This window comes from Camellia sinensis, chromosome 11 (genome assembly GCF_055761805.1).
Source record: "Camellia sinensis isolate YWXY chromosome 11, ASM5576180v1, whole genome shotgun sequence".
Classification (NCBI taxonomy): Eukaryota; Viridiplantae; Streptophyta; class Magnoliopsida; order Ericales; family Theaceae; genus Camellia; species Camellia sinensis.
In genome coordinates, this window is record NC_138971.1 from 177,415,359 (window position 1) to 177,480,322 (window position 64,964).

Genomic DNA, 64,964 nt, shown 5'->3' on the forward strand with positions numbered 1-64,964 from the left:
TGAATAAAAGAGAGAGCCTTTGAATCCTTCTTCCTTTGCTCTTTTAATTGGTTCTTTTGGGATTTGTCAAAGCTTCTTCATCTTCAGGTTCCTCGAACCCATTCTCAACAAGATCCCAAAGTTCCGTATAGACAAAAATAGTTCTCATTTTCACATACCAAAAATCAAAATTTTCACCATTAAAGATAGGAGTGGATACATTTTGGTTGATGGGATTCGCCATGGACGTCGGTTTGTTCTTCTTCGGGGCTTGTTTTCCCGTATCCGATCTCTACGCCCAGCTTGCTCTTGACCCAACCAAAGCTCTGATATCACTTATGTTAGCTTTTGATAAAACTCTCTTTAGAATGAACTATATTTTTATATTGAATTTTTATCACTTATTGATTCATATATATTGCCCATAGGCTTACATCCTTTTATATAGAGAAGGTTATACATAAGTTCTATGAATAAGATCCATGAACCTAAACAACCTTGTAATTAATTAGGTACATGAATATAATCTAGACAATGTACCTAATAAATATAAAATACATGAATATAAAAATACATAAATACAAAGAATGTATGAACTCAATGTATCAAATGCATGCAATGTATCCAATGTATCTAATGCAAATATGGCATTAATTTTAACAGAAACCCTCTCTCTCTCTCTCTCTCTCTCTCTCTCTCTCTCTCTCTTCCCATAATTTACTCATATTTACACGCCAATGCCATATTCGACCATCCATCTGCATATAAAATAAATAATACTCTGCAATCATCATCCTTCTTCTTCCTCCACATCTTCAAAATCTCTCTCTCTCTCTCTCTCTCTCTCTCAGGTAGAGTAGAGGTCGTTCAGAATCGATCAACTGGCGGAGATTCTTGAGAGAGTTCAAAATGTGATTGATTTTAGCTAAGAATTCAAAAAGTTATCAAAAAAATTAAAAAGTCGACAATTTATACAAAAAAGTCAAAGATTTCATTCTCTCTACTTTTTGCGGGAGCTTCTATTTACACACACCAAACCCACTCTATGCACACACTTAATGAAGAGGATGTGCAAAAAGTGTAGTGAGGAGGGTGTGCAAAAAATGTATATTGTGTGTGCAAATAGAAGGTCCCACTTTTTGCATATCGTTTTCTAGAAAATCAAAGATTAATTACCAAAAAATCCTATCTACATATTTGGTGGTAGCTTAGCTCCTGTCAAAAAGTTTTTGAACCATAGTCTCATTTATAGGTAAAAAGACGTTTTGTCCTTTAATCCCAAAACTAAGAATGTTCTCAATTTTAAAACTGAGAATGTTCTCAATTTATAATTATCAAAACTATGAAATTTATCAATTTTTTTCTAGTATAAACTAAGAATATTATCAAAACTAAGAAATTTATAATTATCAATTTTGAGAAATTTCTCAATTTTTTTCATGATTAAAATTGAGAATATTATAAACTGAGAAAGTTCTCAATTTCAAAAAATCCTAACGCTATGTTTGGGAACCTAGGAGGGAAAAGAAAAGAAATGATTACTTAAGTAATAAGAGAAAAGAAAAGAAAAGAAATGATTGTAATTTCTCTCCTTCTTGTTTGGATAAGTAAAAAATAAAAGAAAAGAAATGATTGTGATTTCTCTCCTTCTTGTTTGGTTAGATTTCATAAGAGAAAAGAAAAGAAACCGCTTTATGTTATATTACTAAAATAACCTTTTATATTTTATCACTATATAAGAGCATCTCTAATCTACACTTTTTTTTTTCTTTTTCTTTTTTTTTTTCATTCAATTTTGAGAAAAAAAAATTCATATTTTTTCATAGGTACATGACTCTAATGATATCATGACTTTGCATTCAACTTTAGTAATAACACATATATAATCAACATAATTAAAATTATATATATATATATATATAATCAACATAACTATTTTCTATCAGGTGTTGTTCCTTACACAAATAATTCATCGTTTGACCATTACAGGACAATCAAACTTTTATTGGAATTTAAAAGGCATGGTAAAGTAACAATATAACACCAAACTTTAATTGGAGTATCAATGGGCGACCTAAGGTTGCAAGATCTGGAAGCACCAGTTTTAACTCTATATTTAAATTTATTTATTTTTTTTTTTTATGTGATTGTTATAATTTTAACTGGATCTAAGCAGCATCATAGACCTATAATTCAACGCAAAGGAGAATTTTCAACAATGAAGATGTCATGGGTAGGAGTGAGAGTGTATTAGGTAATCTTCCAAAAGTAAGAATTAAAACCTAAGAATCATCCACAACATCTTTAGACCAATCAAGCAAATAGTATGAAATTGAGTAAAAAAAAAAGGGTATTAATGTAAGGAATTCATCATCCACAAAAGATCCAAAAAGAGTTAAAATCATCCACAAAAGATCTACAATAAGTTCAAAGTCATCCACAAAAGACACCACATCCTAAATGGAGTCAAGTACAAAATACGATAGACATCTCTAATGTCCCCTTCAAAGAAAGTACAATCACATCCATAGAAGAGTTACCAACGCTATCATCCACAAAAGATCCAAAAAGAGTTAAAATCATCCACAAAAAATCCAAAATAAGTTCAAAGTCATCCACAAAAGACACCACATCCTAAATGGAGTCAAGTATAAAATACGATAGACATCTCTAATGTTCCCTTCAAATAAAGTACGATCCCATCTATTGAAGAGTTACCAACGATTCTCAGGGTCATACATCATGCTTTCTAAAGTTTCCTTGCGATACTCTACTGGGCAACCAAAGAATTGCATCATCCTCTCAGATTTCTTGGTAAGAAAAATGTATGCCTCAGTAAACAAGTGTGGCGCAATTCCAATTTCCTCTAATGCTTTATGCAACTTTCCTCTTGGAAAACATCCTTGAGATTTCTCCACAGAAGCATTTCCCTCTCTTATAGCTGATGTGATATTCTGCAATGCTGTCTTCAGTATTTCAACGTCCCTCTTACCATCATTTGAGAGCTTTCTTTTCTTTGCCTTCGAAGATGTTCCACTTTTAGAAGACAACACAACATCATCTTCATCCACAACAAAACTTTCCAAGTTTGCTTCATTTTGGTGCACCAGTTCATCAATGACTTCAATTTTATCTACATGATCATTATTTGATGAGTTGGCCCATCGTCGTACTTTTTCCTTAGCAGTTTCAGCACCTACACCAGTTGCCCTATCCTTTCCATAGATCTCAGCCAACTTTTCATAGTTGCCAATGGGTGTACATTTCCATTTCTCAGCATGTGGTTTCACCTTTTACCAAAATAAAAAAATTAAAAAAAATAAAAATAGAAAAGTTACAATTAAATATAAGTTATGTTTTTCTATTCTTTTTTTAAAAAATCAACATAAATTGAAATTAATTGAAGTACCTCAATCAATGCCTCCCAAACTTCAGGTTCAGTAGTGAACATCCTTGTAACCGGGCTCCAAGCAAAACCACTAGTATGTTTGAATGAATCATAGCACTCAGCAAAATGCTCTTTGATAGTTTTCAGCCTATTCTTGACTTTGGCCTTATCTAAGTCCAAGTTGTACATCTCACGTAATTCCTTTACTATTTTATCATATGCTGAAGTAGTGAAAGTTCCATTGACCCTATTTCCTTCAACATGTTGGTGATACAATGCATCAATCAATGCATCATCCATTTGATTTGTCCATGAAAGTTTTTCTCTCTTAGAATCTTCAGACTTCTGTGTTTTTTTTACTCATTTATAAAATCTACATCAAAATAAATTCAAAGTAACATCATAAACTATAATAATGTCATCATAATAGCAAAGTTATGGATACATCCGAATCTACAACAAAATAAATTCAAAGTAATATCATAAACCACAATAATGTCATGCATAATAGCAAAGTTATGGATACATCCGAATCTATAACAAAACAAATTCAAAGTAACATCATAAATCACAATAATGTCATCACAGTAGCAAAGTTATGGATACATCTTATCCGATGTTCAAGTACTTATCACATAAAATCAAGATGGCTACCAAACATGTAAAAACTAAAATATCACTCTTGATTAGCAACATAATCAGACCACATTGTAGCTGCTATCACATTTCTAATGAGTTTCTCCTGTTTTGCATCCTCATCAGTATCCCTTGGTGCACGAGTCGTTTGTTGAGTTTGACATTGATTTTCAAGCTCTTTGTCTACTTCAGCAATAATGTTTTCATCTGGATCAACACCCATTAAAAAGTTATGTAAGATGCAACATGCTATTACGATAGTTGATTGTGTGTTAACCGAGTAAGTAGGCTCAGCTGTGCTTGCTATGATGGGAAATCGTTTCTTTAGCACACCAAAAGCTCTCTCAATGGCATTGCGTAAAGAAGCATGTCGATGGTTAAACAACTCTCGAGCATTTTCCGGTGGATGGTTGGAATACTCTTTCAAGTGATAACGCACACCTCTGTAAGGAGGGATAAGGGAACTCCTTAACATATACCCCGCATCAACAAGATAAAATTTGCCTATTTAAAACAAAACACATCACTATGTTAAACCCCAAATCTGTATAATTTAACGAAAGTTTCATGTTCTCTAAGCATGAATTACCGTTAGGTATTTTCAGTTTATCGTGTCTAGTGAGTGCATTTTTTATGATCCTTGAGTCAGATGCAGTCCCTTCCCATCCATGTAAAACATAAGTGAATTTTAAGTCAAATGAACATGCAGCCAATACATTTTGTGTAGGGTAACCTTTTCTACCACGATATCTCGGCGCATCCTTGCTAGATACTTTAACACGAATTCCATCAAGTGCTCCAATACAATCCTAACATAAATGTATCATGTGACGGTTTTATATATAAATAATACTAAAAATTTAAAGTGAAATGTAATATCGAATTTTTACCTTAAAATATGGATGAAACCTATTATTGTTGAGTATTTCTGGAGGGACTTCGGATCCATTAGGTTGGAAAGAAATCGATCTTCTAATGACATAAGAGCTCTTAAAAAACTATGAAAGTGCCGACTTACAGTCTCACCGGAGTGACGAAAGAAAAACGAAGCATTTCTATTCTTTACGCTATGTGACAAAATGTAAAGACACTTTGCAACTTGTTCCTCAACTGTTGCACGTTTTGTTGGTTTCAGACCACCATCTCTTTCAAGTATATGACACAAATCTTGAAATGCCTGCGGCCCCATACGGGTGATATTACGACAATACTTAATACATTTAAGTTTTGTCATTAGCTCAATCCTCACTTTTTCTCTCTCCAAGTAATTAATAGGATGGTCCACGTACTTCCTAAGATGATATTTTCTCTGCATATACCAATATACCACATGGCAAACAACTTGAACAACAGCTAACTTTCGCCTTCTATCCCACATAATCAAGTCCTTTCTTAGCTCTTTGTTTTGTTGATCCATTTATCCTATATTTTTTATTAAAATAAATCAGTATACATTTTGACTAAAAGCAATAAATTTTTTCTTAGCTCTTTGTATACATCTTGTTGATCCATAATCGTTAGGAATAGTTTTTTCCATTTCAACATTGATTTCAAATGAATAAAGGAAAATAATTAAAATATTTAAAATGTCTTTCCTAATGTGTTATAAATCAATCATATAATCATATAATGGCCAAATCAAGAATTTTAAATTGTAAATTAAAAGTGGCATGCTTTGAAAGTTTTACTGCACTACAAGTTGATGGGCATGCATAATTTTATAATCTTAATACTTGGGGGAAAAAAAAAAGAGAACATTCATACTATTCATAAACTATGTCTTATTAAGCAATTGACATGGGTGCAGGGTGCCAATCACAATGTAGAGAACAACACTATTATTTAACTAGCAAAGAAAGTGAGCATTTAAGCCATGGCAATTTATTCCTCCCTTCTCATTCTAATTATATTTATTAAATATATTTATTTATATATAAAATATATATAATTTAATATTTTAATATAATAAAATTAAAATGTTAAAATTTTACACTTAACATTTATTTTCACTCATTTACTTCTCATATTATATCTTTTAAATCTTATTAATCATAAATCATTATTTATAATATAATATAATTTTTAGTAAAATTCTCATCATTCTTAAATAAAAATATCTCACCTGTTATATGATCTAAAACAGGGCAATGCATTACAAATCTATCCTATTGCCATCTCTATTCAAATGGATAACAAACTAATGTAATATAAAATTGTTCCACAGATGAAAATGTTAATTTTAGAATATATAAACAGAATATATATATATATATATATAATACAACACAAGAACACGAAGATGATTACATAACAGGCGAGATATTCTCTACGCTGCACAAGATGATTACCTGCACAAGAAGACGAAGAAAGCGTGGAGAGAGCTGGAGCAGTGAGGAGATAGGCGGAGAAATGGACAGACAAATATTTGTGCTGGATATGAAAAGCCTGGTGGATACGGGTATCAATTATTTTGTTTCTTTTATTTTTACAGGGGTAAAATTGGTATTATGAAAATATAAACATTTGTGGGTTTCTTTTCTCTCCCAATCTCTCCACTTTTGGGAAGATTGAAAATAAGGGTTATAAGAGAAATGGGTTTCTCTCCATTTCTCCCTATTTCTTCTCATTTCTCTCCACTTAAAATAACCAAATAAGGAAGAGAAATACACTTCTCTCTATTTCTTTTATTTTCTCTCCAAATCACTCAATCCAAACACAGTGTAAATCTCTCTCTCAAATGGCAGTGGCATCTGTGAACTCAGTGAAAATCGAGACCTCACAATCAATGGACTCATCGCCTTCCGGACGAGTCTCCGACGCCGGTTCTGAGTCCTCATTTTTTGGTGGACTCTCATAAGCAACAGCCGCAGATCCACCCAATTCTTCACCCAACCCTTCTAAAGACCTTGAATTTCAGGCGGTGGCGAGGCAAATCGACGACGATGGAGAGAGGTAGATCTGTTCAGAGACAGATCAACAACAACCTCAACCTCACGCATGAGCCACTTGAAGATTTGAGTTCTTCATCTTCATCGACGACAACGACACAGCATATCTGAGTTAGGGAAGGAGGCGGTGGTTCTGGTGGCAGAGCTGGATTTCCAACAACGGAGCTCCGTCGATGGAGGACTTGAGGATGGAAGGGAGAGGGAAGCCGACATCGAGACAACTTGCCTGGAGTTTGTTAGAAGGGTAAATTGGTCTATTAAAAATTAATGGGACTTGAAGGAACAAATAATTTTTTCTAGGACTTAATTGATTATAAGTTCACAAAATGAGACTTGTATGTAAATGGCCCAAAAATCAAAAAATCATCCCAAACATTCTAATTTTTTTTTACCTCATATTTTAGTCAAAAAGCCAAAAAATTATTAAAATAGCTTGTTTCCAAACAAGGCCTTAATTTTGGCCAAATTACAATTCATTTTGGTTCCAATTTTCACAATTTAATTTTTTTTTAAATTGAATTTTTTTGAAGTGTTTGGGAAGTAAGTTGAGCTAAAACAATCTATTAAAAGAGAAAATAGTTAAAATAGTCAATAAAACAAAATATCACATTCAATCTATAACTATTTCATTTTTCTTTCACAATCATCAAATCAATGAAAAAAAATCAATTTTTTCAAACACAATTATTTTAACCATGCTAAAATAGTCAAAAAAAATCAACTAAAACAACCTACTTTTCAAACAAGGCAAAGGTTTTTTTTTTTTTTTTTGTATTTTTATGTTTTCACTTAATTTTTTAATATTTTCAATAATTTTTTAAAATTTTTAGTTACACTTAATATGAATACAATTATAAAGTATAATATTTGTGATTTTTTTTTTATAAAGATTCACCAAATACCAAAAAACTAATACATTTGTATTTTTGTATATTAAAATATTTTTACAAATATTTTATTTTTTAGGTATATCTAGGTTAGGTGCATCTAAAAAGTAAAAAAAAAATTGCTTAAAATATTTTTTAAAAAATCACTAAAAATAAAAAAATATGAAAAATAAAAAATTCAATTTTCAAAAAATTAAATTCCGAAAATTAGAACCAAATAAGGTTTTAGTTATTTATTAATTTTTTTTAACCAAAAAATTCACCAAATACCAAAAAACTAATACATTTGTATTTTTGTATATTTATTAATCTTCTAAAGTATTTTTACAAATATTTTATTTTTTAGGTATATCTAGGTTAGGTGCATCTAAAAAGTAAAAAAAAAAATTGCTTAAAATATTTTTAAAAAAATCACTAAAAAATAAAAAAATATGAAAAATTAAAAATTCAATTTTCAAAAAATTAAATTCTGAAAATTAGAACCAAATAAGGTTTTAGTTATTTATTGATTTTTTTTACCAAAAAAATCTTTCGCCAAATGGGACTTAGTGTATTTGATCAAAACTATTTACAAAATTATATGACTCTGTAATTCTTTTTTGTATAACAAGAGTTGCATTACACCTTTCATAATTTTTTTCTCCCAGAATTCTAATTTCTCCCCTGTTAATGTTGTTCGTCCTAGTGGATAGATCAGACAGGTCCAAGCTCCTCCAGCCCGTGTCCAAATGATCAAGCCCACCAGATAACCTGCAAGCAAGTTCAACGGGGAACGGAGTAGTCCCCCAGCGAACTCTCCGACGAGCAAGTTAGGAAGAGAAGCAGAGTGTATGGGAGAGGATTAGAGATAGAGAACTTAACCTTTTTCTTATTTACAACATTTGCTTATATCCTTTTGCCATCATTTCGCTGTCCCTTCCGACCTGCTTTCCTTGCCGAAAGTCTATGCTGTAGCTTACCTTGCTCAGGGTAAGGGGGTCCTGTTCCGACGGAGATGTGTTGTCGTAATAAATGCTGTGATGGACTGCATTAATGGTGATGTGTAGTGGCAATAACTTTGCAGATCTTTGTCTGCTGATGTGGCTCGTCCTCCACCCGCCGCGTGTCTAAATGCTGTTGGTTCTTGGTGCCATATTGAATTCCAGCTGTTCCGGACTCCATTGGCAGGGTTATGCATTGGGCCCCGAATGATGGGCTCGGGTTATTTATAGTGGTTCATGGCCTTTGTAGGCCTGTCCATGTCAGTAGTCCCCCATTCCCGAGTGCAGCTTTAGACCAGCAAAGGGAATATGTATGAGGAAAATGAGTCCGACCGGGATGGGCGGCCGAGTTGGTGAGGCGAGCGTAGGATTGTCTGACCGTGGGGAGGGTTGACCGCGCGAAGGCCGCGCGGAGGGCCTACCGGCTGAGCTAAAGGGCCGACCGTGAAGAGGGGCGATCGTGCGAGAAGGCCGACCGTTGAGGGCAGGCCGACCCAAGGGGCCGACCGTGAGGACAGGCTGACCGTTGAGGACGGGCCGACCCAAGGAGGCCGCCTGTGAGGACAGGCCGATCGCGCGAGAAGGCTGACCGTGAGGGCAGGCCGACCCAAGGGGCCGACCGTGAGGACAGGCTGATCGCGCGAGAAGGCCGACCGTGAGGGCAGGTCGACCCAAGGGGCTGACCGTGAGGACAGGCCGATCGCGCGAGAAGGCCGACCGTTGAGGGCATGCCGACCGTGAGGAGGGCTGATCGCGCGAAGGTCGAGTGGGTTGGCGCGGGGCTCAAGAGGCGGCGTGGCAAGTGATGATTGGAAGTAGAAAAGACAAGGTAAGGGGGATAGACAGTGCATCGTGGCCGTACACGTGGCCATATCCCGTAAGGGGGAAGATTAGGCGTTAGATCATAAACGAAACGTTAGGTCATTGTGGGTGTTGAAGAGACGGTTTTGGCGGATGATTTTGAAAAGTTTTCAAACTGGCAAAAATTAATTGGGACCCTTGGAATACGGGCAAACCGTGGGCTTTTGGCATTATTCGATTCACCTACCTGTGTACGAAAAATCAAAATATTCCAAGTGTGAATTCCTTTGTTGCTCACAATACACCTCTGCAACACTTTTTCAATTTCCTTGTTCCTGCCGCCGAAGCGATTCGCAAACATACCATCGAGATGGCCGAAGAAGGGAGTGCGATTGTCAGGGTGGACCCGCTTGGAGATGATGATGCTGTAGAGCTAGCGGCGCAGTATAGGACAGAGAGGGTGGGGGAGCCGGTGGTACGATCCCACGGTTCCACCATGATAGCAGCTCCAAAGCCAATCAGCCAGGCGGAACCAGATCATTGGCACACGAAGGCTGACAAATCCACGATTACTGAGGCGGAGTTGGAGGCTATCCGCAAAAAATACCAGATCCCTGGGGAAGTGGAGTTGTTGCTACCGACATCAACGGAAAGGCCGTCTGACGCCAGGCCAAGGGAGTTTTCCCTTTATGAGGAAGCTCTGAAGGGTGGACTGAGGTTGCCACTGCCGCAAGTGGTGGTGGATGTGCTTAACCGTCTGGAGGTAGCACCGGGGCAACTAATGCCTAACGCATGGAAGATCCTGCTGGCCAATGCCAGTGCGTGGCCGAAGGCAAATGGAGGGGAGGCCATGATAGTAGACGAATTCTTTGCGTGTTATAAGGCGTCGGGGCAGCAGGAGACGTGGGTCACTCTGCAGGCTGCGGTGGAGAAGGGGTTGGTGGCGGGTCTACCGTTGTCAATTAAGGGGTGGTGGCCGCGATGGTTCTACATGTCTGCCAATGGGGGGCTTGGAGCGCGCACCGTGTGGAAAGTGCCCATCAGGTCTATGGAGCTGAAACTGGGGGCAGCTGCGGAGGGGAGGGTGAGGAGGGTGAAGGAGTGAAGGGAGAGAGAAAAGGCCAAATGGGACGAGCTCGTTCAGCCGTCGGCATTGTTTGAGGCGGGGTTGGGGCCAAAGTCAAGTAGTGGGGACCTCGACCGAGCGGAGTTGGAGGCGAGGAGAAGGGTTCAGGAGGTAGAGGATCAGGCCATTCTTGCCAAAGCCCAACAATTCAAAGAGTCCCAGGCCGACCGGCCACCAAAACCGGTTGCGAGGGAGCAGATTCGACCTCGCCCCAAACCCTTGGGAGAGAAAAACTTGGGCGATTTTGTGCCGCGGCCGCCCCCAACAGACCCTTTGAAAGAGAGGTCGTTGAAGGAGATGGAGGCATTGGGCGTGGGAAAGAAGAAAAAGAGAGTGAGTCGGAGTGAGGAAGTGCCTGCCCAGAAGAGGAGGAGGGAGATGAGTGTGAAAGAAACCAGTGCGGCCGTGGGGTCTGAAGGGGGAGAAGTGGAGGGGGCTCCAAGAAGGGTAGGTGGCCCAGAAGTGGTAGATGTTGCCTCAGAGGTCATGGAGGTGGTGCCAGTGGTGGCGGCGATCGCCGCAGGGGTCGCAAAGGCCGTCCCCGAAAGGCAAGTGGAGGATGAGGCTGTTAGCCCTGGAAAGGAGGGAGGGACAGCTCCAGGGGGGTCTTGTACCTCAAGAAGGAGGAGTCGGTGCGACCATGGCGATCTACCATGCTCGTGTGGTGGCGGAGCGGCTGGAGGGAGAAGAAGGCCCAGCCAAGGCAGGGGCAGATCGCCTTGTAGGGATTGTAGAAGAGGCAGCCCTGCGCTCGGCCTCCAGATTCAACGAGGCTAAGCTGCTAAGGGGGTTATACTCTGCTCAAATGGAGGTAACCACCTTAGCAGGGGCCCTGCTGAGGAAGGTGGGGGCTGCCAAACTCAAGGCAGATGAGGCCAAGGCCCAACTTGCAAAGTTAAAGAAGAAGAGTGCAAGTTGGAAGAGTGCCCACACTGAGCTGCAAACTGTTAAGGCGGAGCTGGAGGACACACGCCGCCAGGTTGTGTCACTCGAGTTCCAACTTGCTGGCGAGCAAAAGAAGTTGGACGAGGCCCAAAGAGCCTGCGCGGTGGCGGTCGAGCGACATGAAGAGGCTATGAGCAATAATGAGGAGCTGGTTAGGCAAAAGGACGAGGCGGATAGCAGAGTGGGCGATCTCCAGAGAGAACTGGAGGGCGAGCGCGCCAAGGCAGGGGAGGAGAAAGGGAGGCTCCAAAGGGAGTTGGAAGCAGAGAGAGTGCAGGTGGCGGCGGAGAAGGAGAGCTTGAAGAAGGAGTTGGAGGTGGAAAAGGCGAAGGCGGCGTCGGAAAGGGCGGCCCTGCAGAAAGAGCTGGACGAAAAGAGGGCAAAGACAGCTTCTGAAAGGGTGGCTTATCCCGATCTGTGCGTCACAGCAGTGGAGCAATTCAAAGGGTCTGCCGAATTCCAGACGGCGGTTGATGCCGCGGTCGCGAGTAGCCTGGCTAGGCAGGAATCTGGGAAGGCGGGCCTATCGAGGACGACTGCTGGAGGCAGAACTGAAGCAGAAGTTATTGAGAGCTTCCAGCAGTCGGACTTTTATAAGCACGAAATGGCTAAGTACTGAGATAGTGGCTGGAAGATGTTCAAACGTAGAGCTGAAGATCTGTTCCCAGACTTAGACCTTAGTAGTGTAACGATTGGCGAAGACGATGTGGCACAAACCCCCCTGGATGAAGGCATTGAAGAAGAAGACCTCCTCTCCAGTGAGGAGGAGTACCTGGGGAGGAAGGAGAAAAAGATAGTTTGTTGGTTTGTTGTTTTTGTTTTATATGTTTTTTTTTTTTTTTTGGTTTTAATTGTTGTAATGAACTTTTGTACATAAATTGTTGTAATGAACTTTTGTGCAAAGTTGTGAACGAATAAAATTTTAGTTGTGTTTGTTATTTGAATATTTCTGCTTGTGGATCTTAGATAAATGAGGCCTGGGCAAAGTGTTTGTAGAACTCCTCGTTAATAAGAGTGAAATTGAAACTTGTAATAAGGATTCAATGCAGAGTGGAATTTAAAGTTTAATAAAATGATAGGCCTGAGAAAGTTAAATGTAATAAAATGATAGTGGAATTCAAAAACTGCGCAATGCAGAGTGGAATTTAAAGTTTAATAAAATGATAGGCCTGAGAAAGTTAAATGTAATAAAATGATAGTGGAATTTAAAAACTGCGCAATGCAGAGTGGAATTTAAAGTGTAATAAAATGATAAGAACGTCTATGGAATTTGGACTAAGCAAAGAGTGGTGTGAAGACTGGAACCTGGAACTGTGACTAAGTGTGTTAGTGAATTCCACAGGTATGAAGTTTTGCATGGGTGGTTTTGACCGAGCCCTATATGTTAAGTCTGGACGAGTGCTTCACGCTCAGTCTGGATGGAGCATTTAGCGCGCGGTTTGGCTGAGGCTTTGAGTGCTCAGTCTGGCTGAGGCTTTTAGTGCTCAGTCTGGCTGAGACTTTAAGTGCTCAGTCTGGGTGAGGCTTTTAGTGCTTAGTTTGGCTGAGGCTTTAAGTGCTCTGTCTGGCAGAGGCTTTTAGTGCTCAGTCTGACTGAGGCTTTTAGTGCTCAGTCTGGTAGAGGCTTTAAGTGCTCTATCTGGCAGAGGCTTTTAGTGCTCAGTCTGGCTGAGGCTTTAAGTGCTCTGTCTGGCAGAAGCTTTTAGTGCTCAGTCTGGCTGAGGCTTTAAGTGCTCTGTCTGGCAGAGGCTTTTAGTGCTCAGTCTGGCAGAGGCTTTAAGTGCTCTGTCTGGCAGAGGCTTTTAGTGCTCGGTCTGGCTGAGGCTTTAAGTGCTCGGTCTGGCTGAGGCTTTTAGTGCTCAGTCTGGCTGAGGCTTTAAGTGCTCTGTCTGGCAGAAGCTTTTAGTGCTCAGTCTGGCTGAGGCTTTAAGTGCTCTGTCTGGCAGAAGCTTTTAGTGCTCAGTCTGGCTGAGACTTTGAGTGCTCTGTCTGGTAGAGGCTTTTAATGCTGCAAATAAGAATGTTACCGAGACAACATATAGATAACTGAGATATATAATCAAGAAGTTACATTGCGTGGGAGAATATCAAGAATGTGTGAATTTCCCGAAAAGAAAATGCGATAACTGAACAATACAAAAATAGGAGCTTATTGAAAGTAGCGTTTACGGTGTTCGGCATTCCGTGGGTGGGGGAGGTCTCGACCTTCCATATCCTGAAGTCGGTAAGTGCCTGGTCGGGGTCGGGCTTTCACAATGTAGGGTCCCTCCCATTTGGCTACCAATTTACCCTCAGTCGGATTTTTGGTAGCGAGAGTGGCTTCTTTCAAGACAAGATCCCCTACAGCGAACTCCCTTGGTCGGACCTTGCAGTTGTAGTGTGTTCTCATTTTCTGTTGGTATGAGGTCAAGCGGACAGCGGTGGTCTCTCTGAGTTCTTCAATTAGGTCGAGGTCAGCTCGACGGAGTTCTTCGGTTAGTTCTGGATCCGGATGTGAAACCCTGGGAGTAGGCAAACCGACTTCTACTGGGATAACCGCCTCAGCGCCGTATGTTAAGCGGAAAGGGGTTTCCCCAGTGGGCATCCGAGCTGTAGTTCGATAAGCCCAAGTACATTCAGTAGCTCCTCAGCCCAAAGTCCCTTAGCAGCTTCTAGCTTAGTTTTGATGATCTTCAGGAGAGAGCGGTTGGTGACCTCGACTTGGCCATTGGCCTGGGAATGACCAGGAGATGAGAAACAAGGTTGAATTTGGAGGTCGGCACAGAACTTCCTGTACTTGGCGTTGTCAAATTGTTTACCGTTGTCGGAGATGATGGCCTGAGGAATGCCGAACTTGTAAACAATCGACTGCCAGATGAACTTGGTTGTATTCCGCTCAGTAATGGTGGCGAGGGGTTCTACCTCTACCCACTTTGTGAAGTAATCAATGGCGACGATCGCGAACTTGGTCTGGCCTCGGCCAATAGGGAGTGGTCCGACCAAGTTGATCCCCCATTTGGCGAACGGATAAGGGCTGCAAAGTGTGATCAACTCTGTAGGGGGTGCATGGGGGATGTTGGCAAAACGCTGACACTTATCGCATTTGAGCACGAAATCGGTCGCATTTCGATTAAGGGTGGGCCAGAAATAACCGGTACGGAGTATCTTGTGGGCTAGAGACTTACCGCCCGAGTGATTACCGCAGATGCCCTCATGAATTTCTTGCATCACATAAGTTGCTTGAGTCGGATTGAGGCATCGCAGATAGGGGCGTGAGAAACCACGTTTGTACAAGATGCCGTCGACGGGGATGTAATTGGATGATCGTGCCCTGACTTTGGCGGCGTGCTGGTGGTCATCCGGAAGTTCCCCCGCTGTCAGAAATCAAAGGATGTCCGACGCCCAAGGGATGGGCTCATTTTGGAGGAATTGTACTTCATGCTAGTCGGGGAAAATGGCGGGGTGGGATAGGTATTCGAGACGGGCGCCACTGTTGAGGGCGGACTGATCTGCGGAAGCCAGCTGGGCCATCTCATCTGCCTTAGAATTCTCCGCCCGGGAAATGTGCTTGATCTGGAAGTGTTGAAAAGGCGAACCAGGGGAAGTGTAAGATCCCTGTAAATCCGCATTGTGCCTTCCTTGGCGTCGAATTCGCCCGTGATCTGTCCGACGATGAGCTGAGAGTCGCTGAGCACTCAGATGTGGTTGACACCAATGTCTCTGGCTAGGCGAAAGCCTGCTATCAGTGCCTCATATTCAGCCTCGTTGTTACTGGCCTCAAACAAGAAACGGAGCGCACATTTGAAATAACCACCCTCAGGGCTGGTGAGAATAAGGCCAGCCCCGTTACCTTGCCTGCGGGATGATCCGTCGACGTTGAGAGTCCAAGAGTGAGGGTCTTCTGGCTCGATGGGAGCTGGCAGGGGTAGAGGGGCAGTGGTTGGGGTAGGATTAGTGAATTCCAAGATGAAGTCGGCGATAGCCTGTCCCTTAATTGCTGTTCGAGGGCGGTAAGAGATGTCAAACTAGCTGAGTTCCACAGACCACTGCATAAGTCTCCCGGAAAGTTCTGGTTGCTGCATGACCTTCTTCAAGGGTTGGTCGGTGAGGACCACTATGGAATGGGCTTGGAAGTAAGGACGGAGTCATCTAGAGGCGGTGACCAAGGCTAAGGATAATTTTTCTAACAGAGGGTAATTCTGCTCTACTCCTCTGAGGGCCCGACTGATGTAGTAGACCGGTCATTGGACAGAGTCGTCTTCCCTAATAAGAGCTGCGCTGACTGCGGTGCTTGAGACGGCCAAATAGAGGAAGAGAGACTCGCCCGTGATCGCTTGTGAAAGGAGGAGTAGATTGGCCATGCACTGCTTTAACTGCTGGAAAGCCTCTTCAGATTCAATTGTCCATTCAAAAGTTTGCCGAAGAACTTTGAAGAACGGTAGGCACTTATCTGTCGCGCGAGAAATGAAACGGTTGAGGGCTGCAACTCGGCCAGTGAGTCTTTGGACCTCCTTGACCGTCCTGGGAGACTGCATCTCAATCAAGGCCTTAATCTTTTCAGGGTTAGCTTCAATGCCCCGCTGACTGACCATAAAACTCAGGAACTTCCCAGATCCTACGCCGAGGGCGCATTTCTCTGGGTTGAGCTTCATTTGGTACTTGTGTAGCGTGGCGAAGGTCTCCCGCAGGTCGGTCAGGTGATCAGTGGAGAGTTTGCTCTTAACTAGCATGTCGTCGACGTATACTTCCATATTCCGACCTATTTGGTGATGGAAGACGGCGTTGACCAGCTGTTGGTAGGTGGCCCCAGCGTTCTTCAATCCGAATGGCATTACTTGGTAATGGTAGGTACCTCGGTTGGTGATGAACGATGTATGTTCCCGATCGGATGGGTGCATGAGAATTTGGTTATAGCCAGAGAAAGCATCCATGAAGCTGAGCATTTGATGACCGGCCGTGGCATCGACTAGCAGATCTATGCGGGGTAGAGGATAGCTGTCTTTGGGGCAAGCTCGGTTCAGGTCAGAGTAATCGACACAAAGTCGCCATTTGCCGTTGTTCTTGCGGACGAGGACCACATTTGACAGCCATTTAGGGTAGTCGACATTTTTGATGAATTGGGCCTCAAGGAGTTTGTCGACCTCTGCGGCTATAAGAGTATTGCGCTCCAGATGAAAGATGCGCTGCTTTTGGCGGTACGGTCGGAAATGAGGCTCAACGCTGAGGCGATGAGTTATAAAAGAAGGGTCGATGCTTGGCATATCTGAATGAGTCCAGGCGAATACATCATTGTGCTCGGTCAGAAGTGTAGTAAGGTCGGCCTTGGCTTGGGGGGATAGCTGGCTGCCGATCTTAGCAGTTTTCATTGGGTTGGTGGGATCGATGGGAATCTCAACAAGCTCCTCCACCGGTTCGCCTCTGACCAGTTCATCCTCATCTCGGGCGTCAAGTCCTTCAATGATCATGGCCTCTTTCAACTTGATTTCCTTGAGTGAGGCGACATAACATTCCCTGGCGATGGTTTGCTCTCCCCGTACTGTCTCGAACCCCTGGTCAGTGGGAAACTTTATAGCGAGGTGATAGGTTGAAGTGATAGCTTGGAAAGCGTTGAGGGCGGTGCGACCGAGGATGATGTTGTAGGCAGAGGGACAGTCGACCACAAGGAAGGTGAGTAACTTGGTAGTCTGCCGTGGGTATTCGCCAATAGTGATGGGGAGGTCAATGGAGCCGATGGAGGTCACCCGGTCGCCAGTGAAACCGACCAAGGGGGTTTGGAGAGGGGACAGGCTTTCCTCCCTAATTTTGAGCTAGCGGAAGCAACTGAGGAATATGATGTCAGACGAACTACCGTTGTCGATGAGAACCCGCCTGACCTTATAGTTGGAGAGAAGGGCGGAAATGACGAGGGGGTCATCATGAGGATAACGGATGCCTGTACAATCGGCATCCGTGAAGGTGATGGGCTCTGTCCACTTCTTGGGCTGCTTGGAAGGTCGGTCTACCATGACCACTGCTTTGTTCGAACCTTGCCTTATTTTCCTGAGCTCTGCTTTCTGAACGGAGCGGGACGGTCCGCCGCAAGCAAGGCCACCAGAAATGACTCAGATTTCACCAACTGGCGGAGGGGGGTTACCTGGGGGCCGAGGCTGTTGTGGGAGGCGGTCATGGCCTTGGGCAGGTTGGGCTGGCTGCCGAGGTGGGGTACGTCGGTGGTTGTTTCTGAGGGGCTCGGTTCGTTGCCTCTGTTGTGGGCGGGTGTCCGTGAATCGGCTGAGACGCCCTTGACGAATGAGGGTCTCGACCTGATCCTTGAGGTTGATGCAATCATCAGTGTTGTGGCCGTGGTCCTGGTGGAAGCTACAATATTTGGACTGGTCTTTCCGGTTGAAAGGGGTCCGTGAAGGCAGGGGCCATTTGATGGGGTAATCCCGTTGGATTTGGTAGAGAACTTGTTCCATAGGAGAATTGAGGGGTGTGTACCGCTCAAACCGACCGGGGGGTCGTGCTGGTGCCGACCGGTCAGTGCGAGGAGGTCGGTCGGGATATTGGGGCGTTTGGCTGTTATACTGGGTGTTTCTTGGTTCCGAGTCTTTTCTCTTTTCTCTAGGGGGCAGGTTTTTGGATATTGGATCTTGGCGAGCGGCCAGTGAATCTTCGACATTCATATATTTCTGAGCTTTGGATAATAGGGCTGCCATAGAGGTCGGGGGGTTTTTGGAGAGGGAGAAAAGGAAATCGGACGATCGCAGCCCGGCCATGAAAGCCGTAAGGATGACCTTATCGTCATTCTCCGCTACTTGTAAGGCTTCTGTGTTGAAGCGGGTAACAAAGCTACGTAGTGACTCCCCCTCGATCTGACGGATGTTGAGGAGTTGGGCTGCAGGACGGCGTTGGCGTTGGGCTTCAATGAAATGGCTGAGGAAGGAGTCGCTGAGATACTGGAAAATGGAGACAGAGTCCGCTGGTAACTGACTGAACCACAATCAGGCTGACCCCTTCAGTGTCACGGGGAAAGCTCGACACATGTTCTCATCGGGGAAGGCATGAAGGATCATGAGTGTACGATAGGTCTCCAGATGGTCGACTGGATCTGTCGTACCATCAAAGGAGTCAATGGTGGGCATCTTGAATTTGGCGGGCAAAGGTTTGTCCCGAATGGAGGCAACAAATGGTGAATTTGCCGTGGTAGAGGGTTTATGCTGAATGTTCTGGATGACTCCTTGGAGTTGGAGCTTCATTGCTCGGAGCTCGGCGTCCCAGAGTGGAACGTGGTCCCCCTGGTCAGTCAGTAGAGGTTGGACCCAGGGGCTGGTGCTACGACCGACGGGTGTGGGGGTGGTGGTGGCGGATTTATGTGTGGGTGGGGACGTTGCAAACCTTCCAGGTTGGGTGGATGGAGTTGGGGGGCAGTATGGCTCGGGGTTCTTTCTTGGTTGGGGGGAATATCTGGAGGTGGTGGAGGAGGAATCGGAAGGTTCCTTTGGAGTAAGGTATTTATCAAGGCCTGGTTTTGTTCGACCATGCGGTTGATGCTGTTGGTAAGCTCGACAAAGTACTGTGGTGGGTTGTTTGGATTGGGGGGGTCGTCTTGATGGTCGGTAACATTATTGTGAGAAGCCACGGATCTAGTCGTGACCATGCACTTTGACGGATAGGAGAGAGAGGTTGTTGGAACGGGGCCTCCGGCGACAGTGATCACAACTGGCGCGCGGAGCAAAGCGTTCCCACAGACGGCGCCAACTGTTAATGCTGTTCGTCCCAGTGGATGGATCAGACAGGTCCAAGCTCCTCCAGCCCGTGTCCAAATAAACAAACCCACCAGATAACCTGCAAGCAAGTTCAACGGGGAACGGAGTAATCCCCCAGCGAACTCTCCGACGAGCAAGTTAGGAAGAGAAGCAGAGTGTATGGGAGAGGATTAGAGATAGAGAACTTAACCTTTTTCTTGTCTACAACATTTTCTTATATCCTTTTGCCATCATTTCGCTGTCCCTTCCGACCTGCTCTCCTTGCCGAAAGCCTATGCTGTAGCTTACCTTGCTCAGGGTAAGGGGGTCCTGTTCCGACGGAGAGGTGTTGTCGTAATAAATGCTGTGATGGACTGCATTAATGGTGATGTGTAGTGGCAATAACTTTGCAGATCTTTGTCTGCTGATGTGGCTCGTCCTCAACCCGCCGCGTGTCTGAATGCTGTTGGTTCTTGGTGCCATATTGGATTCCAGCTGTTCCGGACTCCATTGGCAAGGTTATGCATTGGGCCTCGAATGATGGGCTCGGATTATTTATAGTGGTTTATGGCCTTTGTGGGCCTGTCCATGTCATCCCCCAATATTTCACTCAATCACAAACTACTTAATGTAACGTTTTAAAACAATTGAATAGTCATTTTAATGAAATCAATCAAAACCATATCAGTCTTTTTTCTCTTTTAATCAAATTAAATTGCTGAAAATAATTATTTATCATTTTAATCAAATCAAACAAACCAAATCAAATTGTTTAAATTCAATAGTGAAGTACTTCTCTAGTGGATCGCTCTAGTTTGTGACTACATGCAGCAATGAAATTCTTACGGAAGATTGTGCTCATCAATGTCTCACTCATCAATTTTGTTATAGCATTACTTAGGTGCTACTTGGTTCTGTTTATTTGAGTTGTTTATATTTTTATATTTTTTATTTTGCAAAAATTTATGTCAAACTGTTTGATTATTTGAAAATATGAAGAAAAAAAGAGACATTTCGGTTAGTACCGAATCAACATGTAGAGTCGTCTTAGAAGGCATATGATAAGTTTAGTAATATTTTCTGTTGAATCTGACTCAACCATGGCTATCAAGATGCTAGAGAGTGGGTCTCCACCTCAATCTTCATACAAAAGCTTGATGGACTTGAGACACCTGCTGCTATGCTATAACTGCAAGCTACAACATGTCTTGCGTGAAAGAAACCAATGTGCTGACGGGCTTGCTAAATTAGGGCTGATCAAACTGAGAAATTGGTGGTGACTCTTAATCCACCAGAGGAAATCCATAGCTTGGTTAGGACAGACGCGATGGGTGTTGAATACCCCAGAGTGTAGTTGTTTGTTGCTTTTTTGTTTTATTTTCTGATGTATCCAAAAAAAAAAAAAAAAATTGTTGGTGTGGTAAGCTCAATTGGTGGAATTATTCAATCACCACAAATTAAAATTTTGTGGATGGAAAAAGTATGAAAAGTTGATCTAATTTACCACACAAACATATATATCATCATCACAGGCCCCAATAACTGAGTTCTGGTGGTGGTTGCATGTTTGCCAGCAGCACGCAAATACCAGAGAGAGACCAACAGGAAAAGCCTAGCCAGTTTAGAACAGCAGCAAACCCACACAGACAAGACTTTTGACTACAGCTGATATTATCAAAAAGATTAATTAACATGCAAAAGTCTTATTTGAACAACCAAATTCAAAGTATTCTACAAAACAGTGAGTCATCTCCACAAAAACATTACTGTAGGCAATTCAATAAAATCATATGATATAAATTTATCATGTTAATATACCCGCCATAACATCACTCTTCCCTCGTGCAAAGATTGTGTAAACTAGACGGATCGCATCAAGCCATCCATCCAAGGATTCCCAAGAATCAGCAATCTGTGAAGTATAAATCAGCAAAATTTCCCAATCAAATAAATTTCGTAAGGAAATAAGAAATATAAATATATATATATATATATATATATATATTATCTTCCTGGTCCTGTCATCTTTTCCAACAAAGGGAGTTATTTTTTATGTGTTTTACATAAAAATGGCAAGCATATTTTCAACATGTCACTGGCACATCTACACAATAAAAGGTCGTGCTCAAAAGCCCCTTTTGTGGTGAGCAAGGGCAAAAGTTCAACAACTAAAACAATGTTTGTAGAGGGGCAAAAGAAAACAGCATGGAAAGGGGAAGATGACACTTACCAAGAAAACTGGTCCATGAATTGTATCAATGCAGAGTCCTGCACCTCGTGGTAAGGTCAGATCGGCACATGCTGAAACAGAGACTATGTCTGGGACATCAACTTTAATAACTAATCTATTGGAACTCATGGTATCTCCTGAGTTGCCAGAAAGGCTTTGTGACATCTGCTTCTGCTCAGCTTTGTTAAGCTGCATTAGAAGTTTGAGCGTTTTAGCAGAGAAAGTGAAGTTCAGTCATAGAGATTTGTTTTTTGGGGCATGTATAGTTCAGTGATAGACAATTGTTTACTATACAAATAAGGGTTATATTCTTCCAGAAAATTGTGACAAGTGTGTTTAAGAACTAAAGGATATAGCATGCACATGTCTGGAACATTTATACAAAAACTCATCTTAAAAACACTTTTTACAAAGAGAATGTACTTCATGCTAACTGTAGATAAAAGTTTAAGAAAAAAATTGAATCATCACGCTCTCGATGAAATAAACAAAAACAGAAAAACAAAAGATGAAAAAGATGCTATCAAATATATTTGTTGTGATATCTTAGGTCACTAAATGCATATCATGGCATAAAAATGATATTCAAAGGTTGCACTCATCCTATTTTGAGCTCCTTACACTTTCATGGGAAAATTTCAGAGATATCAATGGGAAATACAAAATTGCGCTAGAAGTATCACCACAACTCAAACCAGAATATCAGGCTTACTGCTGCGTCCTTTGATTAAGACCTTGGGGAGGCCATGTCATCAGAGTTATAGAGGTAGGTATGATATCTTCGAAGGTGTATCATGGCATGCAGTAGGCAAGAGTGTTAGGTCAAAATCCCCTCTCTCTAAGACCGGTCAAGGATTCCTTGGGGAGACAGCTAGGCAACCTTGATAAACCCATGATCCTAGCCTCTAATCCACAATCCTCCGATGATCCCAAGCAGCAAATGCCTAGGCCCTGCTCCCAGCTTAGGCTGCCAAGTGATTGCTATGATAGTAAAAACCATGAGTGATCCCAACTAAGGCAGTGAGTGTGAGTGCATAGGGGAGACATAGGCAAGCCAAGGGCTGGGCTATACTACTGCTGAGGGGGAGAGACCTAGTGGAGGTGTGCCCAGGGTTGAGCGGTGCTCCAGGTTGTTCCTGGGCATACCTTATGGGAATGAATGAGGTATGAGCCTGGGGGACCACGGTGAGGTAAGGCTCATCCAGGCAAGCCGTGGTGCTGCCAAGTATATTGAGAGCCGTGGATCAGCCTCCTCATACGTTGACTAATTAACTTTGGTGCTTTGGCCTGCTAGAGCGGCAGTCGCATTAGTAAGCTTAGCAGCCATACTTGTGTATATGCCCCCTACTTAGGCTAGGCATATGAACCCCATTGTGGTGCCACATGGGTCTGCCATGTAGAGATGATGGTGATGATGACATGGCACCCGTAGAACTCGCCATGTATCAGGAGCAATGTAGATACCCAAAGGAATAAAACAAAACAGAAACATATTTGAATGTAGCCTTTTGATTAGTATTCATACTAGAAGATATGAACTTCTACCTGTTGGAGACCTTCATGATTCAGAATAAACTGTGTTCGTTTCCAATCACTGTGGGGCGCAACTGGATTTCCCACAGGTGGTGCAGTCAGATATCCAACCTTTAGATAGGGTAAAGGTAGCTGTCAATGAATAAATCTCGTTAGAACTTCGATATGAAGAATGATTTCCCAGCTAGCCACATGAAATGAACACTTGCAGTGAGGCATGACCGACTAGAAATACTTAACATGAAGTCAAGGGTACGAGGTCCAATAATTACATTAAGAACTATTGTGGGGTAAGGATTTCAGCAATGACACTCTTATTTCTTTTTCCGATAAGAAAAAAAATTCCAGAAAATAAGCCCAAACCTTGTACCCTTGACGCATAATTCTGGTAGGTAGTATATGAATGGTCTTTAAAAAATATTAATAAAAAGTTGTTGAGCTCAATAATACTAACCATGGAGCGCACAAGCTTCAAGGCACTAGCATAAACCTGTATAAAACAAACATCGCAAGAGAAAAGCTTTTAGCTCAGCATAAATTAAATATATATATATATAAAATCATCTGCTTTTAAGTGCAAAGGGAGTTAAAAGGGGTAACAAATACTATGGCTGGACTCAACTACGTATATCCAGATGAGGACAAATTATATAATACCTCGAACTTGCAAAAAAAAATAAATCAACTTAAAAAGTTCTATATTGAAACAATGCGAGGCACTTACCAAGGAAGCTAAAATACTACCAAAGTTCTATGAGGAATTGATTGAAACAATGTGAGGCACTTACCGAGCAAGCTAATATACTACCAACTTGCAGAGAAAAATTAAATGTTCTTAATCTAGCATCAAAGAGATGCTTGTGATCTAGACCAAAAATTCAATCTAGGTCCATAAGAAGTTCTATAAGGAACTGTTTGAAACAAGACGAGGCACTTACTGAGTAAGTCGGTTTCAATGCATGAGCAGCAGCAATGTAAATTGCAGATTGGCTGAATAATTCATTAGATGAAACTTCTTTTACATTGACTGATCCCCCAGTTCTTGAAGTGTCCTCTGCTAATCCATACTGCAAACATGGGACTACAGGTTCAAGCTCTATTTCATATTCTCCACACTAGATACTCCAAAGAAACGTGTAACTGAAAAGTTAGAATCATGCTAGTTAAAAGGCAAACCTACCAGAACAGTTCCCAGGTTGTAAATTGCCCTATGGAAATCAAATTGCAACTGTATTGCTGCACGAAACTGCAACATAATACAAGTGAAAGGTATCAAAAGCACAGATCATTCAATTTGTTTGTAGAATGGATGGGACAAAAAAAATTATAACTTATTTATGTACATCTATCGAAGCAAACCCAATGTTACTAAATAGCTATCGTACCTTATTGATTGCGGTTTTCACAATTGCTTGCTTTTCTCGTGCAGGAACAATTGCACTGAGTTCCTGAAATGCCCATTTATAACATGAAACTAAATAAAAGCTCCAGCATAACCACATAAATTGCAAAACAAAACCTTTGTGTAACTGCTCTCAAAATAGAGAATACTACTTGAATGAAAAACATAGTTGATTCCTGGCAACTTTGTTTAACTAAAAGTACCTGCAGAGCCAGTCCCCAGTTGTTGAGTGCCTGGAAAAAAATTATTTATCATGAAGTTACCAACAATATTTTAAACATAAACATATTCACAAATTCTCAAGCAAATCATCCAAGAGTTAATGACAGAAAAATGGCAGTAGAAGATAACACTGGAATAGAAGAAAAGGATGAAACTGTGATGAGTAAGATTTTAGGGTTCCGATTTTAAATGGAATAAAAATATTTAATTTCACAGTTCTAAAAATACTTGCCTGGGGACTGTTCCAATTGAGTTGGACAGCTTTTTCATAGTTTTTCGTCGCCTGCAAATTGAAAGAATAATATTACACTTTACCCACTCGTGTGCCATTCTTTTTCAATGATGAATAGCCGTTAGTTTTAATTCAAAAGAGGATTGCATTCATTGCAGACTAGAACAGAACAAGACAAAACAATTTTGCAGAAGGTGCCATTAGATCTTTTCAATGTCACAAGGACACCTAGGGAGCTTTATAATGATACTTAATATTATGAAGTAATACATTGTCTCATAAACACAACATTTAGTAGTTCCAAATGCTAAATTTTATATCAAGCAGCACATAATATGTTGACACGACAAAAGCAGAGCAAAACTAGTTAAATACGTGGAAATCAAATAAATGAATTTGATCTTTTTATGTTATCCACATATGCCATGTTTTGTATGCTACTACTTTATCATTATTATGCAGATTGCAGAAAGTAGAACTCAACCAAGATTGCAAGTAATGCGTTTGACAATTTGGTCAATCGAAGTAGTAGTATTTATTCTTGGGATTGTATAACATTTATGCTTGCAGTAAAAGTTATCCATGAAGATCTAAATTTTAAAAAAGTCTATGTCATTGTCAATGGATATATCAATCATCAATAAAAAGTATTATTATTATTATTATTATTATTATTATTATTATTATTATTATTATTATTATTATTATTATTATTATTATTTTGTATTTTAACTTGGGAACATTTTCAAGGAGCTCCGGGAATGTCAGAGACATGATTGAAGATTCAGAAGTTTTGTTAGCACATATCATAGATAGCATGTCATTTTTTGAAATTAATATATCGCATCGAAACTACAAAATAACTAAATCAATATTTATTCTAAAACAACTTCGTCAGTAGCTCTTAATTGGCTCTCCCCGTGCATTCCTTTTCTCTTGTCTTTTATTTTCTTTCAACTTTCCAAGTGTTTATGACCATAACCAATGTTTCCATAGAATTATCGGTTTGTTTCTTATGGGCCACCAACATTTAGCCTTCGCACATATTCAAGGCAGATAAAATCGCAGCAGACAAGCATGCAAGACAGCGCAGCCAAAAAAATGAAGATACGCCACTCAAAATTAATAAATCACGGTGATTTGTTTTATTTATTTTATTTCAGTATAATATTTCCATGTATATATAAATCAGATTTTTTGTAAGAGCTGGGCAGAGCTGAGTTGAGTAAAATAAAAAAGAGTATTTCCTTTCTTTCTTCCTAGCCTTCTATTTCTCTCTTTTCGTCCTTTCTCTGTTTCTTTCACCCCACCTTGTTCCTTCTAGTATCCAAACTGAGTAGCTCTCGAGCTAAATCCACCTCCTTCACATTACTGAGGATGAACTTCACTGCTCTATCAGGTCTATAAAAGTTCATTCACCAGAACAGGATACATTTGCTTCTGTTTTTCTCTCTTTTTTCATCAACCAAGGTTGCCTGTCCAACCAGTCTATTGTCAAACAAAAATGGGTGATTTGGTCAGGTCAATGATTCCAAGATAAACATTTAAAAATTCTCATCTTGCTACTTGAACCAATTATGTAGCTGGATGAGAGAAATAACAAGTCTATAACCTCAAATTCAGAAGCGACAATAGAACTTTTAATTGGAGGTTAATCTGTAGCAGAAACTCCTACAGTTGACAATATGGCTTTTAGTTGGTTTTTTTATGTAGAAATATGTACATGAACATGTGTGTGTATGTATGGGTTAAATTTAGCAGAGAGGGGGGGGGGGGGGGGGGTGTTGAATATTTAGGTTATTTAGTCCACAAAGCACAAACCACAGGGGATTAAGTGGTTATTTCCAAACAGAAAGCTTATGTGCACAGGAGGTAAAGTAAAATTTTCCAAAAAAAATAAAAGAGATTAAACAATCATACTGAATACAGTGAACATTTCTACATAAAAATATAAAAGCATATAGTATGAAGGAATTAAAGAATTAAATGGTGAAACCTGCTTCCATAGTTCTTCAGCCTCCTTTGTACGACCACGCATTTTTGCCCGATCAGAGATTGCTATAGCCCAATTATAATAAGCCTGCCATTTAATGACATTAAAGTACAGAAGTAAAATGAGGTAGATTCATTTTCTGAAACAATAAAAAGAAAAAACTTATTTATGGTATCCAATTCTAATGTGAAGTAAGCAAGCCACGGCGTCTCTACATTTCAAAATAACTATGCAGTGACCTTTCTCCCAAGTGGTTTCTAATCTTGCACACGCACATTTTTCTCCATCACACAACAAAATTTATGTCTACTAGTTCCTTCCCACTTTGATTGCTTCCTTTATTTGGGTCTCATAAGTCATAATAGTTCTCCACTTAGAAAAATAAAATGCAAATTGTTGGCTATCCTGAAATATCCTTTCGGAAGAGTAGTTTCCAAAACTTCCCCAACAAGCTAACAATATGATTTTTTTTTAGCATTCAACAGGTTAATGAAAATAAGATATCTGAATACATACATCATGAAGTGTAGGGCAAAGGTGAGTGGCCTCATCATACTTTTTGCATGCCTCTTCAAGCAAATCATCTTTAGAAGGTGAACTAGAATCCGGACTAACATTATCCGCACTTTCCTGCATAAAAAAGTTGAAAAATATAGACAGGGTAATTTGCACTTGATACGTTTCTAAATTAATACAATATGTGGAGTCCCTAGAATAGTGATACTAATTTTAGATCTGTGAGTTTAATTAAAAAAACGCATGGATGGGAAAACCATTGAAACCTTAAATATTTGAATGAAAGTGGTGGGACCATCTCTCTACTTTTCTGTTCATTATTACTTTTAAATAAACAGAGATCATTTACATTACATGATTGTAGTGGAGTTCTTCATAAAAATGCATAAAGTTATAACATTTCATTAAAATTAAAAATTAACAGTCCATAATTGTTATGTTATTTTAAATTTAAAATCTTCATTAACTGTTTATGATAAATGAAAGAAATAATTCATAAAGCTAATAAGAATAACAAGTTATAAAACAAATAAGTCCAAAAAGTAAGGACACAAATGTGTTTGAGTGCCATGTGAGCATATGCAAGGATGCATTATCCATGCAACGGAAGAATAAACTAAATTTCCCAAAAGCATCATTTGTTACAAGAAATATTATACATCACAGCCAATTACTCCTAAAGTACAACAAATGGTCCCAAAACTATTAAAGATCACAATGTCAGACCTGAAGCACCAGCGCCCAATTGTACAGCGCATCATAATCTTCTGGGTTTCTCTCCAATGCACTTGCATATCTGCGCAACAATATCAAGAGGTGTTCATGAAAATAGGCAGCCTTGTCATCAGCATAACAGTTCCAAACATTTCATAATGAATTTCGAAAAGGTATAAAGCATTACTGAACTATTATTGAAAACAATGATAGTAAAATAGAAATTGAACAAAGCTAAGAATAAAAAATATATATATTTTAAGTTCATGAGGGAAGCAAGAGAAGGTTGTCACTTGCAAAGAAATAAAAGTCAAATGGCAGATCTGGAATCAAGAGTGAGTTATATGTTAAGCTAGATCTCATCTCTAAACGAACTACATGCAAGTGTCTAACACACACAAAGCAAGTTCAATGGTAAATGTGCCCACGAAGCCGTAAGTATAAACATAAGAACACAGAGCTTGAAATAAAAGTAATTTATTAGTCAATATTGCCATTGAAGAGATTTAACTTTTTGTCTCCGAAATGAAGAGAGTGCTGCCAGTGTACATATCAAGTCCAGTTTGAAGAATTGGTTAATGTCACACCCAAAGTAACCTATTGGCCAAACAACTTGAACAGAGTGGGTATAACAAGTTACCAACATGGCCAAAACGCTTAAGCCCAAGTAATATACCAAATTAAGGTTTCATATTATATCAAAGGGAGATGCAGGATATCACAGTTAAAAGTATGCCAGTGTTATTATCCCCCCCCCCCCCCCCCTTTTCAAAAAAAAAAAAAAGAAAAAAGAGAAGAAGAAGAAGGGACAGAGAAAAGCCAAAAAGAAAGAAAACGGTATGCCGATGTATCTTTCCGACAAGATAGTTGGGCAACAATCCCCCACTCGTTAATCTTGAAAATGACAATGACTGAAGGCATATTAAAAAAATCAACAGAAGACGAGGCTTTGTGAAACACATCCAGTGCAACAAAAACAGTCAGGATAAGGTTTGAGATTATATTTGGAAGCAAAGATCAACACTGAACAACTACATTTTAAAAGTAAAAAGTAAAAAGCTCGCCATCCACTATATTTGACCAGTTCAGAATTTTATGAACCTTCAACCACTTGAAAAGTAGAAAAAATATTTTATCAAGGTACAGAGAGTTCAATAGGCTTTGCTTATGAACAGGTATTTTTGTCATAATTTACTTCATTGCCATAATTTTTGTGTGATATTCTGGAAGCATACAACTCACATCTTATTATAAAATTTGAAAAGAAAAAAGGGTACAAGTAATGCCAAACAAGCTGATAATTCATAATTCAAAATCAATGACTACCTCCTGGCAGCAAATGTAAGAATCCGTTGCCGAGACCGACCCTCCTCATCAGCACCAGTCACACTATTGATCAATTCCATGGAAGCATTGTTCTGGTCTACATGTTGCTGTTGTTGTGTACTCTCTCGACTGGAACAATTCAAATGCATGAAGATGAAATGATAAGCATTTGTTTATGAGATAAGCACATTGACTAAAAAGCACGGGCACGAACACAAACACTGATAACACTACTTTGACATGAAAAAAAACACCCAGATTTTATGTCCCAAGAACTAAGTATGAACAAGCATATATGAGGGGGGAAAATAAGTATGAACTAAACAGGGGTCAGATTAAAGACACAAGAAGTGAACAGGATGAAATGTCCAGCCTTATGATCATTCTCTTCTTTTCTTTTCCTTTTTTCAATTCCCACCCACTTGTTTTCAAATTAGTACAGCACCCTACCAAACCACCCTTCCAGAATTATAATAAAACCCAAAACATGTCCTGTGGTGTGTCCAGAAATAGAACATGTGTCCTCGATGCGTCCTCCAACATGTCCACCAAAAAAATTAATATAAATGCCACATGGCATGTCCGACACATATCTCAGAGGTGTCTTGTCTGGCATGTGTTGGACACTACTACGGCAACAAAAATGGAGTGTCCGGCTTCATAGTATATAGAAATGCGAGCACACTATAGTGGGTTGCTTTTAATATAAATTATAGACAACAGAAAACACCTCTTCTAAGCTATTTGTGAGTGTATATGTTTGGAGATATACATGAGTATTACCAATACATGAACGAGAGTATTACTGAACAAGGTACATAAAATATTATAACAAAAGAAAAAAAGCAACTTGACGGAATACTAATTGTTTGCAATCAATGCGACTTGATTTTTTACTTTCTTGACACCAAAATAAATTTTCAAGGAAAAATAAATCCAAGTCAGCATAAAAAACAGAATAATGCAGATGAAACAAAGGCAGAACATCTTAGTTGAAGAAAGCCATGAGAATGATCATAATGCCGGACATTTCATCATAGAAACAGTTCTCACAGACTACACAAATCCTATAATTACACAATCTGGAAAAGAATTCTGGAGTACGAGTTTGATAGGCATTTTCATTTTGTAAAACACAATGATCCAGGATTGGTAAAGAACAGAAAATGGCATCCAGAAGAATGTTATAGAATCAGCATCATAATATCACCTTGAAAGGCAGGTTTTAAAATATATTTGAGATCAACGATATTGATGTATCTGAGGATTTACAGAGTGCAATTAATTTATCTACCATCACATTTCAGACAACAGTCAGAAAGAATGGACAAAATGATAATTTTTTTATACCAATTTTCTATACAGTAGTTCTCTATTCAATTTTTTTTTTTCTTTCTTATCAAAATAAGAGTTGAGAGAATATAGGAATACAGAATATTGTATATTTAGGAAATCCCGTGATTTCTATAAATTACGGTTATTTAGGGATTTGATTTGAGGATTTGATTGTTTAATTATTTAATTCCTTTTTTCTGTGCATCTTATATTGATTATAAATAGACATAGTCTCACCCCAATTAGAGTAAACCAATATTGTATAACTTTCTTCTTGGTATCAGCGTCAAAGAAACCCTAGCTGCACCTACCCATCACCACCGCCAGCCTCTCCTCCCTTTCCTAGTAGCCGACTCACCTACCCAGCCCCCTTCAACCATCTTACACCACCCGAAACCCTTTCTCTCTCCCTCGGCAGTCCTTTCCAGTCACTGTCAAGGTTCCTATAGCAACCGACCAGGCTCTGTCCCGGTTCTATGCAGTTTGGCATCCTTCTAGGGTAGTCCAGGCTGGTTTCTAACCCTTTTAGAGTTGTGTGTTGTTGATGTGGTAAGCAACCTGTGTGTGTTTCTTATTATTTGGGCTACCGGTTTGTTCGGTAGCATCTCTTTCGTGTGACGCCACTACTTTGGCTTCGTGGTGTTTCAGAATGTCTGACTTTGTTACACAAACCCAAAGCATTAGGCCTCATTCTGATGTTTCCCTTGCCTCCCATGTTCCGGTTCATCGGATTACTAGTGTTACTTAGGCTTTGTTTGTCATAACTTAAAAAAGTCAAAAAATCACTATCTTATTTAAGTCGCATCATCTTATTTAAGTCACATCACCTCTCTACCACATCACTTCAAACCCAACCCATATCCAACTCATGTTTTATAAAAAGTCAAAAAGTGTACTTATTTAGATCATCCCAAACCATCCTTTAATGGTCGCAACTTTGCTACTTGGAGACAGTCTATACATCTCTACCTTGGGGGTAGAGGCAAATCTGGATGGCTTCTAGAAATCGAGACACAACCTCCCGCTGATGATCCTAAGCGGGTTCAATGGGATATTAACAATTGCACCTTACTTGGTTAGATGTTCAACTCTATGAAAAAATGCATCTACAAAATGTTCGTGTATTGTCATACAATTCCTCAGTTGTGGAGTGCTCTTACCCAGATGTACGCACATGCCCACAATGATCCTAGGATTTTCGAACTCTATCAGGATATTTCTCATGCCTCTCAGGAAGTTTCGGGTTTTACCGTTGCCGAATTTTTTGGATACCTTCAGCCTCGCTGGGAGGAGTTAGCATAGTATGAGCCATTGAGTGATTTTCCAGCTGTTGCCGCTTCTATTGTGTCTGCTCGTCTTGCTCGCCAACACACCTATCAATTTTTGATGGGTTTAAAACCTGAATTTGAGTCTCTTCGTATTCAAATTTTGAACACATCACCTATGTCATCCTTATATGAGGCTTTTGCTACTATTGACAGCGAGGAGCATCGTTGTCGATTGATTCAACTGGTGGCACCGCTTCTTTCCTCTGTTCCTGCCTCACCTTCAATTTCAGATTAGATGGCTCTTGCTGCCAAGTTTAGTTCTCGTGCTTCTATTAGCAAGGTTATTTGCCACCATTGTGGTGTAGCTGGTCAGGTCCAAGCACGGTGCTTCAAGCTTCATCCTGAGTTGAAGCAACGCTTTGCAAAGACAAGTCCTTCAGGCCCTCCCCATACTACTGTTATTGCTGACACATCTAGTACTCCTCAGCCGACTCATTCTGTTGATCTTCATCAACTTCAATCTCAAATTGGTCGCCATCAAGAGCAACTTGGTTCATTCACTACCATGTCTCCAAGTGTCCCTTCCACTACCACACCCGCTACAGGTACTCCAATAGCCTTTCATGTTCGCATTGCACCTACTTGGGTATTGGATTCTGGGGCCAATGATCATATGAGTGGTGAGTTTTCTTGTTTATCCTCTCCTGTCTTTACTACCGCTCAGACTGTATGTCTTGTTGATGGGCCTATTTCACATGTCCAACATAAGGGTGATGTGCCCTTATCGTCTGATATTACACTTACTTTTTTCTTATATGTGCCCTGTTTTGCTTATAATCTTTTCTCTGTTAGTCGCCTTGCTAAAAACTTTCATTGTGCTGTTATTTTCTTACCTACTCATTGCTTATTACAAGACCTAACTTCGAAGAAGATTTTTGGCAGGAGGTTTGAGCACAACGGGCTATATTACTTTGAGGACCCTACACCTTTCCATCCTATCACTTCTGGCCTGCAAACAGCTGTGTTACCTAAGTTGTCTTCCTATGTGTTTTCTTTTCAGACTTTAGCCTTGTGGCATGCTCGTTTAGGACATACAAACTTGCTGGCAAGGTTTGTCATCTGGGTAAGTCTTTCTATGGCTTGAAGCAATCCTCGTGCATGGTTCCACCGTTTCAGCTCTATTATCCTACCCATGGATTTTATTCAGTGTCACTCCGACCATACATGTTTCATTCGTCGTCAGCCCAATGGTCGATATATTATTTTGTTGGTCTATGTGGATGATATCATCTTTACAGGAGATAACTCTATTGGTATTGCTAAGGTAAAACAGGAGCTTAGTCGAGTATTTGACATCAAAGACTTGGCCCTCTCAAATATTTCTTGGGGATTGAAGTAGCTCGTTTTCGCAGTAGGATATCATTGTCCCAACGGAAGTATACTTTGAATTTTCTTCGGGACACCGGTATGATGGGGTGCAAGCCTGCATCTACTCCTATGGATCCAAATATGAAACTTTCGGCTGAGTCTGGTGAGTTGCTTTCTGATCCATCTCGCTACCAAAGATTGGTAGGACATTTGATCTATTTGACTAATACACGACCAGATTTGACATTTGCTGTGAGTGTGGTTAGTCAGTTCATGCATTCACCTCGTATTGCTCACCTTGATGTTGTTCACCACATCTTGAGATATCTCAAGTCATGTCCAGGTTTAGGTTTATTCTTCAATGGTGGAATTCAGATAGGATTGTCCTGTTTTACTGATACAGACTATGCAGGTTCATTGACTAACAGGCGTTCCACTTCTGAGATATGCACTTTCCTTGGTACCCATCTTCTATCATGGAAAAGCAAAAAATAAACAGTTGTTTCTTGATCATCTGTTGAAGCTAAGTACCGAGTCATGGCTCATGGGACATGTGAGTTACTATGGCTTCAGTTCATTCTTACTGAGTTAGGCTTTGAGGAGAATAATTCCTCCAAACTATTTTGTGACAATAAGTCTGCAATCTTACTTGCCTCTGACTCTGTGCTTCATAAGCGTCTAAGCATATTGAAGTTGATATTCATTTCATCCCGAAAAAGGTTCGAACAGGCATTGTATATCCCTCGTTTGTTTCATCTTCTGATCAGACTGCCGACATCTTCACCAAATCTATCAGACCATCCCTACTTCATTCTTTCATTGACAAGCTAGGTTTGGTTGACATCTTTGATTCAGCTTGAGGGGGAGTGTTGGAATACAAGATATTGTATATTTAGAATATCCCGTGATTTCTATAAATTACGGTTATTTAGGGATTTGATTTTTAGAATTTGATTATATAATTATTTAATTCATTTTTCCTGTGTATCTTATATTTATTATAAATAGACATTATCTCATCCAAATTAGGGTAAGCCAATATTGTACAACTTTCTTCTTATATCAACCTTGCCAACTTTTTACTTGCTTTATTCTGTTTGTAAAGAGCAGTATGGCATTAACACAGACTCAATAGAACTTGAACAAATTTTTTTCCAGACATTTTATAGGGGGTAATACATGGGCTCGGAAAGCTGTACAACCCAAGAACTCAACATTGGTTTTGTAACCTCTCTTTCGACACTCAAACTTTTCACAAATATCTTGCACTAGATCAAGCTATTATCTCAGTTCTGATCTCAATTGGCATTCTTTTAGTGCTTAATTACAAACAATGAAAGAATGACCAGACCAACAAGTAGCGATTTCTTTATGGAAATTATTCTATTTGCAACGTATTATCTATCAGTTCTTAGTGAACCAAAGGTCATATGAATGAACATAGCATAAAGGTAATAAAAGGAAAAGGGAAACAGTGACATTTGTAGCTACCATAAATAGTACACTGATACAACCCGAAATAACAGAATCATACTGACGATGAATTATAACGGGAACATGCTTCTTGCATAAATTGGCTAAGAAAAATTAACGCCACCAACCCCAATCACATATAATTTTTTTTTTTTTTTTTTGATTGTTGATATGACAATGCAATTCATAAAAAAGGGGTAAAAAAAAACAGCAGCCAAATGATTGATTTCCAGATTGCATACATGATATGATAGAGCTAATTGGATAGGAGAATAAAAAGTTGTGAACTTTGTTTATAATGAATGATAAGAGTGGGGGGATAATGCAAAATTGAGAATCCCTTATTAAGATTTGATTAATAGAAAGAAATAGAGTGACATCACAATTAGTCAGTCCGATTCCTGAGATCTACAGACTTGCAATTGCGTTCGATAATTTTCCATTTTAGAGGAGCTAAATTGGATTCTTAAAGGCACATAAATTGAGCATATATTATGAAAAATTAATAAATAGGAATGAGACAAACCTATAGGGAGAGTTGGCATCTTGTCTATCGGCGGCATCTTCGGAATCATCATTGGCTTCTTCATCACCGTTCTTCAATTCATTCAACAATTCTCTCATGGTGAAAGTGCGGCTTCCTTCATCTTCTTTTCGGAGCTCTGGTTGTTGTTGTTGTTTAGCTTCCTCAACCACCGATGAAGAAGCGTTCTCGTTCTCGGTGCCATTGGATTCGACGATGGATTGATCTTGCGATTCGTGGAGGTTGGGATCCGCATTAGTTACCGGTACATCATTTGATTGGATCGGTTTGTGACTTGGTTCGTCGAGCTTGGAATCAACATCAACATCAGTGGGTGGTGGTGGTGATGGTGCGTTGTCTTTAGAAGGAGAAGAAGAAGAAGAAGAGTCGTCTGGTCTGAGATCTGATTCTGCGTAGTCAGTTACTGGTGGATGTGGTTGAAGTTCGGTTGTTCCGTTTTGGGTTTCGGAGTCCGCAGCGTTTGCAGACATTTGAATCGAACAAGATCAGGATTAGGGCTTGCTTCGCTTCTTCTGATTGTATCTATGTATGATTGTCGAACAGTGAGTCGGAGGAGAGCTTCAATTTTGTGAAGGAAGACTGATACGTACGGGATACAAACACAGATCTCAATTGGATAAAAAAAAAAATATATATATATATATATATTGAAAACCTGAGAAGGCTACCCCAATTTACCCACAAGGGTCGTTTTAACTTTTTTTGGATTTTGATATACTGTCTATTTGAAATTAATTGATATTACTTATTTAAAAATTACAATAAATTGCACAAAACTCTTGCGAGAAAATACATCGATTACTACCAATTTTACATAATGTAATTATCTTTTAAATTTATAATATATCTTTTATATTAAAAGGTATATGTTTATACATTAGTATTTGTATCAATTATTAGTTTCAAACGTTCTAATTTTATTATAAAATGTCCATCTCTCTATTTTATCACCTTCAATTGCAAGTGACAAATAATATTAACTAATCTCCTATCTTTAAAGTGTTAGACCATTTCATATGGGAGTGAATCATGTGATTAGATTGGAATTTGGAGCATAAAATTAGAGAGATGTAAGATTATGGATTCAAAATTGTGATCTAGGATAATTTATCCAATGTCATTTTATTTTTGCATAGGCAGAAAAATTTTGCTCCAATTGAAATCATTACATCACAAAACACCTCTAACACATTGTTTAATATTAAAATTAAAATAATAAATAATTTGAAAATAAATAAAAATGTTAAAAGAGTTCTTTTTTTGGGTGGGTAGTTAAAACGACTTATCACTTCAATGAAAAATGTTAGGAGAATTACTTGAAAATGGGGACACAGAGAAAGAAATTACAAAAACATGAAGGCTATACGTGAACTTGTAATGGAGTACATGTATAAAACTATGAAGGTACAATATTTGTGTATTTCCTCTTTCTCAATACAATATATATGTATTTTATTTTTCTCTGTTCAATTGTCAAGTAATTCTTCCAAAAATGTTTTGAAAGAAATTGATGAAAGTTGTTTCATGTTCTTTCACACACAAGCTGTCAAAACCTGCTATCGATTGAGAGAAAACAATTTTCACAGCAATTTCACGAGAGAGAGAGAGAGAGAGAGAGAGAGAGAGAGAGAGAGAGAGAGAGAGAGAGAGAAGATTTGTATCATCGGCTCCACGCTGAAACTGGCATCATCCTGAACATAACAGCCTATGGTGTTACCAAATCCATTTTCTAGCACAAGACAAGCTTTGGGGGTAATGGAAAGCAGTACAAAACAAACTACTACATCATATTCTAAATTTACTAATATTGCATGATAATATGCCACTTCACTCAATTGAGCCCTTGAGAGTGCGGGCAATGATACATATCATTCCCTAATTTACTCATCAATACAAGAATTGCAGCCTATCAAATTCTAGTTCCAATATTAAGTGTGAAAAGCGAATTGAAGATCATCCTCCCCCTTTGTTTCAAAAGGGGCGTCACAGAAATTGGAACAAGTAACCCACAAAAAAATAAAAAGAATGAGGAAGAGAGAAAAAGGATTGGTTAACAACAAAAAGTGAGAGTAAAAAGCATTTGCGAAGGGTTTTCCTAAATTTTGTCATGGAGCATCACCACCAAGTCGTGTGCATCATCTAAAAGTTTCCAAACATCAAGATGTCCAGCCATGCTATTGCACTCCCTAATGATTTCATCCATGCTGTTATACTTCTCTATAATCAGCTTCCTCCTCTGCAGCACACATGCCGCAATTGCATAAAGTAACAGATCATCTGAAGGAGGAGCTCTTAGCTTCATCCTCCCTGAAGCAGACTTGGCAATCCCAGCCCTAATCGCTGCCTGGTCTGCCCACATCACCTCCCAGAGGCAAAGTGTCTGCTCAAAGTTCAACTCCCTCCTGAAGAGAACCACCACCATCCTGTACACAAAAAAACAATCCTCCGCTTGTAGCTTCTCCAGGTGTTTGTATAGATGAGAATCCTTGCACTTGATCACTTTTGACACGATATTCAGCTGCCGTCGGATTCCCACCTCATCAAGGCGAAAATTATGCCGAGCTTTCCTCATAAAACCCACAAAGCACCAGAAGGCCTCGTGGTCCTCCTCCATCACAGATATGATCGGAGAGAGTAGATCACTCATCCCTTGGCAGTAGCCAATCTCAGAATCATACAATGCATAGGCTTCAAGGATGGCTACTAGGCGAGCTGCATGAAAGATCCTGCATGGCTCTAAGTGGTCAAAATCTTTCAACCCCACACTCTCAGCCAGCTCTCGTGCCTTGGTCTCCGACACGTCAGCCTGAGATGGGGAGTAAATAACCCATTCAGCATTTGCCCGCACAGCATCAAGACGGATAATCCGCCGCCATGAAGAAAAATCTTCAGCAGCGTGGGATTTGGATGCACCTTGTGATTCCGATGATGTGGATTTCTCCTCGGCGTCATCATCAAGTTTATTTTCTTCTGCCCCTTCTGAGGCAATGAAAGGTTGTATATTATCAGTTTCTTCAGAGGAGTCAGAATCAGAAGACTCACTGTCAGCTTCAGAGGCATTTTCACAAGTGATTCCACTCTCATCACCCCCTTCTTCCGACAATGTGTCAGGGCTTTTAAAGGGAACATCACTTACAGGGAGATCTGGATCCCCACCTCCCTCAGCAGAAATGGAACCTGTAGGACTACCTACCTCTTCTAAACCAGGAGAATCCAGAACTTGACCCAAATCCCCACTGTTCTCACCACACTGGTTTCCAGAAGTTTCGTTCAACTTGAAACTCTTGTCACTGGGCTTTGCCATCTTTTGGCACCGTCTCCGAAGGTTGTCATATTCCTTTCTGTAAAAATTAAATGAAAGTAAAAATTTCAAGTTTCAACAAAGGGAAAAGGGGGAATTTTTTTTTTTTTTTGTGTCTGTGTCTGTGTCTGTGAGAGAGACAGAGAGAGGACGGGAGGGAGGGAGCAAAGAGGAGGGGGGGGGGGGGTCAGTTTTTCTTTAGAGACCATGAACAAGGTGAAAGTACCTCTTCTGAGTTTTAATGGAATCTCTCTCTTCCTTTGAACTGTTCATGTCATAGCTATAGATAACAAAACAAACACTTCGTCAAGACAAGGAAAAGTTCAAACATGTAACACCTAGGTAATGCACATCACAAGTAAAAGCTACACATAGCAAATAACATAGGAACAAAAAAAAAGGTCGAAAAAGTAAGCAATTGAGGAAAGATTAAAAGATTATACATGTATCTTCCATTAATTAGTGACCTTCGTAGTGGCCATCATATGGCAGCTATACAAATGGTTAGGGATGCAAGGGAGCCAAACTATTCATGAACAATTTGAGCTTGGCTCATTCAAGCTTGGTTCACTTAGCTAATAAACAAGCTCGAGCTACATTTCCTAGCTCGTCTAATAAATGAGCCGAGTCCAAGAAGGTTAACGCTCGGGTCAGTTAGGCTATAGAAATCTAAAATTAAGATTTCACCCGTATAATCATATATTTAGTTCTTTTATAGAGAGTGATAGCTCATGCATCTCTCTTTTTAGAAAGTGGGGCAGAAACCCAATGGGTTATTGGCAACAACTAGCATAACATTTTTATAAATGGTGGAAAAAGCCAAACATATTTGCCTTTTCGATGTAGGATAGGAACCTAGTGCATGAATATGCCACATTAGCATTCAGTTTTATAATGGGTGGGAAACATCAAGGCATAATTGTTTTACCGATGTGGGACCAAGAGGCAACATATTTAAATTTTATACTTCAATTGACTCATTTTCACTTAGTGGTAAGTAATCATTTTCAAGACTTTCAATTGAACACTACCAGTTTTTGCGTTACAGCTCCAAGTTTCCAGAAATATGTTAACAATTCATTCATATTACATCGGTGAAAAAATACACTTTACGCGGCAATTTATTGAAATAAACTTGGGACATGTTTAATATTTCTCATTAACAATTCAGAATGATAAAGGTAAAAACAACTTTTGGCTCAAATATAAAAAGTTATCGGGAACCAAATTTAAGAGATATCTATAACTGAAAATAAAATTTGAATGTCAGATTAGACAAGGGATTTTAAGGCTAACTTGGTCAAATATTTTCAATTAATTCAGTCGAAATGATAAGCTTGAAAACAGGATGACACAACCAAAATGGGTTTGCAAAAAACGTATATCACTAGCATAGAAAATATGACGCTATACCTTCATTCCTTTGCGCATGAAAAGTATACATTAGAAATTTCAACTGGCTGCAATTCAACAAAATCCCACCCAATGTTTCAATGTTGTGTTTATATGTTTACCTCATCTGACATTGCTCCCCAACAAATTTTATGGATACAAAGATTCTTATGTAACAGTTGGGGTCTGACAGTATTGCAACGTTGCAGCAGAATAAGCCAAAAAGGTTTAAGGTGTAAGTGCCAGAAAAGCTAAGGTGTAAACGCCAATGTTGAGAAGTATGTTGATTCGAGCCCCGCTCGTGCCGAGCTTGAGCTTGCTAAAAATTTAACAGAATCCCTTGTCCAGAATATGCAAAAAAATTTCTTTTCAAGAATGTAAACTATGCTCTGGTGAGGCTACAATGATCAAACTGAAGGGCTTGTGCAGAAAAATTGAGAAATTTGAATAATGCTACTTTGATGACGACAAACTGATTTTCTAAGCAAAATTTGGAATGGGGTATAACTTGTAGAAAGAAAATACTTTAATTACTTATCCAAGTGTTAATGCCACAGACAAAACATGAAAACTTCTATTTCCACACACCACATTATATCAGTTCACATACTTTTTTGGTTTGGATATCACGTAGTCTACCCAAATAGACTGATGACCCAACAATAAGTAAATCGAACTTTAAATTATCTTCAATTGGCATAGCTTACTTGATGACTGCCCCCACCCCATCCCTCTTTCAACCACCTTTTCAATCTAAAACAAAAGGAAAGAGTAGAAAAGAAAAAAGAAAAAAGAAAAAAAAAACCAACAACTTATCAATCATATTGGAAGTTTGAAACTTCAAAATTCGAAACTCAACTAGACAATTTTGTCTCAACAATTTGAGATCACCTCGAGTTTACACAACCCAAGGCTATAAGATATGATGAATCATATTCCAAAAACTCTATTTTCACTCCTTAACTATGTCCTTGTTGGTGTTCATTCACCACAGCACCTCCAACTCAAGTCACATTTATCCTCATATTAAAAGTGATTGCAAGAAGATGTCTGCAAAAGCTCTGAAGAGATGATTCACACAATCTCCACATAAATCTTCATGTATCAGATCATGAATATCAACCAGTTTAAGAAAAGGCCAATTGCTACATTGTCCCAACAAGCCCATCAAATACAGTTATGGCCAAGATCTTATCCAAAAACTACTGTGTCACCCCCACCCTTCCGTCCAAGAAATAATACTTTGGATTGGAACAAAATACTACTCCCACGACAATCAATTTTGACAAAAAAGTAAAGTATCATATGTCCAAAAAACAAAAAAAAAAAAGAGCAAAGAAAAAGCCAAAAAAAGCATAACATCATTTTCACCTTTTATGGGCTATTTGTGTAAAAGGTAACCTCAAAGTTTACCTAAAAGCTCTAAACATCAGACATGGATCAGGGCTTAATTAAACAAGGAAGAGTTGAGATTTGGGGGCAGTTTGGCAGATTATGAACAGTACCTGTGAACGATTTTTGTAGTTTAGGATACTATTATATAAATGTTGTAAGAATGATAGAGGTTGGCCTTTATCTCTAAGCACAAAAGTTTGGTTTTGCATCTAACAGGATAAAGAAGTGCATAAAATTAAAGAACAAAGAAGGGAAGTAGATGGAAAACTAGGTATCACACCCAAGGATTAAAATTCCATCACACGATCCCATGAGCCATGAACACAAACACATGCCACCATGGACACCGACACAACACTGGGGCAAACGAAAAATATATAGTTTTATACACTCATTATACGGCTTATATAAGAATATGTAGTTTTAGATGTTACATATATGAATATTTAATTCAAACATAATATAAAAACTTTTAAAGTCTTTTGAGGGGAATATGTATATATTTATATTTTTTTCTTTTATCAATTTCAAGTTATTTAATTCAAAGTTGTAATATATTTCATGTTTATCTAAGCAATAGACACGTGTTCCCAAGCATCAAAGTGTATCCGAGTCGATTGTTTTATTTTTTTAAATAGTTGGACATGCTCGAATGTGAATCAGATAGCTGTTACAAAGTGTCCAGCGAGTGTCCTGTCGTGTCGGTGTCCAACACGACAACATACCTTCTAAGAGGTGTCCGTCCTCTAAAGAGTTCAAAGCTGTGAAAGGAATTATCAAATCTATTCTCTCCGTTAATTCAACAGAATTACATAATTACAAGTAAACTTTTAAGAAATCCTATCTACAATAGTAGAATGACTCCAAAATTAGAACCTAAGTCTTTTTAAGTTTTAACTTCTAAAACTCATTTAGACCAACTAAAAAATACATTTAAACAAACCTCATAACCTGACCCAAAATTTAACCTGTGTTCGAACTCTACAGCCCATATCTTCTTATTACAGCAAAGCCTGTTGACTCCTAAACTTTAGAAAGGCTAGAATAAAACACACCAAATGTACTTTCTATTGATACCAATGATGCGTCCCAAGCGAACCCTGCCTTGAAATTACCCAATATCTAATTTCCATTGCTCCTTTAAATTTACTTTCTCTTGATCTTCTAATAGATTGCATTAAATGCATTTCGTAGAGTACAAATGCCTAAAGCATGTCAACAAATAATGATCTTAAATAAATACTTCAATGCATAGTACTAAACATTCCATAATCAGTAACATATGAATGGTGTGTATCTAATATGGAAACATACTGAACACGAGGCATGCTTCCCTGAAAATCCTCTTCAATAAAGAAATAAATGTACACTAACAACACATTTATTCATAAACTGATTCTTCACCCTTTCCAACTTTTTCATATCAAATAATTTTCAATATTTAAAAAGCATAATATATCCCATTCCGAATGGAGTTTAAGAATGACCAACGAGAGAGATAATAGTTAAAAAGGAAAGGAAGGGAAATTTTGAAGATTGAGAAAGAAAAAGTAGCAATAAAAATCATAAAACCATTAACATGGTTGAGGCAATGCATCACAAACCTGCTACCAACTGCGCAATCTAAGGGGCCAAGCTACACTGCCACTTATGACTAAAGAATTATACAGCAAGTTGTCAAGTGATCGCAAGCTTTATGTCATATAAGCATCATACTATGCAAACGTAAATGAGATGCAAGCACTTACACTCCAAGAAGAAATGGCCAGACTTCTGCCCTTATACTGGGATCAACACCCTGCATCAAAGGTTGAAGGGTGATTCCTACACTAACAATAGACACAACTGGAGATAACTTATGCTAAATTTAATGGGAAAGCATGTATGTATATATAAGATGATTGAAATTGATAACATACTCCACTCCTAACTTTCTTCAAAAACTTGACTCCACCATCGCAGAGTCTTCCATCTGAATTAAATAAACTTTTCCATTGTTTGGGCAGAAGGGCGTGTTTCCTTCTCCTGTGGGACCAAGGTGATTTAAGGCTACCCCTGCAAATGATGACACAAAATATATAATATTCGACAATGATACCAGATGAATAACAGAAGCACAAGCAAAATAAAGTAACTCATTATGCACCGCATAAAAAAATAAAAAAATGTCATATGCTCCCCATTTTTGTTTAACAAACATAATATATATAACATTATGTGCATGCATCACAAACTTGATGTGGTTGCCATGATAAATTAACTGAGTTCTGAACAAGTCAATGGGGAAAGTTGCAAAAGAAGAAGTGAAGACTCCCCTAATACTATAGTCCAGAATGAATATAATGACGCCCCATGCCCAAAATGAAGGAGGGATAACAGAAACAGGAATGGTTTTGAGGCCAGGATGGTATGTGATTAAGAATGGAGGGGAAAAAAATCACAACTTTGCAGCAGAACTAAATCGTTTGAATCATCCGTCACCAACAAATTGAAACGACTTATCAAGAAACCCACATCGAGGTGCTAATTCTATCCATGGGTGTCATTCTTCTGACAATGCTGATATCAAGAAGCCCGAAAAAAATAACAGGAACAGACTCAAACAAAATGGAATTTTAACTAAAGCCATCTTTCCCGATCACCCTAAGCTCTAGCTACAGAGTAACTTCCTGGACCACCCTATCATCTCTTTTCCCCTATTCCAGGAAGAAAAAGGAAAATATTAATTGCATTCCATTTCCAAGACTATCCTTTCCACCTCAATTTATAGATAAAGAAGGAAAGTAGTGTATCTAACTACCTATCATCTACCTATTCTGTAGAAGTAAAACCAGACACTCCAATCCAAACCCACCAAACCAATTGAAGTCACCCAACAAGCAGAACCTAAACAAAGGAAGAGCGAGGAAACCTGTGTGTGGGGTGAAAGGGGGGGGGGGGGGGGGGGGAATTAAAAATAAATAAAATTTAAAAAATGAAAGAGAAAGCAAGCAGTGAACACTTTTTGAGATGGAGATCTGAAGAGCAAAGAGAAATGAAAGCGAAAGAAGAAAGAAGACAAAACAGAAAGAAACTCACCGATCAGTGGAGACTGGTGAGGACGAGGGAGCAACGACTAAGAGAACCGATCGCAAATAAATCCACGAAGACGATGACGATGACGATGACGACGGTGAAGAGGAATTTGATGCGGACGACAACGGTAAAGAAGTGTGACTCCGCCGAAGGGCTCTCATCAAGGGTTTCTGTTGTGTCAGCATATATATATACGATTGATTGATTGATCTAATTCTAGGGTTTCAAGGTGGCGTCGGTGATGGTGATGATGATGATGGAATTTGTGTCTGTGTGTTTTTTTTTGGTTTTTTTTTTTTTTTTGTGTGTGTTTTTGTTTTGGGGGGATGGGATGGGGGAGATATAAGAAATTATTGATTGATTGATTGATTGATCGATCGATTTGATTTGAGTTTTTACCTACGAGAGTAGACAAGAGTGGCGGCCAAGGCGAGGCCAGCCATGGCCGTCACGGCGAGAGCTATTCCGACATTGGAAGGCCAAAAGCCTCCAGCGCCGGTAGAGAGAAAGCCGGTCCTGCCGCTGCTGGCCTCCACAAAGATGATCCCTTCTCTCCGACCATCACCACGGGACAAAATGACCATCAATGAGAGACACGCCGCCCCCACTCCCGCCGGAATTAATTTTACGCCCTTCCTCCTCGTCACTCGCAATCTCCTCAACACCATCACCGACTCAGACCCCCCCTCCCCAACTGCTTTACTCTCTCTCCCCTAAAAGCCTACTGTGTGGGTGTGTTGTGTGTGTGTGTGTGTCTCTCTCTCTCTACTCTCCTAACAAAATAAAAATAATAGCCAACAACCGAAATTTTTATTATTTTATGATTCCCATCTCTTCTTCTTTCGTGTGGATTGTATATATGTATGTATCTTTGATTTGATGTATGTTTTTTTTTTTTTTTTTTTTTTGGAACAATATTTTTGATGTATGGGTGGGTATGGATCCAAAATCATGGAGTCGGGGTAAGAAATGTGGATGGATGGTTCCATTCTAAGGCGGAAAGCGTGCGGGACCCGGTGTTGTGGCCTGGTCCAATTTGACGCATCTCTCTAACTTGCCGGATCAAGTTTTATTGGGCCTATTATTCACGCTTGCCGTTTCAAAAATTAATTAAATTTTTTATTTTTTATTTAAAAACAAAATTGCAAAAAGCAAACAGAATGGTGTGACTTCTAATGATTTTTCATTTTTTAGCTAAAAATTAAAATTCCAAAAATGAAAACGAGAATGTGAGGGCAGGATTTGCCTAGGCTAGATTGAGTTGATTTTTACCCACAATAAAATTGTATAATTTTATATTTGAAATGGTTTGAATGAGATGGACAGTACCAAACTATTTAGGAGTAACTAGATGCAGTGGGAAAAAAGAAAAAAAATTTACAGAGGGTGCAAGTGTCATTTGCATGGCACAGCCTCTCATTTGCATCTTATTATAGACACACTCGCACTCCTATGTATTTGTAATTTTTTCTCTTTCTCTCTCCTCCATGTAGTTCTCCAAACTATTTATTGGTACATGTAGTACAAAACTTAATGCTCCGTTTGGTTTACTTTTGGAATCATGATTCCAAAGGCAAGCTTTTCAAATCATTGTTCAAATTCATAACTAAATATACAATTCAAAATTCAATTCAAAAATTAATTTTAAGACTCATAACCAAACTCAAAACTCTTTTGATGATATAGTGTTGAAGATAGTTAGTGATGAGATTGTTAAATTCTAGTTATAAAAAATCTAAAAAAAATTAATTTCTATATTTAAAACAAATATAAATTTATTTATTTTTCAAATAACAAAAAAAAATCATAATTGCACTATTCCAGTCAATCGGCTGGATGTTCAGGAGGATGTCCAGACAAACAACCGGTAAACCCAATCGACTCTTTTTAAAATTCAAAAATTCTTTTCAAAATATTTTTCAAAACACTTCTTAAAACTCATAATCAAATAAATTTTTAATTACTCAAAACTCAACTCACAATTTCACATTCAAATCACAATTCTAAAAAGAGAATTACAATTTCAAAACTAAACCAAACATAACCTAAGTCTATCTTTATCATTCTTTTGTGCTAATACAATAGAAATGAGTCGACTTAATTTGGAATGTTGTTCAAAACATAAGTAAGAGAGTATATAGCTGTATTTCGGATCCTCAAAAAGAATAGTAGGCAGCATTATAGCGGGGGCATGTGCCTAATATATACTACAATCAGTCGTGTTGTGTCTTAAATGACAAAGTTTTAGGCAGAATTTTTTACTATTCCAAAGAAATGTGAGGGCTGAATCAAAATTTTAAAATAAATTTTACGTGGGAAGACCATAATTTAGGGAGAGAATCTTGCCCTGTGGGCAGACTAGAACACTTTTTTTTTCCTTTATGCAGGGGAAGGACCGTGCAGGAGACAAAACATCCACTGGTTCACATGCTTTTGCTTTTACTTTTGCTTTTGCTTCTGCTTCTCTCTCTGCACACCAATCTAAAGCAAAGTGAGTCACATTAGCAGAATATGAGGTTGTTATACCCCTTCATTTTTCTATGAATATATATGTAGGCTTCATTCAATTTGAATTCTCCCCTTTATAATTTCAATCATACTAGAATTACTTAATTTTCCATGCGTATCTTTGCTGTATGTTGGTGGTTCATAGCAACTTATATCTATCTAACAAGGCAACCTGTCTTATAAAATCATAGATAATGAGATAATTTTATTATAATGATGTTAAATACTTATAAAATATTACTCATAAATTTATTTACACTAATATGATAGGGAATTAGATTTTAATTAGTTGATTCCTAAACAAACTAACAATTAACATGTAACCGCTCACGTTATCTGTCTATATATTATATAAGAAAAAATAGATTTCTAACCCATAAGCTTGGTGAAAACTCTAATATCCAAATCCTAATTTTCTAATTTTTTGATTTAAAAAAAAATCTTAGCATTTATTGACTTGTTCAAACTCACAAGTCTTTTTAACTTCTCTCATACTTATTATCACACCATTTTTAACTTCTCCCATACACTATGGTTAATAATGTGATTGTTAAATTATTTTTTATAAAAAATCTAAAAAAAATAATTTGTATATTAAAAAAATATCTAAAACAAATATAAATTCTTATTAAAAAATAACAGAATGCAGTTGCGAAAAAAAGAGAAAAAAATTATACTGCAAAAAATAATTTATATATTAAAAAAATATCTAAAACAAATATAAATTTTTATTAAAAAATAATAAGTTACAATTGCGAAAAAAAAGAAAAAAAATACACTGTAATTAGGAAATTACACACCCTTTTCAAGCCTTCCACTGTAATTTTATTAAAAAAATTACACTGCTATCCAAAAGTTAAATATCATTATCGTCACATTGTTTGTCGTCACTACATGCATGATGATATTGATATTATAACGAGGTAATTTTCTTTAGGTAAATAATTGCTATGTAAAATAATAATTCAAACTTAACAATTGTTTTAATTCTTTATTCGGTACAATATTTCCTTTTAACAAGTTTTTTTTTTTTTTTTGATTAGATATAATGTTAACATTATGGTCAAAGACAGTACTGGTTCAATAAATCTTGCTGTTCAAGATAAACGGATGGAGTTTATCTTGCGATACCAACCATCATATTTGAAGAATATGATATCAAAGGTAGGAAATTATAAAATTTATTGTCAATAACTTATTCTTACATTTTCAAACACAATGTTATAATTCCAAAATTTTATAGGATAATGGAATTAGAATGATTAAATATTATATTGCGTCCTGTCAAGATTGTGCATATACATTTATCATACTTGTATCAACAATGCTACGTCAACTAGATTGTGCACTATGCGTGAACTTTGTTTTCAATATAGATTGGTTTGAAAAATACCTATACCTTTTACAAGGTAAAAAATATATATAATATGTAAGTATAACATTTTACTCTATAATATTTTATAAATACATAATATATGTGTTGTTTATCAATTATAATACTAACTATCATGTTGATAATGCAAGAATGCTGATAGAAGACTTACAACAATTTATATTTTAGTTATAACATATCTTATTTATTCAGTGGATTTTGAACAAACGTATTAAATTTTCATTTTTATTACTTCAATTATAAAACATCAATATTTTTATTTTCAAAATTATGTATATTTTATGTTACAAACTCTAAAAATATGTTTGACATAATCATAATTTTTTAAAATCCAATTTCGTGCCTAGCACGAAAGATATGCTTGTTAAAAATAAATTAGAAATGATATTGTAATAGCATTGAGCCTTATTTTTATTTTTATTTTTATTTTTATTTATGAATATTTTATTACTAAAAAATATATATACAAAAAGGTTTGGACACGTACCAAACAAAACACAAGTATGACAAAAGGCTCAACTATTTGCAAAATTTCATATGTATCTCTATCTATTATATAAGGAAGGTAGTTTTTTTAACTCACAAGTCTTGTGGTGTTTTAATATTTTAATTTAAATTTTTTAATTTTATGATTTAAAAAAAAAAAAAAAACACCCACCCACCCTTTTTAAATAACCCTAAACCCTATTTTTTCCTTTACGCCTCCACAGCCGCATCTTATTTCTCACCTCCACTTTTTCTGTGAATAATCCTTTATTGACTTTATTACTTTTCTTTTTGGCTTATTTTTTTAATGCTTGCTTTCATTGCTTTTCTTTTCATTTAATTTTTCAATGCTTGTTTTTCTTCTCATCTATTTCTTTATCCCTTTAACTTTCTTGCTTCAACAACCGTCTGACTTCATTACTTCAACAATTAGCTATTATTTTCCTATAAGTAATCTTCAATTGATTTCATTGCTTTTCTTTTCATTTATTTCTTTATTCAATTAACACCATTGCTTTTGTTTTCATTTATATTTTTATTATTAGAATGAATGAAAATATGATTATGTTTTTTTACATACATTCCGTTTTGATCAAACAGTGTGAAAAACAAATGTAATTGAATTTTTTAACTGAATGTATTTCTTAATTTTCTAATTTAAAAAAAAAAACAAAACAAAACAAAAACAACTTTTCCGCCCTTGCATAAAGAAACCCACTCCTACCTATTACTATTAACCTAAACCCTATTTCACATCAGCTTAAAGAAACCCTATCATAGCAGCCTAAACAAAAAAGTTTGGGAGAGAGCAGTAACCTTACACAGTAGTTTGAAAGAGAGAGTAAGACAAAATCTCAGAAGAAAAACACTTCAAAGTCAGTAAGTAAATCATTTATTTTTTAATATGACTGGATTGTATTTTGTGATTGTGATTGGATTTAATTTATTTTTTAATATTTTATTTTTTATCTATGTTTTTTGAAAAAATATATTCATTAAGAATGATTATATTCATTAGGTTCACATATAGTATCAACTATTAATGATATTTAATTTTGTGATTGTGATTGATTTAATTTATTTTTCAATATTTTAATTTTAATCTATGTTTTTTGAAAAAAAAAAATTAGATTGTATTCATTAGGTTTACATAAAGTATGTATTATTGATGATGATAAATAGATTATATTTTGTAATTGGGTTTTTTAACTCACTGTATTTTTTTTTAAAAAATGATTGTACTTTTTAACTATCAATTATCTTAATTTGTGATTGTGTTTTTCACTCATTATTTTTTTGAAGAAAAAAAAATAATTGTATTTTTTAATTACCAATTGACTTTATTTTTTTTTTAAATTGCTAATGAGTAGAAATGTGATTATATTTTTTTACACTCCGTTTTGATCACGCAGTGATTTTATTTTTTAAATGATTGTGCTTTTTACACTCTATTTGATTTGTGTTTTTTGAAAAAAAAAAAGAAGAAAGATTTGTATTCATGTTTTTTTAATGCAATCACATGGTGATTGTATTTTTAATCTATGTTTTTTGAAAGAAAAAAAAAAGATTGTATTTATTAAGCTGACATAACGTATCCACTATTGATGATGATTAAATTGTATTTTGAATCTGAATTTCTTAATTTTCTGATTTAAAAAAATAAAAAATAAAAAATAATAACAACAACAAGAGCAACAACAACAACTTTCTGCCCATGCATAAAGAAACCCATTGCTACCTGTTTTTATTAACCTAAACCCTATGTCACAGCAACCTACAAAACCCTATCATAGCAGCCCAAACAAAAGTTTGGGAGAGAAGAGCAGCCTTGCGCAGCAGTTTGGAAGAGAGAGTAAGACAAAATCTTAGAAGAAAAATATTTCAAAATCAGTAAGTAAATCATTTATGTTTTAATATGGTGATTAAATTTTTAAATTGATTAAGAATAATTGTATTTATTAGGTTCACATAAAATATCAATTATTAATGATGATTGCATTGTATTTTATGTCTGTGATTGTGATTGGACTTAATTTATTTTTCAATATTTTATTAGATTCACATAATATACTTGAGTTTTTTTAAAATATAGCATATCATTATGTTCAAATAATAGCACAGATATACTTGGGTTTAATAAATAGTATAACTATTTTTTCAAATATAATTATAGCATAAGCACAACTATTTTTACAAATGATATGCTATGAATAATAGGTGCACAAGTATTGATAGCATATCATTTGTAATTAAATATAAATATCATATATAATCTAAAATATAGCACAAATATACTTAAATAATGTTTGGTAACGTTTACGTTTTTTGTTTATGTTTACAAAGATTTTATAAATTGATTTTTATATATTTTTAAAAAAACATAAACAACAAACGCATTTGGTTTAAACAAAATGTTTAAAAAAATTTAAAAACATAAACTAAAAAATATGTTTGTTCAAGCTTAAAATATTTATATATTTTTTTTATTATTTATGACAATTGGATTATACACATTATAATTGGAAAAAATTAATTGAAAAAAAAATAATTGAAAAAAAAATTATTAAAAAAAAAATTTGTTAGTCAAATTTTTAAATTTTTGTTTAAAAACAAAAGTAAATTCATTTTTTGAGTTTACATTTTTCCTCAAATTTATAAACTGAGACAGCCATTTATAAACTAAAAAAATTATCAAATAAGTTTTTATGACAGTTTTTAAAATTTTTGTAAATATAAATTAAAAACGAAATAGTTACCAACAAGTCCTTAGGTATAACAAATAGTATTATGTCAACTAGCATATCATCTGTGCTATGTACGAGATAAAATAATATATTATTTATTAAAAATATGATAATTATTTTGTTGTATTTAAATATAGTTATCGTATTTTTAATAAATAATATATTATTTTCTCTCGTGCACAGCATGGGTAATATGCTAGTATCTATCTATACTATATATTAAGTAAAAGGGGATTTTTAACCCCAAATCTTGTGGGAACTCCAATCTCCCAATCTAAATTTTCTGATTTTTTGATTTAAAAAAAAATAATCTTAGCATTTATTAACATCTCCCAACTCCCAAATCTTACCCTCATAATAACACTTTAATGCATTAAGAACAAGTATAAAAAAAAAAAAAATTGAAATTCAACACATATGAATTCTTTGAAAAGTCCCATTACATATGATTATTATCTCTCATAATAACACTTTAATACATTAAGAACAAATATAAAAAAAAATTCTTGAAAAGTCCAACACATATGATTATTATAAAAATATTAAACTTTAATATAATATAAAAAAAGAAAAAAAGAAGACATTTAAAAAAAAACTTTTAAAAATCACAATTCACATATATATATATATATATATATATATATAATTGTAAACACAATAAAATATGAGGGCATTCATGTCTACACATTTTTTTTTTATAAGATCTCCTCCATTATAATAAGATAGCACTTAATTTCTCTCATTTTATAATATATATATATATATATATATATATATTATCTATCTATACTTACTATATATTAAGCAAAATGGAGTTTTTAACCCCAAGGCCTGTGGGAGTTCCAATCTCCTAATCCTAATTTTCTAATTTTTTGATTTAAAAAAAAAAACCTTAGCATTTATTGACTTCTCCCAACTCAACCTCAGCATTTATTGACTACTCCCAACCCATAATCCCTTTTCACTTTTCTCATAATTATTGCAATACCCTTTTCAATTTCTTCCATACACTATGATTACACACAAATATATAAAAAAAAAAAAAGGATAAGAATTTAACTATAGATCTCAAAAAGATATAACATCTAAATTTGAATTATGATTTAATAATATAATTATGTATTTTTTTATGTATATCTATCAAAATTTTAAATCACTTAATGAGACAAATTAATCAATTTTCCAAAATTATTGATTTTTAATTTACAAAATAAATTAAAAAAAATATTGACTGATTTATTTATTTAATAACAAAAATATTTCATAATCTCTCCCTCCTAATCTCTCTCACAAATTTTCAAAAAAAAATATTAAAACTTGCATCATTTTCTCTTCCCAAAAAAATCAGATAATATTTTTTATTAAAGTTGTAGATATCTACCTATATTTTATATATTATATTATAACATCTATACTATATATTAAGCAAAAGGGGATTTTTAACCCCCAAGGCCTGTGGGTACTTCAATATCTCAATCTGAATTTTCTAAATTTTTTATAAAAAAAAAACTCAGCATTTATTGATTTGGTCAAAATTTCCTAATTAACATTTATTAACTTTTTTCAATCTACATGTCTTTCCACATGCCTGCATTTATTGATTTGGTCAAAATTCCCTAATCAGCATTTAAAATATCCTCATACAAATAATTATAGATACAATCTGTGTATAGTTACTGCAGTCCCTTTTTCAACTTCTCTCATACACTATGGTTAGTGATAAAAATTGTTAAATTATTTTTATAAAAAATCTTAAAAAGCATAATTCATATATTAAAAAAATCTAAAACAAATATAAATAACTATAATTATCCCGTGCATAGCACGGGTGACAAGCTAGTATCTATCTATACTATATATTAAGAAAAAGGGAGTTTTTAATCCCAAGCCTTGTGGGAGCTCCAATCTCCCAATCTAAATTTTCTAATTTAAAAAAAAAAAATTTAGCATTTATTAACTTCTTTCAACTCCCAAGTCTTACCATCATAATAACACTTTAATACATTAAGAACAAGCATAAAAAAAATTCTTTGAAATCCAACACATATAAATTCTTTGAAAAGTCCCAACACATATGATTATTATCCCTTATAATAACACTTTAATGCATTAAGAACAAGCATATAAAAAATTTCTTCAAAAGTCCAACACATATGATTACTATCAAAATATTAAACTTTAATATAATATAATAAAAAAAAGACAATTAATTCCTTGAAAAGTCCAACACATATGATTATTATCAAAATATTAAACTTTAATATAATATAAAAAAAGGAAAAAAAGACATTTAAAAAAAATATTTAAAAATCACAATTCACATATATAGATAATTGTAAACACAATCCGTGCATACCGCGGGTGATATGCTAGTAACAAAAAAAAACTAAAAGGGGGTTTCTAATGAAAACCCTCCTAAGAGTTCCAAATTCTCATTCTAAGATTATTGAACTTTCAATTTATAAAATAGATTGAAAAAACCTATTAGCTGATTTATTTATTTAATTATTTTAGAAATAATAATAGGAAGATAACAAAAATATTTCATAATCTCTCTATCATAACCTCTCTCACCAATTTTTTTTTTAAAAAAAATTAAAACTTGCATTCATTTTCTCTCCAAAAAATCATATAATATTTTTCATTAAAGTTGTGGGTATCTGTATATATCTTATATATTATATTATAACATAACAAAAAAAAAAAATCAAATATACAAACAGACAAAATTAATAAATTAGATTTTTATTTATTCAGCTAAAATATTTCTTTTGCCTCTCAATATCCAATTTTAAAATTTAAAAATCTATAAAATCTATTTAAACAAATCTGATTTGAAAATATTTTCCACTATCATACTTTAAATCAAATGCATCATAACTTACCTAAATAATAATAATTAAAAACAAATAGAAACCACAAATAAATTAAATTTTAAAAAAACAAAAAACCACAACTCCATCTAAAATAAATTGAAAAAAAAATAGAAACCACACAAAAATAAAGAGTATAAGAATTTAAATATGGATCTCAAAAGGATATAACAATATCTAAATTTGAATTATGATTTAATAATATAATCATCTGTTTTTTTTTTATGTATATCTATCAAAATTTTAAATTACTTAATAAGACAAATTAATTAATTTTCTAAAATTATTGATTTATCAATTTATAAAATAGATTTTAAAAAATGGGACATTTTTTTATAAACTCTTTTCACCTACTTATGTTCTATTCAACCCATATTATTTTCTTATATTCCAATAAGTCCTATGAGTGACATAGTTACCAAAATACCTCTAATAATATTCACATTTACAGTGTGAATGTTTCGTGATGTGAATGTTCACACCGTCAATGTAAATGTTAACATGCCAATGTGAATATTCACTCACATTGTAAAATATGAATATTCACATCACCAAATTGCTAACCATTCAAAAAATATTTGTATGGGTAGAAATATCCATAAAATACTTTAAATATGAGAATTAGGATTTGGTAGATCAAATGTTCAAATAATAGGACTTATTAGAATATGAGAATCTCTTATGGATTAATTGGAACACAAACACTTGAAAAATGATTTTCTAATAAATCTCCCTAAAAAAACTATTGACTGATTTATTTATTTAATCATTTTAGAAATAATAATTATCCTTTAATTTATGAATTTCAAATGGAAAGATAACAAAAATATTTTATAATCTCTCCATCCTAATCTCTTTCACCGATTTTCAAAAAAATAAAAATAAAACTTGCCTGCCTTCTCTCTTCCCCAAAAAATCAGATAATATTTTTCATGAAAGTTGTGAATATCTATATATCTTATATATTATATTATAACATAAAAAAATCAAATATACAAACAGATAAAATTATTAAATTTAATTTTTATTTATTCAGTTAAAATCTTCTTTTTGCATCTCAATATCCAATTTTAAATTTTAAAAATCTTTAAAGTTTATCTAAACAGATCTAATTTGAAAATATCTCCCACCATCATATTTTAAATCAATAAAACCCACATGTCTATCACATATATAACTCAAATCATAACTTACCTAAATAATAATAATTAAAAACAAATAGAAACCATAGAGAAATTAAATTGGAAAAAAAAAACCAAATAGAAACCATACAAAGATAAAAAAATAAAAAAAAAGAGATAAGAATTTAGATATAGATCTCAAAAAAAAAAAAAGCCAATATCTAAATTTGAATTATGACTTAGTAATATAATTATCTATTTTTCTTATGTATATCTATGAAAATTTGAAATCACTTAATAGGACAAATTAATTAATTTTTAAGTCTTATTTAAAGAATAATATGACTAGTCATCCCAACTCCTAGACTTCGCGGGCACTGGCCGATGAGCTAACGGATTAGGTTGGGTGAGGCCTAAGTTGTTGGAGATAAAATTCTCTCATTCCATAAATTTATTTGTTTTTTAATTTTATTTTTTTTCCATGTATGATTTTCTTTATTTTCTGTTGGTTTGGTTTTGGTTTGGTTTCGGTTTCAGTTTCGATTTTAGTGAGGTTTATGTGTTTGTTTACATGTTTGCATGATAGAGAAAAATTGTTGGTGATTATGATTGCAATTGAAGTATCTATGTCCGTTCTGTGTCAAAGATTTGATCGGATTTTATTTTCTTTAATGAAGACCATAAAATTGAAGTAAAAAAAAATGGGTATCAAAATTTTTTATTTTTTATTGTCATTTTATTTTATTGAAAATGCGAAAATTTATTGAGAATTATAGATTTTACAATAACATTAGGTAAATTTAAAACTTTTAAATATCATTGTGTTATTTATTTTTATTTTCTTTCTATCCCATTATACAATTACAACTATTTGTTAGTTTATTAATTATTATTCAATTAATTGAAAATAAAATCTTAATATAACTTTTCATATATATTATAGTTAAATTGTTACAGCTATAGTTTTATATAATAGCATAATATATAGGGATAATTTCTAAATATAATTTCTATTTTTTTTATGTGATTAAATAGTTCATCTTAAATAGTATATAGAAGAGTTAGATGGCTTCTTTTATCTCTAAAAAATCCAACCTATTTTTTTTTTACTTTTTAATTTTTAAATTGAAACATCAATTGTTTATATCCATAAAACAAAACTGATAAACACATATCTAAAAGCTACAATTTTTTTTTTAATATGTAGGATATTTCCAAATGAAAAATGTTTGACACCTCAAATTTTTTTCCCATAATCTGACTTATAATGTAATCATAAATGTCAATTTTTATACAAATATGAGAAAAGAATTAATTAAATTATACATTTTAACTAACCACATACTCAAATTTTAACTATTTCAAGATGTTATTTCACTATAATTTCAATTAGGAGAATCTTCAACTCTTAATTTTTTTTTATCAAATTATAATTTGATAAAAAATTAAAAAGATGAAATGCTGAAAATTATTGTTTTTTCCATCAAAATTGGTGAAAAGATTTTTTTTTTTTTTTGGGAAAAGTATGAAATTTTTTTAAAAATTGATAAAAATTTAATGAAAAAGTTAAAGTAATTCATATCAAATCAAAAATTTTATTCAAATTTAAAATCAAATTAGATAAAAAAATTAAAAAAAAATGATGAAAGTTTGAAAATATTTTGAAACCTTTTTATTATTAAATACTAGAAATCCATGTGTGTATTATATTTATATTGTATTTTTAGTTATGAAATTGAAATCAAAAGAAATGTAACTTAAATTATGGGATTAATAATAAAAACATCATATTAATTATTGTTAAATATCACTTCACATCACATTTAATAATAAAATTGTATATTTGTCTTAATTATAACTTTTAAATTTGTATATTTTCATAACAAGAAAATGTATGTCATAACTCATTTAATCTCATTTAATTAGATTTAACTTTGTTTTTTAATACAAATTATCAAAATTGCACTAATTAGACTTATATATATATATATATATATTTTAATTTTTTTAAACTAATAATTTAAAAAGTTATAAAGTTGACTTATAAATCCTATGTATACCACAAGACAAAATATTAAATTATTTTAAGATAATTATAATAATTTTTTTAATTTATAAAATCCCGTGCATAGCACGGGTTGCCACTAGTACTATATATTAAGTAAAAGAGAGTTTTTAACCCCTAAGGCCTGTGGGAGTTTCAATATCTCAATCTGAATTTTCTAAATTTTTTATTAAAAAAAAAACTCAGCATTTATTGATTTGGTCAAAATCCCCTGATCAGCATTTATTAACTATTTTCAATTCACATGTCTTTCCACATGCCTGTATTTATTGATTTGGTCAAAATCCCTGATCAACATTTAAAATTCCCTCATACAAATAATTATAGATACAATCTGTGTATAGTTACTGCAGTACCTTTTTCAATTTCTTCCATACACTATGGTTAGTGATAAGATTGTTAAATTATTTTTATAAAAAATCTTAAAAAACATAATTTATATATTAAAGAAAATCTAAAACAAATATAAATAACTATAATTATCTCATGCATAGCAGGGGTGACAGGCTAGTATCTATACTATATATTAAGCAAAAGAGGGTTTTTCACCCCAAGCCTTGTGGGAGCTATAATCTCTCAATCTAAATTTCCTGATTTTTTGATTTAAAAAAAAATTTAGCATTTATTAACTTCTGCATTTATTAACTTCTCTCAACTCTCAAGTCTTACCCTCATAATAACACTAAAATTTTTTTTTTGAAATCCAACACATATGAATTTTTGAAAAGTCCCAACACATATGATTATTATCCCTCATAATAACACTTTAATGTATTAAGAACAAGTATAAAAAAAAATTCTTGAAAAGCCCAATACATATGATTATTATCAAAATATTAAACTTTAATATAATATCATAAACAAAAAATATTTAATTCTTTGAAAAGTCTAACATATATGATTATTATCAAAATATTAAACTTTAATATAATATAAAAAAAGGAAAAAAAGAAGACATTTAAAAAAAATATTTAAAAATTACAATTCACATATATAGATAATTGTAAACACATTCCGTGCATAGCACGAGTGATATGCTAGTACTATATATTAAGCAAAATGGGATTTTTAACCCCAAGCCTTGTGGGAGCTCCAATCTCCTAATCTAAATTTCTTAATTTTTTGATTTAAAAAAAAATCTTAGTATTTATTAACTTCTCCCAACTCCTAAGTCTTACCCTCATAATAACACTTTAATGCATTAAAAACAAGCTTAAATTTTTTTTTTGAAATCCAACGCATATGAATTCCTTGAAAAATCCCAACACATATGATTATTATCACTCATAATAACACTTTAATGCATTAAGAACAAATATAAAAAAAAATTATTGAAAAGTCCAACACATATGATTATTATCAAAATATTAAATTTTAATATAATATAATAAAAAAAACATTTAATTCCTTAAAAAGTCCAACACATATGATTATTATCAAAATATAAAACTTTAATATAATATAAAAAAAGAAAACATTTAAAAAAAATTTAAAAATCACAATTCACACACACATATATATATATATATATATATATTATATTATATTATATATTATTATCTATACTATATATTAAGCAAAAGGGAATTTTTAACCCCAAGTCTTGTGGGAGATCCAATCTCCCAATCTAAATTTCTTGATTTTTTGATTTAAAAAAAAAATCTTAGTATTTATTAATTTCTCCCAACCCCCAAGTCTTACCCTCATAATAACACTTTAATGCATCAAGAACAAGCATAGGGTTTTTTTTTAAATTCAACACATGAATTCCTTGAAAAGTCTCAACGCATATGATTATTATCCCTCATAATAACACTTTAATGCATTAAGAACAATCATAAAAAAAAAAATTCTTGAAAAGTCCAACACATATGATTATTATCAAAATATTAAACTTTAATATAATATAATAAAAAAAAGACATTTAATTTATTAAAAAGTCCAACTCATATGATTATTATCAAACTATTAAATTTTAATATAATATAAAAAATGAAAAAAAAAAAGACATTTAAAAAAAATAAAATAAAAAAAGAAACCTCAACATTTATTGATTTGGTCATAATCCCCTGGTCAGCATTTATTAACTTTTTCCAATTCACATGTCTTTCCACATACCTGCATTTATTGATTTTGTCAAAATCCCCTGATCAGCATTTAAAATCCCCTCAAACAAATAATTATAGATACAACTCATGCATAGTTACTGTAGTACCATTTTCAACTTCTCCTATACACTATGGTTAGTGATAAGATTGTTAAATTATTTTTATAAAAAAATCTTAAAAAACATAATTTATATATTAAAAAAATCTAAAACAAATATAAATATCTATAATTATTCCGTGCATAGCACGGGTGATAGACTAGTATATATTAAGAAAAATGGGATTTCTAAATCCCAAGCCTTATAGGAGCTCCAATCTCCCAACCTTAATTTTTAAAATTTTTTATTTAAAAAAAAAAACTCAGCATTTATTGATTTGGTCAAAATTCCCTAATCAACATTTATTAACTTTTTTCAATCAACATGTCTTTCAGCCTGTGCATAATTACAGCAGTAGCCTTTTTTAAAAAAATTTGTTTAAAAAAAAACTCAACATTTATTGATTTGGTCAAAATCCCCTGATCAGCATTTAATAACTTTTTTCAATCTACATGTCTTTCCACATGTCTGCATTTATTGATTTGATCAAAATCCCTGATCAGTATTTAAAATCCCCTCATATAAATAATTATAGATACAGCTTGTGCATAATTACTGCAGTAGCCTTTTTAAAAAAAATTATTAAAAAAAAAACTCAACATTTATTGATTTAGTCAAAATCACCTGATCAGTATTTATTAACTTTTTTCAATCTACATGTCTTTCCACATGTCTACATTTATTGATTTGATCAAAATCCCTAATCAGTAATTAAAATCCCCTCATACAAATAATTATAGATACAGTCTGTGCATAGTTATTACAGTAACCTTTTTAATGTCTCATATACACTATGGTTAGTGATAAGATTGTTAAATTATTTTTATTAAAAATCTTTAAAAACATAATTTATATATTAAAAAAATTAATAACAAATATAAATATTTATAATTATCCTGTGCATAGCACGGGTGATACGCTAGTCTATACCATATATTAAGCAAAAGAGGGTATTTAACCCCAAGTCTTGTGGGAGCTCCAATCTCCCAATCTAAATTTTCTGATTTTTTGATTTAAAAAAAAAAAATCTTAACATTTATTAACTTCTCCCAATTCCCAAGTCTTACCCTCATAATAACATTTTTATGCATTAAGAACAAGCTTAAAATAAATTCTTTAAAATCCAATACATATGAATTCATTGAAAAGTCCCGACACATATGATTATTATCCCTCATAATAACACTTTAATGCATTAAGAACAAGTATAAAAAAAAATTCTTGAAAAGTCCAACACATATGATTATTATCAAAATATTAAGCTTTAATATAATATAATTAAAAAAAAAAAAGACATTTAATTCCTTGAAAAGTATAGCGATCCCGGGTTTACCCTTGTTGTACAGTGATCCGGACATGTGTCCGTGAATGATAGTAGTTGATTATTACCTGGTGTACATCCTTTCTTACTTTGTATTTGAGTTATAGGATGTGTTGGGCAGATTTGTTACAGGTTGGTTGAGATTAGAAATCAAAACTAGTTGCCCAGATTTTGACCTGTCCGCTCGAGCGGGAGTTTCACCCATCCAGTATTTCCTGTGCAGTGTTCGACGCTTGAGCGTGGGATTAGCCGCTCGAGCGGGATTGTGTGAGTGCCGCTCGAGCAGGGAGTTGGAAGCTCGAGCGGGAGACCTGTCTGCAAAAGTTCTGGGAGTGTGTATCTGCCGCTCGAGCGAGATTGTTGACGCTTGAGCGGGAGTCTGTGAGTGACGCTCGAACGGGGCGACTGGGTTTAAGTTCCGAGTTTTGACTTTTCAAATCACTTTTTCACTTTCTCTTCTCTCTCCTACTTTCCCAAAAAACACCATTGTTGAGCCTCTCACTCTAGAACTCTACATTCTCTCTAGGTTTTGATTTAGTATGAGTGATTTGCTCATCTTTGGCCTTTACAAAAAAGTTGTTGATCGTCGAGGGCTACATTCTAATCTGAAAATTTCGGGATTTGGAGCACGTTAGGTTTTGTCATCTTCTCCCTCGGGGCTCCGGATTTGAGGTAGGGATATCCTACTCCTCTCTATGGATTTTGTCTTTAAATTTTAGTATTTTGAGATGTTGGGGTTGGTTTGGTAATTTTGTAAAAGTTTGGGACTTTTGTGTTATTTTACAAAAGTTGGGGTTTTATTTATAATAAACCTATATGCATGTTTGGCATAGAGAAATGGAATAAATATTGAATCATTGATGAAAATGGGACCTAAGGGTTGTAATGTTAATGATGGAAAATGAGCTAATTACATTGTTTGATTAATTGAGATAATTAATTGTGATAAATGAGGAAATGAAATGGAATTATTGAGATTGGGAATGCATGGGGTTAAAGGGTATAGTTGAATTATTTATCACTCACCGAATTGAAATGTTTATTGAATATCCATTTGTGCATTTATTTTCTGTTTAGAAATAACTGCTTTGGGCTATAGGTGGAGGATAGTCGTGATTGTTGTAGACAATGCATGATGATTAGGCAAATGAAAACTAATCAATGGAATGTGTCATGGAATTTGACGGTTGATAGAATACATTAACTGTATGTATTGAGTGATTGTATATAGAACCAATGTGTTTGTATACGTTATGTGTAGAGGAGGAGATGGGGGATGTACTCCGCGGTTTAGGGGAAGATGGGGGATATACCTCTAAACCGGATAGTATTAGGAGAAGATAGGGGATGAACTCCGTAGATACAGCTCATATGCTTGTCTAGAGAAGTGAAGATAGAGCTCATATGCTTATCTTTGTGAAGTGTAGATACAACTTATATGCTTATCTGTGAATGTGGGATATAGTTGTTATATATATCTGTTGAGAATGTGGATATAGCTTATATGCTTATCTGTGAATGTGGGATATAGTTTTTATACATATCTGTTGAGATGATGATAGAGCTAATATGCTTATCTGTTGAAAAAGGGAAAATGAAAAGTAACTTGGACTCATAAGTCGTATGACAAAAATGCGATTTATGTGGATGTATCAGTGTTGACCATCTATCAATTGCTAATCTTTTAGTCATTGTTCATGGTTGGTTTAGTGTATTTCTACTGGGCTGTGGCTCACCCTATATGAGAATATCATTTTCAGGTACAGGTAGCATGCCACCTCCAAGGTCATAGCTTGGGAGGCTAGAGGCGGGCAGATTTTTGTTGTTTAAGTTCCTTTTTGATGTATTACATGTATATTCAAGCCGAGGGCTTAATGTGTAGATGAGTTAGCACTCTTTTGTTGTAACCAAGTGTTAACTTGGAAAGCTGTAAGCCCGTAGGGCATTTTGCTTTTGTTGTTAACATGTTATACTTTTGTAATGAAACTCTGATGAATAGAAGAATGTGGATATTTCGTATGTCAATGAATGTTATTATTTCGAGGGCGTTACAACTTGGTATTAGAGCGTACCGGGTTCGAATACTTCGGGTACGTGGGAAGTGATTAGTATCACAATGGGTTTGTCTCGCTTGATAGAGACTTCGGAATAGTGTTGCATGCTATGTGTTTAATTGATAACATGCTTATGTGACTATGTGGGTATGGGATTTAGTTTCTAGGATGTTGATTGGATCCTTGGGTTTCTGTGAGTCTTGTTGGAAAGGCACTTGATCAATGCCGTTTCTAACTGGAACTCTAGTAACGCCTCGGGACAATCATTATCCGGAAATGAAATTCGTAAGTGCTTATGTGTTTATGTGCTTACGTGGAGTGAATTACAGTTGTCCATGCATTAGGACGTAAGTGTTTAGTTTTAGCACATTTATGAATGTGCTAACGTTCAGTGCTACCTTTATTAGGATGTCAGGACGAGGAAGAGGTGCTAGGCATGGTAGACCTGCAAGGCAGGAAGTACCTTTACCGGATGAGATTCCGGCAGTGCAGGAGGGAGTTGGCCAGGCCAATGTGGCCGAGCCAGCAGGTCAGCAGGCCATGGGTGCCTTGGCCAGAGAGATAGCAGGGGCTTTGGGTATTCTTAGAGTTGGGAATCAGGCAGCTGAGGCAGGGCCTTCCTTCTTGAAGAGGGAGTTTTTCCGGTCTAACCCGGATGAGTTTATTGGTGATCCGAAGGAGCCGCTGAAGGCTGATGAGTGGCTAGAGCAAATGAGTAAGACGTTCGAGATGCTTGGCATCGAGGACGGAGTACTGAAAGTGACCTTGGCATCCTTCCAGCTGAAGGAAGATGCGGGTCAATGGTGGAAGTACCAGAAGGCTCGTGTTGGGGGTACATGGGGGGCGTTTGTGAATGCTTTTCAGGAGAGGTTTTTGTCTGCAGCAGCTAGGGAGAAGCTGAGGGATCAGTTTAGCGGCTTAAACAGCAGGGCTTGTCAGTGGCCGAGTTTGAGGTTACTTTTACCAGTCTATCCAGGTTTGCACCTGAACTGGTGGCGTCCGAGGAACGCCGTTGCTATGAGTTTGAGCGGAAGTTGAGGCGGGGCCTCAAGTTGAGAGTTGGTGGGTCTTACATCCAAGAGTATAGACACCTGGTAGATGCTGCTGCTCATATGGAAATTATGATGCAGGAAGAGGAGGAAGAGCAGAGAGGCTCCAAGAGGAGCCAGGATGGTCAGGGTGATGGCAGGAGACAGAGGGGTTATAATCCTCAGCAGCCTCAGGGTGCAGTTTCTAGATCGACCTTTCCAGTGCCGAGTGCAGGCTCGGGGAGAGGCAATCAAGGGGAGTTTGCTTGTTACAAGTATGGCCAGCTGGGTCACAAGGTTTCAGTTTGCCCATAGAAGGGTGGGGGTCAGAGAGCTGCTTCTTCTTCAACTAGACCGCAGGGTCAGAGTTTGGGTAGGGGGCAGCCCTTGTCTTATTATCAGTGTGGACAGCCTGGGCACCTGAAGAGGTTTTGCCCACAGTTGAGTGCC

The 64,964-nt window shown here is 35.9% G+C and overlaps 2 protein-coding genes across 4 annotated transcripts; both read right to left on the bottom strand.

Moving 5' to 3' along the window:
• Positions 1-21,067: 21,067 nt before the first annotated feature.
• On the bottom strand, positions 21,068-36,268 carry LOC114314972 (Tetratricopeptide repeat (TPR)-like superfamily protein). 2 transcript variants are annotated; one of them, XM_028261543.2, is made up of 14 exons: positions 35,535-36,268; positions 29,565-29,693; positions 28,251-28,320; positions 27,525-27,638; positions 27,012-27,095; positions 25,016-25,066; positions 24,765-24,794; positions 24,545-24,607; positions 24,340-24,405; positions 24,098-24,226; positions 23,614-23,649; positions 23,172-23,291; positions 21,627-21,815; positions 21,068-21,308 (listed from the first exon to the last, which is right to left on the bottom strand). In XM_028261543.2, the coding sequence occupies exons 1-14, from the start codon at positions 36,020-36,022 to the stop codon at positions 21,201-21,203; spliced, it is 1,677 nt and encodes a 558-aa protein (XP_028117344.2). In that variant the 5' UTR covers positions 36,023-36,268; the 3' UTR covers positions 21,068-21,200. The 2 variants fall into 2 exon arrangements, with proteins under 2 accessions (XP_028117344.2, XP_028117343.2); XM_028261542.2 differs by having other exon boundaries at positions 24,714-24,794; positions 35,535-36,224.
• A 1,072-nt stretch (positions 36,269-37,340) lies between these two features.
• LOC114314971 (rab GTPase-activating protein 22) lies at positions 37,341-45,758 on the bottom strand. Of its 2 annotated transcripts, none has more exons than XM_028261540.2 (5): positions 45,115-45,758; positions 43,560-43,695; positions 43,389-43,438; positions 39,080-39,133; positions 37,341-38,893 (listed from the first exon to the last, which is right to left on the bottom strand). In XM_028261540.2, the coding sequence occupies exons 1-5, from the start codon at positions 45,381-45,383 to the stop codon at positions 37,648-37,650; spliced, it is 1,755 nt and encodes a 584-aa protein (XP_028117341.2). In that variant the 5' UTR covers positions 45,384-45,758; the 3' UTR covers positions 37,341-37,647. The 2 variants fall into 2 exon arrangements, with proteins under 2 accessions (XP_028117341.2, XP_028117342.2); XM_028261541.2 differs by having other exon boundaries at positions 44,719-45,666.
• Between the last annotated feature and the right edge of the window lie 19,206 nt (positions 45,759-64,964).

Coding starts and splice junctions, on each gene's coding strand:
- LOC114314971 (XM_028261540.2), bottom strand. CDS start 45,383: ATGGTGTTGAGGAGATTGCGAGTGACGAGGAGGAAGGGCGTAAAATTA. Junction 43,439..43,559: donor TGAAGAAAGTTAGGAGTGGA/GTATGTTATCAA, acceptor CCTTTGATGCAG/GGTGTTGATCCCAGTATAAG. Junction 38,894..39,079: donor TCCATTAAAACTCAGAAGAG/GTACTTTCACCT, acceptor TAATTTTTACAG/AAAGGAATATGACAACCTTC.
- LOC114314972 (XM_028261542.2), bottom strand. CDS start 36,022: ATGTCTGCAAACGCTGCGGACTCCGAAACCCAAAACGGAACAACCGAA. Junction 24,406..24,544: donor TGAAAACCGCAATCAATAAG/GTACGATAGCTA, acceptor ATTATGTTGCAG/TTTCGTGCAGCAATACAGTT. Junction 24,227..24,339: donor ACAACCTGGGAACTGTTCTG/GTAGGTTTGCCT, acceptor CCATGTTTGCAG/TATGGATTAGCAGAGGACAC.